Genomic DNA, 70,914 nt, shown 5'->3' with positions numbered 1-70,914 from the left:
ATCAAAATGGTATTTTATTTTGTTTGCAGTCTATAAAAATCTACTTTGTTATTTTAAATCTATTAATAATTTGCAGGATTATGCCCAGAGGTTTTTATGTATTGATGGAAATGTCAAATGATACGGGGTGTGTTTGTAAGAAGGTGATCTCTGACCAATTGGGAAATAAATGTGATTATTGCCTTGATAACTAAATAAACATGGCTTTTCCAATCCTCTCGTGTTGCTTCTCTACTATTTCCAGGCATGTGGTGTAGTACATGGCTTGGTATGTTTTTTTCTTCTTCTGAGTAGTAGTTCTACATAAGGGGCCTACAATAGGCTACTACATCAGCCTTGAGGTTCCACAATAATAGAGGGGGGGTTACAGTTATTGCAAAATCCTGAGAACTTTCAATAAATTCCTTGGTTTTGCAGAAATCCTGGTTGGAGTTTTCTGGATTTCCTGTTTATTCCTTTCTAGTTGCAAGAATCCACCAACCAGGAATTCTGGAACACTAGCTACAGTTGAGGATTACTGTTCTCCTTGCAGCAGGGTATTATGCTGGCAGCACGAGCATGGATTTTTAAAATGTATTTCAAAATAGAGGTCCCCTGCAAATACAACTTCAGGAATAACTAATTATTTTTATGTCTACTGCAGTACAACTTTTTTTCACAGCATTGCAACCACCTTAAAAAAAAGTGAATAGATCATTTGACATGATTTTACTTTTATTGTATAGCAGTATCTGTAAATTGTGGTCTAGGCTTAATCGAAAGAAATACATTTTCAATAAAATACATATGTAATTGGAATTACTCAAGAGTCTGCTAAACTTAATTGTCTCTTGTGCTGACCAACTGGTTTAATTTACTGCAATGCAGTATACTATATGAATTACATATTGGCTTATAGAGAAAAAAAAACTATTCTATGTGCCGAAGTTAGAGGGGTTGGGAACTCCGTATGGTCTGTAGAATCGATTTATGGTGTTATTTCATAGGGGACCGTGGTGCACAATGCAATACTCTGTATTTGAAACACCAAAAACATGTGGGGCTGTAGATAGAAAGTAGCTGTGCAGTTTTACAGCTAATTTGTTTTACAGCTAATTTCCTTTTTATTCCACCCATTTTGCCAATGTAAAGCTGATTTCCTGTAATTCGACACATTTTGTAATGACATATCTTGTTGATCCATCCTGTTTTCTCCTATCACAGCCATTAAACTCAACTGTTTTACGGTCAGTATTGTCCTCATGGTGAAATCCCTGAGTGGTTACTGTCTTGTTTTGCACTTTGTACAAAATAATAAAATGCAGTACTACAGGATATTTCTTAACGTAGGTCTTTATTATTACTTGCATGTTCACTTATCTCCAACCATGATCAACTGCCATGACCTAACCATCTGGGTGGTCTTAACCAATCATAGCACAGTATGATACGCGCGGTAAAATGCATCCAATTATAATTCAGTATGTTTCCACACATGAAAATGACATCCCCTTCTTTTAAAACAAATAAAATGTTTACATATTCTAAGCGTTTCTTTTGAAAACATGCTCTGCAGTTTGAACTCAAGGTAAGTAACCATTTATATTGCATACTATACCAACTGAATCAACATAGACTCTGAAACAATGATCCAACATACTGTTACTTTTCGAACAAGGGATTCTCAGCAACTCAGCTTTCACAGTAGAAATTGCATCTTAACATTTCAAACAAATACAATACCAAAGTATTTCAAGTGAACTTTCAATAACAAGTTTACAGTCTGGAACTCTTTTAGGGCAGCGGTCCGCCTACCTGACCTTGTGCTATATGATGCTGAGCATGCTTCTGTGTCAGTCAACAGCTCTTGTGGTGTTGTAGGTAAGTATGATGTTGTGCTGTGTGTGTGTGTGTTTAGTCCATCACGCTCTCTTTCAAGGGAACAGTTCATCTCATCAGTGTGTTGTTCTTTTGTGTTCAGTAGATGACGACGATTGCGGCGGTACACCGCTCCTTCTGCAGTGCGGACGTGATATGAACGTTCAGTGTCAGCTGGCTGGATGACGACTGCTGGCTTCCAGAGACCTTGCTCCTGGATTCTCACTGACTCTCCGTCGATCAGTGGTGGCAGCTGACCTGTCGTAGTATCGCTTTTGTTGTTGTCTTTGTGCACGTTTTTCACGCATTTCCTTGTAGCTTGACGATCTCAGGTTGTAGCTGCTGGTTGATGCTGGGAAGGATTGAGCGAAGTCCACGGCTCATCAACAGCTGGGCTGGTGATTTGAAGTTGTCAACAAGAAGTTAAGTATACTTTTACTCATTAACTTATTTAAGCTTGCCATAACAAAGGGTTGAATACTTATTGACCCAAGCAATGTAGCAAGAGAAATTCACAACCAATTTTGAAATTTCACCTGGTGTATTCTAGTTTTTTATAAATATTTTTTTATTACCCCATCCACTAATCCCCCTCTTCGGAGGACACATATTTTTGTGTTTGTTGTTTGTTATTTTTACAGCTTTTCAGCTACATATACATACTTTTTAATACAAATTTCACATACATGGTACTTTTATATAAAGCAATCACATAACAACAATACAATACCGAACATAAAGTATTTAATCCCACCCCTCAGTCACTCTCAGCCCATTCCACCTATCACCATAGACCACCCTCGTTTGGTTTCCATGTGCCATATATTTTTCGAATGTGCTGTGATGTTTTACATACATTTTGAACTTTTCTAATTGCATAGTATCCACAGATTGTGAGGTAAAGATGAAAACCTTTCCAACGCGCATTATTATATTTTTGATTGATTGACTTTTGCTTGATTTTAAGTGAATGACGTGATTTAAAAAAAAACATTTCTGAACCTGTGACCAGAAACAAGCTGCATAGGAGCAACACCAGAATAAATTATCAGTTGGAGTCATTAATTAAAACTCCTTTTTCAACCACTCCACAAATTTCTTTTTAACAAACTATAGTTTTGGCAAGTCGGTTACGACATCTACTTTGTGCATGACACAAGTAATTTTTCCTAGAATTGTTTCAGACAGATTATTTCACTTATAATTCACTGTATCACAATTCCAGTGGGTCAGAAGTGTACATACACTAAGTTGACTGTGACTTTAAACAGCTTGGATAATTCCAAAAAATGATGTCATGGCTTTAGAAGCTTCTGATAGGCTAATTGTCATCATTTGAGTCAATTGGAGGTGGACCTGTGGATGTATTTCAAGGCCTACCTTCAAACTCAGTGCTTCTTTGCTTGACATCATGGGAAAATCAAAAGAAATCAGCCAAGACCTCAGAAATCATTTGTAGACCTCCACAAGTCTGGTTCATCCTTGGGAGCAATTTCCAAACACCTGAAGGTACCACGTTCATCTGGACAAACAATAGTACGCAAGTATAAACACATGGGACCACACAGTCGTCATACCGCTCAGGAAGGAGATGTGTTCTGTCTCCTAGAGATGAACGTATTTTGGTGCGAAAAGTGCAAATCAATCCCAGAACAAAAGCAAAGGACATTGTGAAGATGCTGGAGGAAACAGGTACAAAAGTATCTACAGCCACAGTATAAAATTTTATTTGTCACAAGCGCTGAATACAACAGGTATTCCCTTAGAGTGAAATGCTTACTTTCAAGCCCTTAACCAACGCCACAATTTTAAGAAAATACCTAAAAAATAAAAATTAAGAAAACAGTAAGAGATAAGAAAAACAAATAATTAAAGAGCAGCAGTGAACAGTAGCGGGGCTATATACAGGGGGCACCGGACCAGAGTCAATGTGTCAATGTGCGGGGGCACCGGTGTCGAGGTAATTGAGATAATTATGTACATGCAGGTAGGGTTGTTAAAGTGGATAATAACACAGATAATAACAGCGAGTAGTAGCAGCGTGGGGGGGTGAAAATAGTCTGGGTAGCCAGTTGATTAGCTGTTCAGGAGTCTCATGGCTTGGGGGTAGAAGCTATTTAGAAGCCTCTTGGACCTAGACTTGGCACTCCGATACCGCTTGCCGTGCGGTAGCCGAGAGAACAGTCTATGACCAGGGTGGCTGGAGTCTTTGACGATTTTTAGGGCCTTCCTCTGACACCGCCTGGTATAGAGGTCCTGGATGGCAGGAAGCTTGGCTCCGGTGATATACTGGGCCGTACGCACTACCCTCTGTAGTGCCTTGCGGTTGGAGGCCAAATAGTTGGCCATACCAGGCAGTGATGCAACCCTTCTGGATGCTCTCGATGGTGCAGCTGTAAAATATTTTGAGGATCTGAGGACCCATGCTAAATCTTTTCAGTCTGGGGGAATAGGTTTTGTCGTGCCTTCTTCACGACTGTATTGGTGTGCTTGGACCATGTTAGTTTGTTGTTGATGTGAACGCCAAGGAACTTGAAGCTCTCAACCTGCTCCACTACAGCCCTGTCGATGAGAATGGGGCGTGCTCAGTCCTCTTTTTCCTGTAGTCCACAATCATCTCCTTTGTCTTGTCATGTTGAGGGAAAGGTTGTTGTCCTTGCACCACATGGTCAGGTCGCTGACCTCCCTATAGGCTGTCTCATCGTTGTCAGTCATCAGACACTGTTGTGTCATCAGCAAACTTAATGATGGTGTTGGAGTTGTGCCTGGCCGTGCAGTCATGAGCGAACAGGGACTACAGGAGGGGATTGAGCACGCACCCCTGAGGGGCCCCCGTGTTGAGTATCAGCATGGCAGATGTGTTGTTACCTATCCTTACCACCTGGGGGCGCCCCATCAGGAAATGTAGGATCCAGTTGCAGAGGGAGCTGTTAGCTTAGCTTAGTGATGATGAGTTTTGAACGCTAAGCTGTAGTCAGTGAACACCATTCTCACATAGATGTTCCTTTTGTCCAGGTGGGAAAGGGCAGTGTGGAGTGCAATAGAGATTGCATCCTCTGTGGATCTGTTGGTGCGGTATGCAAATTGGAGTGCGTCTAGGGTTTCTGGGATAATGGTGTTGATGTGAGCCATGACCAGCCTTTTAAAGCATTTCATGGCTACAGATGTGAGTGCTACGGGTCGGTAGTCATTTAGGCAGATTACCTTAGTGTTCTTGGGCACAGGGACTATGGTGGTCTGCTTGAAATATATTGGTATTACAAACTCAGACAGGGAGAGTTTGAAAATGCCAGTGAAGACACTTGCCAGTTGGTCAGCGCACGCTCAAAGTACACGTCCTGGTAATCTGTCTGGCCCAGCGGCCTTGTGAATGTTGACCTGTTTAAATGTCTTACTCACATCGGCTGCGGAGAGCGTGATCACACAGTCGTCCAGAACAGTTGATGCTCTCATGCATGTTTCAGTGTTACTTGCCTCGAAGCGAGCATAGAAGTGATTTAGTTAATGTCACTGGGCAGCTCTCGGCTGTGCTTGCCTTTGTAGTCTGTAATAGTTTGCAAGCCCTGCCACATCCGACGAGCGTCAGAGCCAGTGTAGTAATATTCGATCTTAGTCCTGTATTGACGCTATGTCTGTTTGATGGTTCGTCAGAGGGCATAGCAGGATTTCTAATAGGCTTCCAGGTTAGAGTGCCGCTCCTTGAAAGTGGCAGCTCTACCCTTTAGCTCAGTGCGAATGTTGCCTGTAATCCATGGCTTCTGGTTGGGGTATGTACGTACGGTCACTGTTGGGACGACGTCCTCGATGCACTTATTGATAAAGCCAATGACTGATGTAGTGTACTCCTCAATGCCATTGGAAGAATCCCGGAATATATACCAGTCTGTGCTAGCAAAACAGTCCTGTAGTTTAGCATCTGCTTCTTCTGACCACTTTTTTATAGAGCGAGTCACTGGTGCTTCCTGCTTTAATTTTTGCTTGTAAGCAGAAATCAGGAGGATAGAGTTATGGTCAGATTTGCCAAATGGAGGGCAAGGCTTTGTAAACCTTTGTACGCGTCCTGTGTGTGGAGTCGAGGTGGTCTATAAATTTTTTTACCTCTGGTTGCACATTTGTAGTATCTGGGATCTACATCTGTTTATATTAGTTACTGTGCTGTTACTAAGCAGTAATGCATTACGGCAGTGTTACGTTACTACACCTAATAGGAAATGCACATGCGCACTGGAATGCCGGGAACTGTAGAGCACGAGGGTTTTGTTGACTAAACGACAACTAACTGTACTCCCGTCTCCTGTCTGGTCATTTCTCCACAACACAAATATTACAACATTTAACATGTTGGTAGAAATTCAGTAAAACTGATTTAAGTTTCTCTGCATTAAAGTCACCGGTTGGAATGCTGCCTCTGGATGAGCGTTTTCCTGTTTGCTTATGGCGGAATACAGCTCATTTAGTGCGGTATTAGCTCCAACCCCGCTCTGTGGTGGTATATAGATGGCTACGAAAAAAACAGATGAAAACTAACTTGGTAAATAGTGAGGTCTGCACCTTATCATAAGATACTCCACGTCAGGCGAGCAAAACTTTGAGACTTCCTTTGATATCGTGCACCAACTGTTGTTTTAAATAAATGCATACAGTAGGCCCCTGCCCCGTGTCTTACCAGAGGCTGCTGTTCTGTCTTGCCTATAGAGTGTATAACCCGCCAGCTCTATGTTCTTAATGTCATCGTTCATCCACGACTCGGTGAAGCATAAAATATTACCGTTTTTAATGTCCCGTTGGTAGGATATACATGCTTTCAGTTCGTCCCATTTATTTTCTATAAATAATCCTTGATAGAATGCACTTGCGCTTATTTTAGTGCCTCTATGGCTTTGCTATAGTTTACCTCTTTACCTCTTTACCTCCTCCAAGGTAGTGACTTACCCGGAGAGTAGTTATGGTATTTGTGCCTTTTAATTGGTCACGGCACCTGATACTTTGTATTTGAACCAATACTGAAGCGTCTGCCAATTTACTACTGGAGAATATGGGAGACCTAATGTCTCTGCTGCCCCTTATGATGAGTTCAGATTTTTGGGTGGCCCCCACCCCCATGCAAGTTTCCCATCCCTGGGCTAATGTAAGGGAATCACAGGACAATGGTAAGTGAACTGATTCACAACTCATGCCTCGTTCATTTGATCGTCGGAACTTCCTATTTCCTAGTTATTGTTTCATTCATGTGCTTCTGGTTGGAACATTTCTTCAACCAATAGCATTTTTGCTAGATTGATATTTTGTCAAAATGGTCAAAATAGTTGTCAGAATTTTTTTATTTGATATTTCGGTTGAAAAGGTAAAAGGTCAGTTATGAAACATCAGAATTAGGCAAACAATTTTTCTCTTGAGTTTCCCACTTCTAGGTTAATTTCAATTTAGAGGGCCGTTCAAGTTAAACTTCCAATTCGGAACTAGGAATTTCTGAGAACTACGATAGCACGAGAACGCGGCATAAAGCTTGCAGCTGAACTGAAAGTTGTGTTAACATTGGTGGAGAATTGACTCCGACAAGGAAGTTTCACATAAACGACCATCCAAATCGGAATTAACCTACAAGTGGGAAACTGACAATCATGATGGTACTTAATTTGATTCATTTGCATAACATCAAGCACTACTTATATAGCGGTAATTGACATTTATTAATTGTAATATAGTGTTACTGCTTATATCTTAACGTTTTGTTGTTATTTTTTATTTAACCTTTAGCAGCACAATACATGGTACAAACATTATTGGGCACAGTCAACAGCACAAATGTATCGTTGTCTCTACCTTCTTGACATCACACAAAGCAGCCACAACTGTCAGTAAGAGTGTCCATGATTGAGTCTTTGAATGAAGAGATTGAGATAAAATTGTCCAGTTTGAGTGTTTGTTGCAGCTCGTTCCAGTCGCTAGCTGCAGCGAACTGAAAAGAGGAGCAACCCAGGGATGTGTGTGCTTTGGGGACCTTTAACAGAATGTGACTGGTAGAACGGGTGTTGTATGTAGAGGATGAGGGCTGCAGTAGATATCTCAGATAGGGGGGAGTGAGACCTGAGAGGGTTTTATAAATAATCCTCAACCAGTGTGTCTTGCGACGGGTATAGAGAGATGACCAGTTTACAGAGGAGTATAGAGTGCAGTGATGTGTCCTGTAAGGAGCATTGGTGGCAAATCTGATGGCCGAATGGTAAAGAACGTCTTGCCACTCGAGAGCACCCTTACCTGCCGATCTATAAATTATGTCTCCTGTGAGGGTTGAAAATATGCTTGGCCTATCAGGAGGGTGTCTGTGTGTGTTAGAAGTAACATTTTGCAACATATAGTGTGACTAGCGGAAAGGCTATGGCTAACCTTGGGTGTAGGCAGTTATCATGAGTTATGGGGGACGCATACAGAGCATAGTTTGTGAAAACAAACGGTCTTTTGTTAGACATTAACAAGAACCAGATGTGTGATAACGGTATCTAGGGTATGAGCTCATAGATATTCTACACAGCAACAGTTACATCTATCAACTGGAGCGCCTGGGGGGTTGGGACCAGCCTGTGCTCCAACGATAGGCTGAGTGTCACGCATAGGTGTAATAGGTGGCAGGGAAGTCAGGCGCAGGAGAGTCAAATGGAGTGTAAATATGGAGTCTTTTAATAAAGTTCCAAGAGTATGCTCCATAACAATAAATGTACAAACAAAACATGGGTACGAGGACCCAACGTGCACCTATACAAACAATCACACTACACTGACAACAAATCAATCTCTGACAAAAACATGAGGGGAAACAGAGGGTTAAATACACAACAGGTAATAAATGGGATAGAAAACAGGTGTGTGGGAAGACAAGACAAAACCAATGGAAAATGAAAAAAGGATCAATGATGGCTAGAAGACCGGTGACGTCGAACGCCGAGCACCGCCCGAACAAGGAGAGGCAACGACTTCGGCAGAAGTCGTGACACTGAGTGTGTTTAAACCACGCTCAGTCTCTACTCTGTGACAGGCCAGCTCAGAAGCAGGAACTACTTCTGTCAGAGTATTTAAGAAGAAACTATTAGGGTGTTGGCTAGTTCTCTGTTCTGCCCTGCGTGGTATTACAGCGAACCCGTATGTATATATGAAAATTGCATTTACCATTTATTGCTTAGCTAATAAAAGTACATAGTATACAATCGGTGACTCTGTCATAACTTGTTCTGATACCAGATTCGAATTGACGCAACCCTAACACTCCGTAATCTAGCATGGGTAGGATGGTCATCTGAATCAGGGTTAGTTTGGCAGCTGGGGTGAAAGAGGAGCGATTACGATAGAGGAAACCAGGTCTAGATTTAACTTTAGCCTGCAGCTTTGATATGTGCTGAGAGAAGGACAGAGCACAGTCTAGCTATACTCCCAAGTACTTGTATGAGGTGACTACCTCAAGCTCTATAACCTCAGAGGTAGTAATAACACCTGTTATTCCCATGTAACAGATATTATATTATTTATCATTCCTTTCTGTACTTTCACTAATCACACACCTATTTAGAACTCCTGTGATTTGACATTACACCGAACAGGAAATGGTGTTGCTGAAATGTCAAATACCATAGGCTGAGACAATCTAGTGTATGACTTGAAACATACTGTAAACGCAACATATATTCTGACAGTTTTGATAGCAATGCTGGGTTTAGTCAGCATAACCATCTTAGAGCCTCAGCAAATATCTGAATAACACTTTTCTAATATCATCAACAGCACTTAGAGTTTATTGATTGATGAACACAATTAACAGAAACTGAGTCAATTCAAAACTTTAGTTAGAGAAATTGCACATAAAAACACACTTCAGAGACATAGGTACTACATAATGCAGGACAAAGAAAAACACAAATGATCACAAGTTTATGTTTCTTGATTGGAGTGACTGTATAATATAGTGAAATTGAGCAGTTCTGTGCAAGTTCACTCTAAATGTGTTGGCTTTTGTGAAAAGCTCATTTGTTTCCCAGGTGAGGCAGCTTTCTAACTTCACATCCTGACCGTAGTTCCTTTTTCATGTCTCTATTTTGGTTCAATTCATAATAAAAGATGAACACGTACCACTGTATCTTGGTCCTCACCTTCTTCAACCCAAGACAGCCGTTACAATATATGTGGATACCAAAATATGTTTTAATTTCAACAGTTTTCTGGAAAAAAATATGCATTATTTGAAGAAAGTGCAAGTGTGACAATATTTTTGTCCACGACCGACCATATGTAAATGTTATTATTTCAGTTTTATATTTTTAATAAATTTCCAAAAAAACATTTGCTTTGTCATTATGGGGTATTGTGTGTAGATTGAGGGTAAAAACTATTTCATCCATTTTAGAATAAAGTTGTAAAATAACAAAATGTGGAAATAATCAAGGGGTCCGAATAGTTTCTGAATGCACTGTAAAGTCTATTAAGATTTAAACAGGGAAATTCGTAATTAGAAAATGAACTTCAAATACATCACGCGTTTTCTACACTTGTAAATGCAAAACATGCTTAACATGTGCTCACAACATGTGAAATTAAGAATACAGGCGCTTTATTTACCTGTTCATGCGAAAATTGGCATTAGAATGCTTGAATGTTCAGTATGGGGGATGGTAAAGGCCTAAATTCAGCCCAGGCAACAGTTCCACCGTGTGACTGTTGCCTACCATTGAACATGACATGACGATACAAACGCCTTACTAACGTCTGTATGACACCTGCTCATAAAGTGCATAGATTATATTTATGTTAATTAAATCTCAACCGTAAATGTTAGAAACTTACAGCTTTTCCCATGCAAGCCAACATTCTGATGTAACCACCTTGGGCTATAGTGTAGCCTATGGCTTGTGTATTTCCAGTTATCACTCATGGCCTAGAAAACAACATGATGTCCAATCTAGATGTAATCTGTTTTTCCTTCAACAACTCATGGGATTGTATGTAATCTTATCTTGCTGTATACAGATCTAAAGGTTCTTAGCCAATCACAGACTGTGTTGTTCCCAGTAGCCTACATCAGACAACCAATAAGAGTTGTGTCGAATAGACGAGTTCATAGGCTTTCCCAGAGGGTCCATGCATTTCTGGATGCTTGAGATATCCCAATGATTTATTTAATGGATTAATTCAATTGTAAATTAAAATATACACACGTGGCGCTATAGGATATATTAATATTTTCCATTGTAATAGACTACCCCTACATGCCATTGTACAACAGGATATATACATATTTTAAATTGTAATACACTACTCCTATATGCCATTGTACTATAGGATATATTCATATTTTCCATTGTAATACACTACTCCTACATGCCATTGTACTATAGGATATATTCATATTTTACATTGTAATAGACTACTCCTATATGCCATTGTACTATAGGATATATTCATATTTTCCATTGTAATAGACTACCCCTACATGCCATTGTACTATAGGATATATACATATTTTAAATTGTAATAGACTACTCCTACATGCGTTTGTGTGCTGGAGCTATGAGTTTATTTTTCCACTGGCACTAGGCCTACACATTCACACTCGAACTGAATTGAATGAGGGATGCTTAACTACTTTTCACTGAAGGAGGGAAACGAAGTCCAACATACAACTTCGATTGAAGACTTAAAATCATGACTGACAAGACCAATGAAATCCTAACGGTATCCTAATATAGTGTGGCTACAGGAGTAGACTATTCTACAATAATGTAACTAAACTGTATGTGCTAGTATTATTTATCTAATTGGTGAATGAAATTGTAAATGTGGATGGGTAAGCTACTTTATTCAATGATTACGATATTGTTCAAGGTAGACGCAGGAGTAGCCTTTAGTCTGAAATAATGTCATTGAATGTGCTATTGTATAACTTATTTCATTGGTTCATTAAATTGTCATTGAGGATGGGTAGGCTACTTTACTCAGTGAATACTGAATGTCTATCTCTGGGAGTATGTTCATGAAGTCTAATGAGCTGTTGAACTATGGTAATGTCAAACTAATTTATTTTAGTCAGAAGAAGTGATGAGCCAGAGCAACCGATCAGCATCACTGCAGCTGTTCAACTCACCACCCCTACTACTCTCCCTCCACAAGCAACCACATCCTCTTCTCCTGTTCAACTCATTTGTCTCTGAAAATGACTGTATATACATATCCTAGCGCAACATAATCTATTCAAGGCCTCAGCTGGATGCCTAAAATGTGAGAAATGTAAACAGGATGCTACAGTAGTGTGTGTGTGTGTGTGCGTGCGTGCGTGCGTGCGTGCGCACGGATGGAGAAAAGACGTGTGAAAAGACGTTCCAAGAAAAGACGTGTGATGTGACCGTCAATGTCATTGTTGAAATGCCATAAATGGAAGATGGCAACAGAGATAGTGCTGAGCGTGAGAGCATTCGGGATCTAAAATGAGTGTGGGGTGCCCTCTTGTGTCTCCTTTTTGTCTTTTTGAGAATACTACCGTCACACCTGGTAGAGGTTCTTGGAACTTCTATTTAAGTCTGAGCAGAGGTTGGTGCTATGTTGCGTGTTATTTTGAATATCAGGGATATGTTTGAGTACAGAATGAAATGGTGTAAACTGAACAGGTTGAACTTGTTGAGTACACTCTTCGAAAAAGGGGTTCCAACAGAGCTTTTTGGCTGTCACCAAAGGAGAACCCTTTTTGGTTTCATTAAGAACCCTTTTGGGTTCCATGAAGGGGTCAGGATGAATCAAGATGGGAGCTGTGGTGAAGTGGTGTTTGAGATCCAGGAACGCCCGGTCAGCAGCTGGGGACCACGTGAACGGAACCTTGGGAGAGGTAAGTGCAGACAGGGGGAAGCCAGGGTGCTGTTGCCCCATATAAAGTGACAATACAAGTTGGAAAATCCCAGGAAACGCTGCAGCTGAAATCTGGACATAGGCTGGGGACAATCCACCACAGCTCTCACCTTCCCGGGATCCATCTGTATGCTCCCTGCAGCGATGATGTAACCCAGAAAGGGGATGGTGGAGTGATGGAATTCGTACTTTTCTGCTTTTTTAAAATGTGGTTCTCCAGGAGACGTTGGAGAACTTGTCGGACATGGAGCACGTGTTCTTGGGTGGAGCGGGAGAAAACGAGGATGTCATCGAGGTAGATAAAGACGGACCGGTTCAACATGTCGCGGAGAACATGATTAACCAGAGCCTGGTACACAGCAGGGGCGTTGGTGAGGCCAAAAGGCATTACCAGATACTCGTAGTGATCGCTGGCTGTGTTGAAGGCAGTTTTCCACTCATCCCCTTCCCGTATCCGCACCAGGTGGTAGGCGTTCCATAGGTCCAGCTTGGAGAACACGGTGGCCCCCTGGGGCGGCTCGAAGGCTGAGGAGATGAGGGGTAGCGGTTCTTCACCGTGATGTCGTTGAGACGATGCATGGGTGCACGGGTTTTGTCCTCCCCCACAAAGAACCCTGCACCGGGCGGGGGAGGTGGAAGGATGGATGAACCTAGCAGCTAGGTGGTCCTCAATCTAGGTCTCCATAGCCTTGGTCTCCGGACCCGAAAGAGAGTACAGTCATCCCCTGGACGGAGTGGTGCCTGTGAGAAGATCAATTCCACAGGCATACGGTCGGTGCTGCGGAAGCGAAGTGGCCCGGGCCTTACTGAACACATCCCGGAGGTCCAGGTACTTTGTGGAAATGGTGGTGAGGTACGGGGCATCTTCCAAGCTCTCAAGAAGACGCCCCGGGGCAGGCTGTGCTGATTTCAGGAAATGGGCGTAACAGAACGGACTCTAGCCTATGATGGCACCGGCAGACCAGTCAATGAGGTGATTGTGTCGTTGGAGCCAGGAGAATCCCAATACCACGGGAACCTGAGGATACTTAATGAGCAGGAACTGGATCGTCTCGCTGTGGTCCTGGTGGTCCCACCTGGTGGTCCCAGCGCGTACGACCCACGTGGGTTCCAGGTCTCTGGTAGCCTCTGGAACTGCCAATCTGCGGCCAACAAGGCAGAGTTCATCTCAGCCTATGCCTCCCTCCAGTCCCTTGACTTCTTGGCACTGACGGAAACATGGATCACCACAGATAACACTGCTACTCCTACTGCTCTCTCCTCGTCCGCCCACGTGTTCTCGCACACCCCGAGAGCTTCTGGTCAGCGGGGTGGTGGCACCGGGATCCTCATCTCTCCCAAGTGGTCTTTCTCTCTTTCTCCCCTTACCCATCTGTCTATTGCCTCCTTTGAATTCCATGCTGTCACAGTTACCAGCCCTTTCAAGCTTAACATCCTTATCATTTATCGCCCTCCAGGTTCCCTCGGAGAGTTCATCAATGAGCTTGATGCCTTGATAAGCTCCTTTCCTGAGGACGGCTCACCTCTCACAGTTCTGGGCGACTTTAACCTCCCCACGTCTACCTTTGACTCATTCCTCTCTGCCTCCTTCTTTCCACTCCTCTCCTCTTTTGACCTCACCCTCTCACCTTCCCCCCTACTCACAAGGCAGGCAATACGCTTGACCTCATCTTTACTAGATGCTGTTCTTCCACTAACCTCATTGCAACTCCCCTCCAAGTCTCCGACCACTACCTTGTATCCTTTTCCCTCTCGCTCTCATCCAACACTTCCCACACTGCCCCTACTCGGATGGTATCGCGCCGTCCCAACCTTCGCTCTCTCTCCCCGCTACTCTCTCCTCTTCCATCCTATCTTCTCTTCCCTCTGCTCAAACTTTCTCCAACCTATCTCCTGATTCTGCCTCCTCAACCCTCCTCTCCTCCCTTACTGCATCCTTTGACTCCCTATGTCCCCTATCCTCCAGGCCGGCTCGGTCCTCCCCTCCCCGCTCCGTGGCTCGACGACTCATTGCGAGCTCACAGAACAGGGCTCCGGGCAGCCGAGCGGAAATGGAGGAAAACTCGCCTCCCTGCGGACCTGGCATCCTTTCACTCCCTCCTCTCTACATTTTCCTCCTCTGTCTCTGCTGCTAAAGCCACTTTCTACCATTCTAAATTCCAAGCATCTGCCTCTAACCCTAGGAAGCTCTTTGCCACCTTCTCCTCCCTCCTGAATCCTCCCCCCCCTCCCTCCTCCCTCTCTGCAGATGACTTCGTCAACCATTTTGAAAAGAAGGTCGATGACATCCGATCCTCGTTTGCTAAGTCAAACGACACTGCTGGTTCTGCCCACACTGCCCTACCCTATGCTCTGACCTCTTTCTCCCCTCTCTCTCCAGATGAAATCTCGCGTCTTGTGACGGCCGGCCGCCCAACAACCTGCCCGCTTGACCCTATCCCCTCCTCTCTTCTCCAGACCATTTCCGGAGACCTTCTCCCTTACCTCACCTCGCTCATCAACTCATCCCTGACCGCTGGCTACGTCCCTCCCGTCTTCAAGAGAGCGAGAGTTGCACCCCTTCTGAAAAAACCTACACTCGATCCCTCCGATGTCAACAACTACAGACCAGTATCCCTTCTCTCTTTTCTCTCCAAAACTCTTGAGCGTGCCGTCCTTGGCCAGCTCTACCGCTATCTCTCTCAGAATGACCTTCTTGATCCAAATCAGTCAGGTTTCAAGACTAGTCATTCAACTGAGACTGCTCTTCTCTGTATCACGGAGGCGCTCCGCACTGCTAAAGCTAACTCTCTCTCCTCTGCTCTCATCCTTCTAGACCTATCGGCTGCCTTCGATACTGTGAACCATCAGATCCTCCTCTCCACCCTCTCCGAGTTGGGCATCTCCGGCGCGGCCCACGCTTGGATTGCGTCCTACCTGACAGGTCGCTCCTACCAGGTGGCGTGGCGAGAATCTGTCTCCTCACCACGCGCTCTCACCACTGGTGTCCCCCAGGGCTCTGTTCTAGGCCCTCTCTTATTCTCGCTATACACCAAGTCACTTGGCTCTGTCATAACCTCACATGGTCTCTCCTATCATTGCTATGCAGACGACACACAATTAATCTTCTCCTTTCCCCCTTCTGATGACCAGGTGGCGAATCGCATCTCTGCATGTCTGGCAGACATATCAGTGTGGATGACGGATCACCACCTCAAGCTGAACCTCAGCAAGACGGAGCTCCTCTTCCTCCCGGGGAAGGACTGCCCGTTCCATGATCTCGCCATCACGGTTGACAACTCCATTGTGTCCTCCTCCCAGAGCGCTAAGAACCTTGGCGTGATCCTGGACAACACCCTGACGTTCTCAACTAACATCAAGGCGGTGTCCCGTTCCTGTAGGTTCATGCTCTACAACATCCGCAGAGTACGACCCTGCCTCACACAGGAAGCGGCGCAGGTCCTAATCCAGGCACTTGTCATCTCCCGTCTTGATTACTGCAACTCGCTGTTGGCTGGGCTCCCTGCCTGTGCCATTAAACCCCTACAACTCATCCAGAACGCCGCAGCCCGTCTGGTGTTCAACCTTCCCAAGTTCTCTCACGTCACCCCGCTCCTCCGCTCTCTCCACTGGCTTCCAGTTGAAGCTCGCATCCGCTACAAGACCATGGTGCTCGCCTACGGAGCTGTGAGGGGAACGGCACCTCAGTACCTCCAGGCTCTGATCAGGCCCTACACCCAAACAAGGGCACTGCGTTCATCCACCTCTGGCCTGCTCGCCTCCCTACCACTGAGGAAGTACAGTTCCCGCTCAGCCCAGTCAAAACTGTTCGCTGCTCTGGCCCCCAATGGTGGAACAAACTCCCTCACGACGCCAGGACAGCGGAGTCAATCACCACCTTCCGGAGACACCTGAAACCCCACCTCTTCAAGGAATACCTAGGATAGGGTAAGTAAGGGTAAGTAATCCTTCTCACCCCCCCCAACAAGATTTAGATGCAAGTGGCTGTTCCACTGGTTGTCATAAGGTGTATGCACCAATTTGTAAGTCGCTCTGGATAAGAGCGTCTGCTAAATGACTTAAATGTAATGTAAATGTTCCCTGACATACGTAGGATGATGGGGGTGGTATTGTGGGTGACCCAGCCAATAAAGTGCCCATCCAGCGCTCTAACGTCCATGGGAATGGAGAGGGGCTGAGTGGGGATATCCAGCTCGGAAGCCAGGGTAGCGTCCATAAATCTCTCATCAGCCCCAGAGTCGATGAGTATCCGAAGAGATTTTGACTGGTTCCCCCGCAGCAACATGGTATTGTCATGACGTTGGCCTGGGGGTAGGTTTATGACGGTCATAAATACCTCTTCCCCCCCTTTTTCCTCTCTCTAACCTACCGAGGTTACATTTTAAAAACCCTTGGTTAACATAGAGATTCTGGGAACATCAGAATGTGGGGGTAAATTAACTATATTCTGGTAATCCAAACAATTGAACATATGCGGTGGTACTTAATGAAAATGATGTCAGTTCAGTTGTCATCTGAGACATTCTCATTAATGATAAGATGACAAACTCTACAGTGGAAAGTCTACACATCAGAGTTATCTGATTCACATGGAATTGTTGTTAAATTTAAATGTTTGAATATGAAATTATTTGTGATGGGATAAAATGTGATTTTAGCCTCTAAAAATATGAGATGTGGGTTTTCATAAGTTAGTGCTGCTCACTCAGTGGCCTGCCTCTGTGAAGGGACATGGGCTATAAAACTTTTCAAACACGCCCTCTTCTCCCTTCCTATATAAAGCCTTGACGACAATAGAACTTCCTGTTCCGAGGATATGAGGGCGACGGTCCTATGTCAGAATGGTTCAGAATGAAGCCAACATCAGCATGAGCTTTGGTTGAGAATGGTATGAACTTTGAACTCTTATTCACTACAGAAGTGATACCTCCTAGCTGTTGAGTTAGCGAACACAGCTGCAAACGCAGGTTCGGAAGGAACAGACAGAGTATCCCGTCTATCACACAACGACCTTCCTACAATGTATACAATTGACAACCAGAAACATTCTTCAAAGGACAGAGGACTCGGTTTGGCAACACAACCATCTACCACCAACCTACTGAAGCGCAGAGTAAATATTTATTGCATTTTCCTTTTCCACATGGGCGGTAATTTAGAATGCATAAGACACTATATTTACGATAGCACAGCTTCACCTTTGTTCCAGTCTCCCGCTCTTTACTCAACCCAGCTGTCATATCTGTTCTGCCCACTAGGGACGTTTTCCTTTATGACGTCATTTGTAATCAAGTTATGATTTAATTATGTGTATGTGAATTCTGTGTGACTAGTTAGGTATTTAGTAAATAAATAATTAAACCCAATTTTGTATTGCTGATTCAACTTGTTAGCCAGGGTTCTTGCAGATAACCAAGAATTTGCAACTTTCAGATTATGAGACTGAAGTAAAATGACAATTGATATTGACTGCTGTTGATGTAAAATATGACTAGATCTTTAAGTTTATTCGGAAGATAACAGCTCTATAAATATTATTTTGTGGTGCCCGACTCTAGTTAATTACATTTACATGATTAGCTCAATCAGGTGATATTAATTACAGAGAAATTATTTTATAGAATAGCATGTTTTAGCAATTAATCCAGCATAGCCAAAGACACGACAGTATGAAAATAAATACAAGTAAGGGGAGAGGAAAAGTTCTCTGTATGGCCCAAAAGAGTACTCGCTCCTACTGGTGGGCCTGGTCTTTTAGTGGACAGGTGGAGACTAAATGACCAGTAGTCTCGCAATACAGGCAGCTCTTAGTGTGAGGCCTGTATAGCCGTACAACTGGAGACAGCCTAGCTCTGCCTAGTTGCATGGGCTCGGGAAGAGGTGAATTGTCAGTCTTTGGAGGCTCTCGTGGGAACTCGGGTAGCCTCAGGTTCTCTCTGCAACAGAGCCGTCGGGGACTTCCGGGATACCTCAGAGGCGAAGTGGAATCGACTAATAGCCTGATTCAATGCAATTCTGAATAAATGTATCTGGTCTATGGTCTATGGATAGACCCACTCCGCTTCTATCTTGTTAGGCTATGTCTACAGCCAAAGACCATCACAAATATTCTAAATTGCAGAGCATTTAATAAAACATCCAAACATGCTTTTAACCATAAGACATCTCCACAATGTATAGCTTAAGGATTGCATGGTGAGTGATTGTGTCTGTTACACCGGTAAATTTGTGGTAAACTTGAAACTCTTGGGAAAAAACTTAGTCAAATCATGACATCAGTGATTTTCAGGTCAGAAAGTCAGTGAAAGATGCCAAAGTTTCTGAATTGGAATGCCGAGTTGGATTATAGTTCAAAACTATTTTTCCCAGTCTGAGCTCTTTTTTTCCCCGAGTTCCCAGAGATTGGCAATAAAAAAATTATGCAAAAGCATATACATGTAGACATTATGTAAACGTTTGTAAGGCCTTCATGGTGAGATACTTAATAGTAAACTAAACAGACACTTAAACTTACACGTAAGTGTCGCGTGTACACGACGTCAAAGCATGATGTACACGTAGATGTCATGTAAATCAAATAAAATGTTATTGGTCACATACACATGGTTAACAGATGTTATTGCGAGTGTAGCGAAATGCTTGTGCTTCTAGTTCCGACAGTGCAGCAATATCTAACATTGTAATCTATCAATTCCACAACAACTGCCTAATACACACAAATCTAAGTAAATGAATGGAATAAGAATATATACATATGAATATATGGAGGGGCAATAACAGAGCGGCATAGGCAAGATGCAATAGATGGTATAAAATACAATATATACATATGAGATTACAAATGCAAGATATGTAAACATTGTTAAAGTGGCATTATTAAAGTGACTAGTGATCCATTTATTAAAGTGGCCAATGATTTCAAGTCTGTATGTAGGCAGCAGCCTCTCTGTGTTAGTGATGGCTGTTAAACAGTCTGATGGCCATGAGATAGAAGCTGTTTTTCTGTCTCTCAGTCCAAGCTTTGATGCACCTGTACTGACGTTGCCTTCTGGATGGTAGCGGGGTGAACAGGCAGTGGCTCGGGTGGTTGTTGTCTTTGAAGACCTTTTTGGTCTTCCTGTGACATCGGGGGCTGTAGGTGTCCTGGAGGGCAGGTAGTTTTCCCCTGGTGATGCATTGTGCAGACCTCACCATCTTCTGGAGAGCCTTGCGGTTGTGGGCGGTGCAGTACCAGGCAGTTAAACAGACCGACAGGATGCTCTCAATTGTGCATCTGTAAAAGTTTGTGAGGATTTTAGGTGACAAGCCAAATTTCTTCAACCTCCAGTGGTTGAAGAGGCGCTGTTGCGCCTTCTTCACCACACTGTCTGTGTGGGTGGACCATTTCAGTTTGACCGTGATGTGTACACCGAGGAACATAAAACTTTCCACATTCTCCACTGCTGTCTCGTCGATGTGGATAGTGGGGTGCTCCCTCTGCTGTTACCTGAAATCCACGATCATCTCTTTTGTTGACGTTGAGTGAGAGGTTGTTTTCCTGACACCACACTCCGAGTACCCTCACCTCCTCTCTGTAGGCTGTCTCGTCATTGATGGTAATCAAGCCTACTACTGTTGTATCGTCTGCAAACTTGATGATTGAGTTGGAGTCGTGCATGACCACACAGTCATGGGTGAACAGGGAGTACAGGAGGGGGCTGATCACGCAGCCTTGTGGAGCCCCAGTGTTGAGGATCAGCGAAGTGGAGATGTTGTTTCCCACCTTCACCACCAGGGGCGGCCCGTCTGGAGGTCCAGGACCCAATTGCACAGAGCGGGGTTGAGACCCAGGGCCTCAAGCTTAATGATGAGCTTGGGCGGTACTATGGTGTTAAATGCTGAGCTATAGTCAATGAACAACATTGTTGCATAGGTATTCCTCTTGTCCAGATGGGATAGGTCAGTGTGCAGTGTGATGGTGATTGCATCATCTGTGGACCTATTTGGACAGTAAGCAAATTGAAGTGGGTCTAGGGTAACAGGTAACGTGGAGGTGATATGATCCTTGACTAGCCTCTCAAAGCACTTCATGATGACAGAAGTTAGTGCTACGGGGCGATAGTCATTTAGTTCAGTTACCTTTGTTTTCTTGGGTACAGGAACAATAGTGGCTATCTTGAAGCATGTGGGGACAGCAAACTGGGATAGGGAGAGATTGAATATGTCCGTAAACACACCAACCAGCTGGTCTGTGCATGCTTTGAGGACGCGGCTAGGGATGCCGTCTGGGCCGGCAGTCTTGTGAGGGTTAACACGTTTGAATGTCTTACTCACGTCGGCCACAGAGATGGAGAGCCCACAGTCCTTGGTAGCGGGCCTCGTTGGTGGCACTGTATTATCCTCAAAGCAGGCAAAGAAGGTGATTCATTTGTCTGGAAGCAAGAGGTCGGTGTCCGTAAAGTGTCTGGTTTTCCTTTTGTAGTCCATGATTATCTGTAGACCCCGCCACATATGTCTCGTGTCTAAGCCGTTGAATTGCGACCACTTTGTCTCTATACTGACATTTCGCTTGTTTGATTCCCTTGAGGAGGGAATAACTACACTGTTTGTATTCAGCCATATTCCCAGTCAACTTTTCATGCGGTGGTTCGCGCTTTCAGTTTTGTGCGAATTCCGCTATCTATCTATGGTTTCTGGTTAGGGTAGGATTTAATAGTCACAGTAGGTACAACATCTCCTATGCACTTCCTTATAAACTCACTTACGAATCAGCATATACGTCAATATTATTCTCTGAGGCTACCCGGAATCTGTCCCAGTCCTCGTGATCAAAACAATCTTGAAGTGTGGATTCCGATTGGTCAGACCAGTGTTGAATAGTCCTTAGCACGGGTACATCCTGTTTGAGTTTCTGCCTATAGGAAGGGAGGAGCAAAATGGAGTTGTGGTCAGATTTGCCAAAAGGAGGGCTGTCACGAGTCCGACCGAGGGTGATCCCTTCCCGGTCGGGTGGCGGTCGTCGTCACCGGCCTATTAGCTGCCACTGATTGTCTTTCCTCTCCCTCCTTGTATGTTTATTGTTAGCACCTGTTCGTGAATGATTAGTTGGGCTTTATTAGACAGCCTGTTTCTTTGTGCGGGATTAATTATTGTGACCTTTGGTTCTGTAGTAGAGGAACGTGTTTGTTCCTGGTCGTGTATTTCGGTTGTACTATTTTCGTCCCCTGTGTTTGGGGCAGTTTGATTGTGAGCACCCTGGGTTGCATTTGTGCATTAAAGAGCACAGCATTGCACTCTCTGTTTCCTGCGTCTGACTCCACACCCACGACACCCGTAGCGTTACAAGGGCGGGAGAGGGCCTTATATGCATCGCAGAAGTTGGAGTAACGATTATCCAGTGTTTTTCCAGGGCGAGTGCGGCAGTCAATGTGCTGATAGAATTTAGGTAGCCTGGTTCTCAAATTTGCTTTGTTAAAATCCCCAGCTACAATAAATGCAGCCTCAGGATATATGGTTTCCAGTTTGCATAAAATCCAGTGAAGTTCTTTGAGGGCCATTGTGGTATCGGTTTGAGGAGGGATATATGTCTGTGACAATAACCGAGGAGAATTCGCTTGGGAGATAATACAGTCGGCATTTGATTGTGAGGAATTCTAGGTCAGGTGAACAAAAGGACTTGACTTCTTGTATGTTTTTACAATTACACCATGAGTCTTTAATCAGGAAACATACTCCCCAGGCCCTCTTGTTCCCAGAGAGATGTTTATTCCTGCCTGTGCGACGCACAAAGATTCCAAGTGGCTGTACCGACTCCACAGCATATCCAGAGAGAGACACATTTCCGTGAAGCAGAATATGTTACAATCCCTGATGTCTCTCTGGAAAGCAACCCTTGCCCGTATTTGGTCTATCTTATTATCTAGAGACTGGGCATTAGCGAGTAATATACTCGGAAGTGGTGGATGGTGTGCGCGCCTCCGAAGTCTGACCAGAAGATCGCTCCATCTACCTGTAAACGTTTTTAAGGCATTCGTGGTGAGATCTTTCATTAAAAAACTACAAGCAAACTGACACTGTGTACGTGTCGGCAGTTTGCCATCTTAGAAAAAAGTTGTCTCCATTGACAGTCCATGTTTATTCATGACGGTATCTATTGGCGTTAGGTGACTTGGTGAGAGGTATCTGTAGCTTCAGTGGCTGAATTCTGGCCTGAATCACTCCCCATAGGTGCGCCTGCATTGAGAGCACTTGTTGAGAGAGTGCTGCAGCAGAGGCAGCTGAGTCATGGAGACAGAGCAGCACACGAGCATGTCTTGACAACTTTTTACAAGTTGTAGGTAAGCTATTTAGATTGGTCATTATGTAGACACCCTTTTTCCACAAAACATATTAACACACTAGAACTGACATAATGGTAACAAAGCAATGGAAAGCGACTTTAGGTGCAATAGGGCTCTTCAGATAAATTCGCTCAGAGGTGGTTTAAAGTAAACTGCATTCTAATGTTGACTTTTCTTATCAATAATATTAAGCGAAGGATTAAGCGCAGGCTGCCTGGATACAGCCCTTAGCCGTGGTATATTGGCCATATACCACACCCCCTGAGGTTACAATTATAATCTGGGAGGTTTGAGCCCTGGATGCTGATTGGTTGAAAGCCATGGTATATCAGGCATATACCACGGGAATGACAAAAACTAACTTTTTACAATTCTAATTACATTGGTAACCAGTTTATAATAACAATAAGGCACCTCAGGTGTTAAGGGCTATGAACAGCCCTTAGCTGTGGTATATTGGCCTTATACCACACCTCCTCGGGCCTTATTGCTTAATCATAGCAGGCAAAACAAGTTACATCGACTTCCATTGATGGGAAATTATCTGGAGAGTTTAATAAGGGCGATTTGTCTTTTCTCTTGTGACAAATTCTTAAACTCGCGATAATTATTATTTTGTTGGAAAACATTTTAAAATGACATCGATATTACTTCTTAATTCGCTGAATAACGTTATGGAAAAGGGGTTTAAATGTGGCAACTCATCTCTTGCTGCGATGTTTTGGGGAGAGTTTCCAGGCATTCTGGGCGGGTTTTCAGAAGACATTTTAGTAAAATTGTAGCTTGACCTGGCAACCCTGTCTACCAGTCAGTCGCCGGGGAAAAGAGGAAAGTGAAAATACCTGAATGTATATTTGGGCATAATACGCTGTTTCTTTGGGCGGGGGGTCGAAAGCGTCTTTTTCTGTGTGGATATATATAGTGAACATGTTTGGAAATAATTCACCATTGAAGTAAAGGGGGAATACAATATATATTGCTAGGGTGAGGTTTCATGGTTCCGAAACAAAAGTCGGGAAGAGACTATATTCGCACTCGGTTTTAATTCCAGACCGAAACTGCAGGGAAGTTTAGAGAGGACCCCTGGCGTGATCGGGCCTATTGTTATTTTCACCCAGGCCACGTAGCTACGTGGTTCGAAGAGTTGAATCCTGAGTCCCAACAATTTGGGAGAAATTAGCCAACCCTCATCCCGACGACATGGGAACGAGACGCTGAGAGGACACGTGTGGCTTCAAGCTCTATGAGAAATTTCGCCGAAGGTTGGTGTTCAATTCAATGTGCATGATCCATTCGTCCAGGGCTTCCCCTTTCGAAAATAAATGAGGGAAAAGATTCGCAGACGGAAAACGGATCATCCATTTGTGCTCGAGAGTGACCGGAGAGTCTCGCCCTATTGTTTGCTAACCCTCATATAATGGAGGATACATTTATGCTTAGGTCGGATAAAATGGGCATTTATATATATCGTAGTTGAATCTTCGATACACGTGTTTTGTGTTTGCTAGGTTATTGTTCATTTAGTAACAGGTTATTGTTTCATTCAGGCTTTTGTGGATACATTTAATTTAAATCCCTGTTCCAAACCGACCGGTAATGAAATGAGGCATGCTATTTGTTACGAATATAGTTAGCTACAGTGGATCTGATTCAGCTGGTGGCTAAATGACGTGTTTGTAACCTTGTTGCACTTGCAACACTGTAACAACGTAGCAAGATATTAACAAGGACTGCAGATATGCATGTTACACATTTGTAATCTAGTCTAGAGACTAAAGTGAAACAGAATGTCTACAGTAGGCTACTACAGTAGCACCAATTATGGCGAATGTTAAGCTTTCACTTCGTAAACTACACAATTACTGAGTTTTGAATGTTTTTAGGTTAAACTTTAAGTTATGCCTCTGAAATGAAAATGGTCCTAAACGACCAACTTTGCCACAGCAATATGCCTACAATATTAATCTTTATTTGCTTATTTTATGCCTATTTTTCTCATGTAATTAGCTTTTGCCAGGGCTAATGTAGAGTTACCAGTGCAAATGCTATTGTCCCAGCTGCCTGTGGCTCTCAAAAGAAACAGGCCCATTAGATTAGAGGAATAGTTGTATTTATTAGATTTTTTATTTAACTAGGCAAGTCAGTTAACAACCAATTATTATTTACAATGATGGCCTACCAAAAGGCAAAAGGCCTCCTGCGGGGATGAGGGCTGAGATTAAAAATAAATTAAATAAAAATATAGGACAAAATGCACATCACGACCAAACACAACACTACATGAAGAGAGACCTAAGATGACAACATAGCGTGGCATCAACACATGACAACACAGCATGGTAGCAGCACAAAACAGGGTACAAACATTGTTGGGCACATCACGACAAAAGAGACAAGTGGTTATTGAGGCAAGACTTTGGACAGTGGTAACCTCAAATCCATGCTTGGATATGGTCACAGAGAAATTTATTGGCAAGTGAACGGTAAACTGTCTTGCCCTTCTGGTAACAATGTTGTAACAAGCCTGCGTTGTCCAGTCCATAGACTGTATGTTGATTGGGCCACACCCCATCTTTTACATTGTACACACACCTGCTCCACTTCATAGGAGCACTGGGCACAAAGGTTGAGAGTGCAGTTGTTTGTTTTTTGCTGGATTTTCTGTTGCCACTGCAGTTAGCAGTAGGTGGGTGGGGGTGGTGTGTGTGGCCCCCTCATACTCACTAACTCTCTACCACTGTACTGGGCTGTGCATGTTTATTTTCACAGTTGCAGTCTTTTGGCTTCATATTACTCATACATGAAGTTACATACCGCGTTGCCACAATCAGTTGTTTGGACTTTTCCACTCCCTCAAACAGCTGGTGAAAGTTTGGATTTCATGAAATGTAGAAAATGTTGATTTGTCCAATGGCTTTAAATGGTATTTCTGTGTGGGCATGTAGTTAGAGGTGTATCACCTCATCTGTTTATATTTACCAAGCTCCATTAACCCATTAACTTTTGGAAGAGAGGAAGGAGATGTTGTCATTATATTAGGCTAGTAATTGTAGAGCCATGTGAAGAGAGAGCTGTGTATTCAGAAAAGGTAAAGGCATCTGTGATGCTCACTGTGGGGCAACGAGGCGTGCATGATAGTTTATGCACTGTCAGGCAAGCCCTGCCTTTGGCATTGGCTTATCTGACTGGGTCATTATCTCAAATCCCTGACAACAGGGCCTGATTAGACTTCTAAAAGTGACTGAGGTTGATTTGGATATATCATTTGACTTTCATTTGAGGTAGCTACTCAAGGGGTCCGAGTGGGTAATGGGCTTGCTAGTGTATGAATTTTCTACAATCACTGGCAGATGAATCTGATAGATGCCAGCATACTTGGCAGATGTTTGCATATTTTCCCCATCTACACTATATGGATTAGATTTGCCAGAAGATACTGGCCCTACCGTTACGCTTGTTTACAGTGAGCTACACTGGGGTTGGTTACCACCCATTCATGGTTACCACCCATTTACTATGGCGCCATCTATGTTTGTTTAGATTACTATGGTGGTATGGCTAGGTCTTCTATACAGCCGTGGCGAAAAGTTTTGAGAATGACAAAAATATTAATTTTCTCAAAGTCTGCTTCCTCAGTTTGTATGATGGCAATTTGCATATATTCCATCATGTTATGAAGAGTGATCAGATGAATTGCATTTAATTGCAAAGTCCCTCTTTGCCATGCAAATGAACTGAATCCCCCAAAAACATTTCCACTGCATTTCAGCCCTGCCACAAAAGGACCAGCTGACATCATGTCAGTGATTCTCTCATGAACACAGGTGTGAGTGTTGACGAGGACAAGGCTGGAGATCACTCTGTCATGCTGATTGAGTTCGAATAACAGACTGGAAGCTTCAAAAGGAGAGTGGTGCTTGGAATCATTGTTCTTCCTCTGCCAACCATGGTTACCTGCAAGGAATCACATGCCGTCATCATTGCTTTGCACAAAAAGGGCTTCACAGGCAAGGGTATTGCTGCCAGTAAGATTGCACCTAAATCAATCATTTATCGGATCATCAAGAACTTCAAGGAGAGTGGTTCAATTGTTGTGAAAGAGACTTCAGGGCGCCCAAGAAAGTCCTCCAGAAAGCGCCAGGACCATCTCCTAAATTTGATTCAGCTGCGGGATCGGGGCACCACCAGTACAGAGCTTGCTCAGGAATGGCAGCAGGCAGGTGTGAGTGCTTCTGCATGCACAGTGAGGCGAAGCCTTTTGGAGGATGGCCTGGTGTCAAGAAGGGCAGCAAAGAAGCCACTTCTCTACAGGAAAAACATCAGGGACAGACTGATATTCTGCAAAAGGTACAAGGATTGGACTGCTGAGGACTGGGGTAAAGTCATTTTCTCTGATGAATCCCCTTTCTGATTGTTTGGGGCATCTGGAAAAAAACTTGTCCGGAGAAGACAAGGTGAGCGCTACCATCAGTCCTGTGTCATGCCAACAGTAAAGCATCCTGAGACCATTCATGTGTGGGGTTGCTTCTCAGCCAAGGGACTTCAACTTCTCCCAACCATCCAGGAACAGTTTGGTGATGAACAATGTCTTTTCCAGCATGATGGAGCACCTTGGCAAAAGTGATAACTAAGTGGCTCGGGGAACAAAATATCGATATTTTGGGTCCATGGCCGGGAAACTCCCCAGACCGTAATCCCGTTGAGAACTTGTGGTCAAACAAAACCCCACAAATTCTGACAAACTCCATGCATTGATTATGCAAGAATGGGCTGCCATCAGTCAGGATGTGCAAATATTGACATCAACTTCATGTAATTGTCAATAAAAGCCTTTGACACTTCTGAAATGCTTGTAATTATACTTCGATATTCCATAGTAACATCTGACAAAAATATCTAAAGACACTGAAGCAGCAAACTTTTGTGGAAATTAATTTGGCCACAACTGTACACACTAGAGGTCAAACGATTAATCGGAATGGCCGATTTAATTAGGGCCCGATTTCAAGTTTTCATAACAATTGGAAATCGGTATTTTTGGACACTGATTTGGCCCCAATTTTTTTTTTACACCTTTATTTAATCTTTATTTAACTAGGCAAGTCAGTTAAGGACACATTCTTATTTTCAATGACGGCCTAGGAACTGCCTCGTTCGGGGGCAGAACGACAGATTTTCACCTTGTCAGCTCAGGGGATTCAATCTTGCAACCTTACAGTTAACTTGTCCAACTTGTCATTTCACTGAAAGAATAAACGTCTTGTTTTCGAGATTATAGTTTCTGGATTTGACCATATTAATGACCGAAGGCTCGTATTTCTGTGTGTTATTATGTTATAACTAAGTCTATGATTTGATAGAGCAGTCTGATTGAGCGGTGGTAGGCAGCAGCAGGCTCGTAAGCATTAATTCAAACAGCACTTTCGTGCCTTTTGCCAGCAGTTCTTCGTTGTGCGTCAAGCATTGCGCTGTTTATGACTTCAAGTCTATCAAGTGAGGAGAGGGACGGGAGCTATACTGTTACACTGGCAATACTAAAGGGCCTATAAGAACATCCAATAGTCAAAGGTTAATGAAATACAAATGGTATAGAGAGAAATAGTCCTATAATTCCTATAATAACTACAACCTAAAACTTCTTACCTGGGAATATTGAAGACTCATGTTAAAAGGAACCACCAGCTTTCATATGTTCTCATGTTCTGAGCAAGGAACATAAACGTTAGCTTTCTTACATGGCACATATTGCACTTTTACTTTCTTCTCCAACACTTTGTTTTTGCATTATTTAAACCAAATTGAACATGTTTCATTATTTATTTGAGGCTAAATTGATTTTATTGATGTATTATATTAAGTTAAAATAAGTGTTCATTCAGTATTGCTGTAATTGCCATTAGTACAAATACATTTAAAAAATCGGCGTTGAAAAATCATAATCGGTCGACCTCTAGTACACACACTACCGTTCAAAAGTTTGGGTCACTTAGAAATGTCCATGAAACCATACATGAAATGAGTTGCAAAATGAATAGGAAATATAGTCAAGACGTTGACAAAGTTATAAATAATGATTTTTAATTTAAATAATAATTGTGTCCTTCAAACTTTGCTTTTGTCAAAGAATCGTCCATTTGCAGCAATTACAGTCTTGCAGACCTTTGGCATTCTAGTCATTCCATGCTTCCTGAAGAACCTCTCACAATTTGGATGGATTGATGGGCACTTCTTACTTACCATACGGTCAAGTTGCACCCACAACAGCTCAATAGGGTTGAGATCCGGTGACTGTGCTGGCCACTCCATTATAGACAGAATACCAGCTGACTGCTTCTTCCCTAAATAGTTCTTGCATAGTTTGTAGCTGTGCTTTGGGTCATTGTCCTGTTGTAGGAGGAAATTGACTCCAATTATGTGCCATCCACGGGGTACAGCAGGGCTTGCAAAAGGGAGTGATAGCCTTCCTTCTTCAAGATCCCTTGTACCCTGTACAAATCTCCCACTTTACCACTACCAAAGCACCCCCAGACCATCACATTGCCTCCACCATGCTTGACAGATGGCGTCGAGCACTTCTCCAGCATCTTTTCATTTTTTCTGCGTCTCACGAATGTTCTTCTTTTTGATCAGAACACCTCTAACTTAGATTTGTCCATATCACTTTTTTTTCCAGTCTTCCTCTGTCCAATGTTTATGTTATTTTGCCCATCTTAGTCTTTTCTTTTTATTGGCCAGTATGAGATATGGCTTTTTCTTTGCAACTCTGCCTAGAAGGCCAGCATCCCGGAGTAGCCTCTTCATTGTTGACATTGAGACCGGTGTTTTGCGAGTACCATTTAATGAAGCTGCCAGTTGAGAACTCTCAGAACAAGAATAGACTGACGAGCTTCAGAAGAAAGTGCTTTGTTTCTGGCAATTTTGAACCTGTAATCGAACCCACATATGCTGATGCTCCAGAAACTCAACTAGTCTAAAGAAGGCCAGTTGTATTGCTTCTTTAATCAGAACAACAGTTTTCAGCTGTGCTAACATAATTGCAAAAGGGTTTTCTAATTATTAATTAGCCTTTTAAAATGATAAACTTGGATTATCTAACACACTGTGCCATTGGGACACACATTGAAAAATAATAGTGAAAACATCAAAACTCTGAAATAACACGTATGGAATCATGTAGTAACCAAAAAAGTGTTTAACAAATCAACATTTTTCATTTTTGAGATCCTTCAAAGTAGCCACCCTTGGCCTTGATGACAGTTTTGCACACTCTTGGCATTCTCTCAACCAGCTTCATGAGGTAGTCACCTGGAATGCATTTCAATTAACAGGTGTGCCTTGTTTAAAGTTAATTTGTAGAATTTCTTTCCTTCTTAGTGAGTTTTGAGACAATTAGTTATGTTGTGACAAGGTAGGGGTGGTATACAGAAGATAGCCCTATTTGGTAACAGACCAAATCCATATTATGACAAGAACAGCACAAATAAGCAAAGAGAAATGTCAGTCCATCATTACTTTAGAACATGGTCAGTCAATCCAGAAAATGTCAAGAACTTTGAACGTTGTGCAGTCGCAAAAACCATCAAGCACTATGATAACTGGCTCTCATGAGGACCTCCACAAGAAAGGAAGACCCAAAGTTCACTAGTTACCAGGCTAAGAAATTGCAGCCCAAATAAGTGCTACACAGAGTTCAAGTAACAGACACATCTCAACATCAGCTGTTCAGAGGAGACTGCGTAAGTCAGGCCTTCATGGTCGACTCGCTGCAATGAAACCACTACTCAAGGACACCAATAAGAAGAAGTCTTGCTTGGGCCAAGAAACACGAGCAATGGACATTAGACTGGTGGAAATCTGTCCTTTGGTCTGATTAGTCCAAATTTGAGATTTTTGGTTCCAACCACCGTGTCTTTGTGAGATGTAGGTGAACGGATGATATCCGCATGCGTGGTTCCCACCGTGGAACATGGAGGTGTGATGTATGGGCGTGCTTTGCTGATGATTTTATTTAGAATTCAAGGCACACTTAACCAGCATACTTACCACAGCATTCTGCAGCGATGCGCCATCCCATCTGGTTTGCGCTTAGTGGGACTATCATTTGTTTTTCAACAGGACAATGACCCAACACACCTCCAGGCTGTGTAAGTGCTATTTGATCAAGCGGGAGAGCGATGGAGTGCTGCATCAGATAACCTGGCCCCCACAATCACCCGACCTCAACCCAATTGAGATGGTTTGGGATGAGTTGGACCGCGGAGGGAAGGAAAAGCAGCCAACAAGTGCTCAGCATATGTGGGAACTCCTTCAAGATTGTGGAAAAGCATTCCAAGTGCCCACCTCATGAATCTGGTTGAGAGAAAGCCCAGAGGCAATTTTTAAACAAGGGATAATCTACTTGAGAACTATTTTGAATTAAAGTAAAACTTTTGTGTAAGTGAAGCTTTTCGAGGTTTAGTGCGTTTATTTAATCTCAGCTCACCCAGTTCATATTCCTTGGCATACATGGACACCTTTTTAAGCCTTGGATTTCTAATCCTCTGTTATTTGATCTGCTTTTAATAGCGATGGCTATAGGGTTCCCACTGTCACCATATCAATTCGCTATGTTTAACTCCTCGTGACGGTTCTAAACTCTCAGAAGTAGCCACTATTTACTATTTTACATCTGGGATTACTATACATTACTTGTACCCATTGAATAAGAGACTCACTGAAATGGAAAAAAATCCAGGCATTTATATATATAAAATCCAGTCTTACTTTATCAAAGGCCTTTTCAAAATTGCTATAAATATATACTGTACTCGATACCATCTACTGTATCTTGCCTATGCTGCTCTGTACCATCACTCATTCATATATCCTTATGTACATATTCTTTATCCCCTTACACTGTGTATTAGACAGTAGTTTTGGAATTGTTAGTTAGATTACTTGTTGGTTATTACTGCATTGTCGGAACTAGAAGCACAAGCATTTCGCTACACTCGCATTAACATCTGCTAACCATGTGTATGTGACAAATAAAATTTGATTTGATTAAATACCAGGCCTGGCCTCTTTTAGAAGTTTCATGTTGTTCTGTTATTTCTTGTACTTGTCATATATTATCTCCAATGTATCGTCCATGTAGAAAAAAACTCTGATCAGGATGAACATTGCCTGGTAAAACCTTTTTTAATTCTGAGTGCTATGCATTACGCTAGTGTTTAGCATCACAACATTGAAGAGGTCTCCAGTCCCCCCCGATGGACTGGTTCTTTGTATTTGACATCTGGGATCTTGTTTTAATAATCGTGAAATCAGACCTTCCTGCTGGTTATGTCTTTATGATGTCATGATGTGGCTAAGTGAGGACGGCGTGAGTGCGGAATCACCACGGTCGCCGAGTTCATCGATCGGATCACATGACATATAGGGTTGAAATAAGAAAAGGGAACTCTGTCTCTCCAGCAGACCAAACGTCGATGGATCAGGTGTTCATATCGTCAGTATCACAGACAAGCCTGTGAGGGATTTGTTTTTTGGGAGCTCAAGCCCAGAGCATGGGAATACAAACAAGCCACAATGAGCATGTGGGTTCCCTCTGTTTTGCATTATGTATCAGACAATGGTTTTGAAATGCAGGCGGAGTAGACTATACATTTTTTGCCCCTGCTTGCTCCATATGCACCACACCCTCCCAGGGCTGCACAGCATGTGATGGGAGCTGAAGTTCAGCAAATGCTCTAGGGCCCTTAGGTTTCCATTGGAGGGTACAAAGGCTATGAGTTTTTATAGCATAAACAGTGGGGCATTTCCCAAGACGAGGCTCAAGTCAACTTGTGCATGCAAACAGATACACACAGTTGAGAATGGACTGGCAGTTTAATGGAGTTAGTTGTTAAACGTAATGCCCTGCATGCATAGCCATGACTGACTATTGCCTCATACGTGACAAATCAAACTGTCCCATTAACATGGTGAGCCAATACAGTTTCTCAGGGTAGGAGAGGGTGGTGTAAGGACCGTTTCCATGGCAACTGTCAACCTCCAATTCCCTCAATCTGAGCACCCTATTTTCATCATCACCAGCAGCGGAGAGGGCCTGTTACCCGGGGGCCAAGGGAGACCAAGAGGGAATGTGAGATAGGGAAAGAGAGGGCGAGGGCAAACAAGTTTGTGAAAACACAGTAACCCAATATGACTCCATTGTATCAGATCTGTAAGCTTTCCTGGACCTCGGCATCACTGCAGACTTGTTGTCTGTAGAACTACTTGAGGGCCAACCCTGCCTGAGATCTAAATACTTGTATTTAACCCTGAGAGCTAACATGTCTTCAGTTGCGCAGACGGCCAGGGTCAAATACCCACAAACACTTTCAGGCTATGCTTAAACCCTACACCCCAAACCCCCAGTACCCTATTCTGCCACCTCTGGTCTCTTGACCCACCCACCCCTAAGGGAGGGCAGCTCCCACTCAGCCCAGTCAAAGCTCCTCTCTGTCCTGGCACCCCAATGGTGGAACCAGCTTCCCTCTGAACTTATGACACTTTGTCTTTTGTGTGTTTTTATGTATTTTTTTGCTAATATTTTATGCACATGCTGCTATTTCCCTGTTTTGACGCATTGTCAGGTCGCTCCCCTAAAAGAGGTTATTACCTGATTAAATAAAGGTCATAAAAAAATCCCACAGAACAAGCCCCCACCCTCTCCCCACTAGCATTGACTGTGCTGATAGCTACTTTGAGGAAAAATGTACTTACTATGACCGAGACATGTGGTTGTCCCACCTAGCTATTTTAAGATGAATGCACTAACTGTAAGTTGCTCTGAATAAGAGCATCAGCTAAATGACAAAAAAATGAAATGTAAAATGAAATTGGGTTGGATTTAAACACCAGATTCGGGATAGGAGTTTGTTTTTGTCACTAATTCCCTTCTCTTTATTTCAGGGCCTGCCCACTTCAACCCGCCCCCCCCCATCCTACTCATAATCTTATCTTTTCACACCCCCTGTCTAGTCTGTCTCTTCTTCTTCTCCTCTTTCTTCTTCCTACCCTCCTTTTTCTAGTCCATTGTTTCCCTGATTCCATCTGTCTGGTGGGCTCTTCTCCCTGTCCTCTGGCCTCCAAGATAGATTCTCTCAGGAGTAAGGTTGAGCTGCTGAAGCTGCCTCTGGCCCTGTCCACCAAGTCCATCTCTGAGCTCAAGAGCCAGCTGGGCAGAGTCAGGGAACGAGGCACGGGGGCGGTGGGAGAGGGGCCTGTCAACCCTGTCCACTGACCCGAGACATGGACAACGAGTCACAGTACTCGGGCTACTCCTACAAGTCGTCCCACTCTCGCAGTTCCCGCAAGCACAGGTACCAGAGGGTCAGTCAGTTAACAAAAAACGCACAAGCGAGCAAGTACATTTGAAACTGTCGTTCCACAAATGTTTTAGTGAAACACTAGGCTCAAACGCATTTGTAATACGCGCACACATCGATCCATTAGTCGATGGGCACATTGATGAGCAAGCACACACAAAACACATGTAACCCCAGGCTTCGGTTACGCAATGACAGAGGCTTAACACGCTGGACATAACTGTGTGGTTGTCCCGTTTCTTTTATCCAGGGATCGGCGGGACAGACATCGCTCCAAGAGCAGAGACGGCAGCAGCCGTGGGGACAAGTCTGTCACCATCCAGGCCCCCGGGGAGTCGCTATTAGACGCAGAGTCGACCCGGGGCGATGACCGGGTTAGAATCACAACCGTCTCCTCTTCAACCCCTCTACATCTCCGTATTTATTTCTCTCATAATAGGGACATTGGTTTTTCCTGACCTTGTGACTGAACCAGGATCAGGTTATGCGGTCAGAAAACGTCAGGTCCCGTTAATAATCTTCCCTACCCGTCCGAATCACAACATCTCTATCCTTTTATATCGCTATAAAGCCCCCCCTCCAATCTCTCCTCCGCGTTTACCTGATGTCCTGTCTCTGTCCCTGTCTGCAGGATGACAACTGGGGCGAGACCACCACCGTGGTCACAGGCACATCAGAACACAGCGTGTCCAACGAGGACCTGACGCGCGTCTCCAAGGAGCTGGAGGAATCGTCCCCCCTGGAATGCAAGCGCTTCCTGGGGCCCGTGCTGGGCGGCTGCCTGGGTCTGTTCGCTCTGTTCACCCCCCTGGCCTTCCTTGTCCTCCCCCAGCTGCTGTGGCGTGAGGCCCTGGAGCCCTGCGGCACGCCCTGCGAGGGTCTCTACGTCTCCCTGGCCTTCAAGCTCCTGGTGCTCCTCATCTCCTCCTGGGCGCTGTTCCTGCACCCGCCGCGCGCCACCCTGCCCCGCTTCTTTGTCTTCCGCTGCCTGCTCATGGTGCTGGTGTTCCTGTTCGTGGCGTCCTATTGGCTGTTCTACGGAGTGCGCGTGCTGGAGCCCCGGGAGAGGGACTACAGAGGCATTGTGGAGTATGCTGCATCACTGGTGGACGCCCTGCTCTTCATCCAGTACCTGGCCCTGGTGCTACTGGAGGTCAGACACCTGCAGCCTGCCTTCTGCCTCAAGGTGGTGCGCACCACCGACGGGGCTAGTCGCTTCTACAACGTCGGTCACCTCAGGTCAGTGTGTTACGTGTTCGTCTGTGTGTGTGCGCATTGTGCTGTTCACGTAGCCTCATTGCGATGTTGATAGTATTGAAGATGCTTGTGTGTTCCAGTATCCAGAGGGCAGCAGTGTGGGTGCTGGATCAGTACTACAGGGACTTCCCAGTCTACAACCCTGCCCTGCTCAACCTGCCCAAGTCCATCCTCTCCAAGAAGATGTCTGGATTCAAAGTCTACTCACTGGACGGTAAACAGCATTCTACACCCCCCCCTCCCCCCATCTATCTCTCTACCTTACAGTATCTTTCCATTCAGCTGTCCATCAATCCACCCATCTAGTCATTTGTCCACCCACTCATCCATCTATCCTCCCTCCCTCCCTCCTATTAATCCATCCACTGGCTGATGTATTGATCTACAGAGAACAGCACCAATAACTCCACCAGTCAGTCCCGGGCCATGATCGCTGCTGCGGCCCGCAGGAGAGACAACTCCCACAACGAGTACTACTACGAGGAGGCCGAGATGGACCGCAGGTGCCGCAAGCGCAAGGCCAGGTAAGACCGACAACATCCTGTGCCCCTATACATGTCTAATATGCTTTTTAAAGTGATTAGGGAAAGAAGAACCCTGTTAATGTCCCTGTTCTGTTTGTCTCCAGTGAGTCTTGTTGCTATGTACGTTGCTGGGGGATAACCAGTCCCTTTCATAGTGTATTTCAGGCACAGTTATGATGACTGATGCCACTGCCCATTGAGTTCTCCTGTATCATAGTGCTTTTGCTGATGGTAATAATAACACTAACACTGATCATAATGATTTATTGTGGCGTTGTCCAGGTTGGTAGTGGCGGTGGAAGAGGCCTTCACCCACATCAAGCGTCTACAGGATGATGACCCCGCAGTCTCGTCCCACAAACACCCCCGTGAGGTGATGGACCCCCGGGAGGCGGCTCAGGCCATCTTCGCCCCCATGGCGCGGGCCATGCAGAAGTACCTGAGGACCACGCGCCAGCAGCCCTATCACAGCATGGAGAGCATCCTCACACACCTGCAGTTCTGTATCACCCACAACATGACCCCCAAGGTGAGCAGAATTGATCATGTTCTCTTGGAGTCTATAATATATCATGCTAAAATAGAAGAGTTACATTGTGTGACTCTGGGTAAAATATTAGAACAGCTTTTGGGATAAATAGTAGGGCCGGGACGATACCAGTGTTGCAATTAATTATTTTCCTGTGACAATTTAAATCCCGAAACAGTTTAGTTTTAAAAACCTGCTATATGTAAAATATTGTCTGCCACAGCTTGGAAAATACATGTGACTGGATGACAGCATAATTATATTTGTTTTCAAACATTAGGACTGTCCTAAAGAAGTCAAATCCGCTTTCCTTGCCACAATACTCAAGTGCATCACTATACTGGTATCCTCCCAGCCCTAATAAATAGCATGCATTTGATCAGATCTAGAATTCAAAGTCTAACTTGTACACAACTACTCATCTTCTCTGTACCTATTCACATATCTTCCTCATTCAGGTTGATTTTGAAAGGCTGTATTTTATTTTGTCTGTCCAGGCATTCCTGGAGCGTTACGTGAGCCCAGGCCCTACCATGCAGTACCAGCGTGAGAATGGCAGGGGGCGCCAGTGGACTCTAGTGAGCGAGGAGCCGGTAACCTCTGCCCTGCGTCAGGGTCTGGTCTTCTCTCTGCGCCGCCTCGACTTCTCCCTTGTCGTCACGGTGCAGCCCCTCCCCTTCCTGCGTATCAGTGAGGAGTTTATCGACCCCAAGAGCCACAAGTTTGTGATGAGGCTGCAGTCGGAGACCTCTGTGTGAAGGGGGGGGGGGTCAGTGGAGGCCCCTGATCCTACTGGGATACGCAGGGTTCTAGATCATCATGTACTCTCCTATTGAACCATTGTCATGGATGTTAACAGAATGGGATGAAGCTACGATCTTCCAAAGACAGAAAATGGATGCCTTGACCATGTTTTATGACACTGTAAAATTCCCTTACGGTGTTTCTTGTCTGTAGGCCAACTGTCTCCATCAGTTTGCAAAGGAACTACATTCCTGAGCTTGTTGTAACTGAGACTCTGTGTGTTGTAGAGTCTTATTCCATGTATATGTGGCTCTCATTTAATTTTACACTGGCCTTTTTTTACACAAAAGTTATCATGATTTGGTAACATTGAATGAGTAAATCATTCCTGCCTTGGGACAGCATTCTTACAATGTTTCTCAGACTGACTTTCCTGAATAACCTGTTGTTCCATGAAGCTGTTTTGAATGGACTTGCCTTGTCTCTCTCCTGTGTCCACTGTCCTCCACCCATCTCACTCTGACCAGGGACATGTGATTGTATCCTCACTGCAAGTCGTCTGCTGTCATAGCAAATCACCAGATTGTGCCACATTTGTATAACATTAAAACAAGCACAGTAACAGCCTTACCCATGTGTGAACGACGAAATGTTGGCCGGTGATCTCTGTCAAAGAACCACTTCTCTGACCACTAAACCTCTCGGTTCGAACCCAAATGTACTGTAACTGGCAGCTTAATGTTGCTACTTAGACAACAGTTTGGTGCAGTTCATCTTCTGAGCCACAATATGACTGCCAATCATTTCTATTCAAGCAGTTAGAACTCTAGTACCGTACATTTCTGTGAGAACATCCAATGAAAGTTCACAGCTGGTTTGACATAATTGATGATAACATCAATGCTAAAGATTGTCATTCCAGTTAGTTTTTTTAATGCATGCTAGAATTCTGGGTTTAAATACATTTTCTATACGGTTGTTTTTGTTTTCTATACATGTTTTTTTATTAAGTTATAATTCAATTGGAAAAGTGGTGTGTGTATGTGTGTGTACAAAGATTTGAATGTTTCTTTATTGATAAGTAGCTTGTATAGTGTGCTCGATGTTTTTACTCCTGTTCTCCCCGTCTCTGCTTTTCTCACAGACACAAAATTGTGATCGTATGAAGCCCTGTCTTTCATTCTCTGGTCCTGTTAGGAAAAACAATACTGTAAGCCTACTGACGAGAAGATGATTTAAAGACTTATTGGGCTCTTGAGTTTTAATTCAGAGAAAGATGTCGAATTGAAAAGTAATTCCGATGGAGTTTAAACTTCTCTTTCTTACCTAAAACCCTCTTTCTACTCATTGCCTTCGGAGTTCTTTTCTGGCTTTTTGTTTTCCACAGCACCCCATTATTCAACATGACCCTCTAGTGACAACATGCTACCACCCTCGCTAGGAAGTCATTTCTTTCTTGGCCATGTTTGTTGTGTATATGCAGTACCAGTCACAAGTTGTCACATCTACTCAGTTTGTCTTTATTTGTACTATTTTCTACATTGTAGAAAAATAGTGAAGACATCAAAACGATGAAATAACACATGGAATCATGTAACCCCCCCCCAAAAAAGTGTCAATCTATTTTATATTTGAGATTCTTCAAAGTAGCCACCCTTTTTGCCTTGATGACAGCTTTGCACACTCTTGGCATTCTCTCAACCAGCATGTACAACAGGGAAAGTAAATGTAATTTTTATTAAACATCCTGGCTTGTAGAGACTATTGTATTTTTTTTTAGGGCGACTTTGGTCACACTGCAAATCCATAGAGTAACCATGGTAACAGTCTGGTTAGTGAAGCATAAACGAAGAGAGGTGAACACCTGACACACTGCCAACTTGACGCACAGCCCGTCTACCTGCCTCTGCCGTAAACAGCGCTAGGACCTGAATCTTTTTGCTTCAATACACTTCAATTGCACTTTTAAGTGGCACCAGTTTACTCTCATATTTCCAGTCATGAGATTACGAAAAGGAATTATTTCATAACATTAAGAAGCTTGTAGTTCAACGTTGATATTGTGAGGAACTGGTGAATCGAGGGATGAAGTTACCTGTCTGGGACCAGGGCCAGTGGGAGGCAGCCTGGTTGGTGTTATGGGGATTTGGTAAGATTTGGGAATGGGTTTTCAACAACATATGTATTTATATAGCTTTTATATCTGTGTGTGTGTTTTTGTTGCATACCATGACACTATTCGGAAAAGGGGAGTGGTGGTGAACAACTCTCACCATAGAAATCTGGTAGAGTAACATTCTTCTTTGGGAAACAAAAAACACAGGCTATTTTCCTTCATCTTTTGTTTTGATTGACTAGTAATGAGTACATTTTTTGTAGCATGTATAGGCCCATACCTGTGTTTAAAGTAGGCTTGCTTTGTGGTAAGTGCACTTATTTTCAGTGTGTTTGTGTATTAATGGCCTTAGCATGGCTGCCAAACTGAGATGTGGTAAAGGAAAATGTCATGAACAGGAGAAGCAAGTTAAACAGCTTTGTGGCACATACTCTACCTCTGAGTCCCTGTGTGTATCTGTCTGTTTCCCACTCTCCCCTGTCTGTAAAATAGGTGTAATCTTTAACTACAGGCTGTCTATCCCCCCCAGACATTTCAAAGGAACATTTTTGCTCTTGTTTATTATGATTATGCATTACTCTCTCACACCCATTATCTCACCCTGTTTCTCCAACACACACACACTCCTCTCTCTCTCTCATAAAGCAGTGTGTGTGAGGGGTGGGTTTGTGGAGCCTCCTCCATCCTTTGCATTACGGTCCTTGACGGAGGGTGAGACGCGGCTGCCCTGTCAGTACCAGGTTCAGGAGGACGAGCAGATAGTTCAGGTCAGCTGGATCAAGGAGCTACCTGATGGCACCAAGGAACATATCATCACCGCCCACCGCACAGAGGGACACACAGGTTGGTATCACCATGCCCTCACCAACTCACACATCACGTAATCACTATCATGTTGTTTTCTTGCATTTGTCTACAATGACTGATGTTTACCAGAAACAAATCTGTCAGTGTCTCATTTTTGTATCAGAGTTTGGGCGTTACTCTGGGAGAGTGAGGTTTGAGAGCCGTCACTCCATGGTGAACTCTGCTCTGCTCATCCTGACCACGGAGGAGTCTGATGAGGGGAAATACACCTGTCACATCAGCACATTCCCCTATGGGAACTTTGAGAGGAAGCTGTCACTCACTGTGTGGAGTAAGACACATTTCTTTAACCATCTTCCTTTTCATCCTAAATGTAAACCAAGTTACTATTTTCATTGTTATAATCATCATAGCCATTTCCACTGAAGGAACTCTCTCAGTTCTGACTAACCAAAGCCTTACTTAAAAACTCTATTTAACTGTATAAAATGCAATCTAATATACATCAGATTGACCGTGCCCCTCTATCTCCCTTCCCCCCAGCCTTCCCAATCTCCTCTCTGGACCCGGTGGTTTTGGAGGAGGGCCAGTCCTTCCACGTGGCTGCCTCCTGCCGCTCCGTGGCCCGCCCTACACCCCGCCTGACCTGGGACACGGACCTTCCTGGCCAGGCCCAGAACCGCAGCTCCGAGGGCGGGGTCGTGTCCACTCACTTCTCCCTGCACCCCCTGAGGAGCATGAATGGCATGCGGTTGGACTGCCTGGTCTGGCACCCTGCTCTGGAACAACCCCGCAGGATCAGCAACCGCCTGGTGGTGCAATGTGAGTTTACCCTCAGCTGTCACCATGGGCAGGTGGTAACTAGATGGCCACACTAGGATGGATTAAAGTGACATTGTTTGTGTTGATAGTTCCCCCAGATGCATCTGTCACAGGCTTTGATGGCAACTGGTACATGGGACTGAAGGGAGCTGAACTCCGTTGTGAGTCTGGAGGAAACCCCAAACCAAAAAACTTCACCTGGACCAGGTATTACCCGTCTGTCTGGATGTCTGACTGACTGGCTTTGTTTCTTGTCTATGTATTATTTGCCTAATGTAACACAATCTGCATTATAAAATATACTATACAAATACTGGCGTGAAAAATATACACACACACACACAAAGAAGAGTATGTCAATTAGGAGGGTGCCTTTCTCTCCTTGTTCCATTCAAGAATAAATAAAAGACATCGTGTCCAGTTACAGAATAAGAAAACCGATTGGGAGAGACATTTTCGCATGAGTAAGGGAGCCAAGGAGGGAGGGGGGAAGAGTTGGAGGCGCATCTTAAGCACTTTATCAAATATCACTCTAATACACAGTAAAACGCAGGGTCTGCACATAATTAAAGATTCTTCTGCGAGCATTACAATAAGGACAGAACACCCAATTAAATACTCACTATTGCAGTATGATAAAAATCCATGAATCTGTTTCTGCAGTAGTTAGATATAATTGAAGGAGATATACTTTTCCAAAAAAATATATATTCAATGTCAGATGTAATCTCTGGCGTTGATTCCATTATGAAGGATTGGTTAGAAGGTTGGGCTGAGTTAGAACAGAAATGTGAGAAGCTTCTTGTTGGGGTGAGCAGTAAAATGGTAACCCGGCTAGGTACAGTGAAACTAGGGCAACATGAGCCCTCTCAGTGGACCTAGTTCCTGGTGGGGGTCAGATACTTGTCTCTATTATAGTCCCTAGGACATCTTGAGTTTATTCAGGGGCCTCCTACTTCATAGTAGGCTCAAATCCCAAGCCAAGCGGCATTTCCTATTCAGATCAATAGGAGCAGCAATTAAACTGATTTTACAAGTGAATGCAAATGGTTGGTTTCCCTTTGTATTAAACATGATACAACTAAAATGCATTTATCTAAAACCAGTGTTGTGTTCGAGACCACCTAAAGTGAGACCGATTCAAGACCAAGACTGGAGGAAATCGTGTCCAAGTCAAGACTGACACTGGGAGGGGGACAAGGGGTCGTCTGAGACCAAGTCAAGACCGAGGCCAGAAAAATGCGAGTCCAATTCAAGACCATGATTGTAATTTGTCAAATCACCACCATAATAAGAGTAAAAAATATCTAGTATGTCTGCGTTCATATTTCAGAACAACATATAGATTCTTTAGACATTCAGAATAGTGAAAAAAAATGTATTCTGAGGGAAAATATAGCCGAACTAAAAATGATTACTAACCCAAACACAGTGGGGAACAATTGGCCTTCTACGCCTTCATAGAAGGGCTAAGGATTTATCAAATAATTATAATAATATAATTATATTCAATAATGTTCTGACCTAATCCCTTCAGTTTGTGTTGGAAAGGGTTAACACTGAAGAGAAAAAAAAGATCCAATCAAGATTAATCTTTGCAGGTCTCTTTTGGCAGATAAATCTAGCTAGTTAAATCAGCCATTGACTAGGCCATTAGAATAAACAGTAGATAAAGACATCTGCCATTCAACTGTATTAGGGCAACATTTTGTGGAGTGACAGTGGAACCAATCAATTACATTTTGACTTAATGGGAAGGGACCGTTTTTACAAAAAAACGTATGCCTTCTCTAACTAGTTTGTAGCGGCTGCAGCAGGTGTTATCAAAGAGGATGTTGTTGCTAATTTGTTAGCTTCTCCCTTTTCAAGAATAACTTTAAACAAGAAGTTAAGTTTCAAATGTTCATCATCTGGTGAGTGGAACTGGGTTTATTGCAGCGCACTTTGATGTTAGTCATCTCTTTGAAAATAGCTTGTGTGTGAAACATTGTTACATTTAAAGTGGAACTGACAGCATTTTAGCATCATTAAATTTGATTAAAATATGTTCATATACACTCCCAGGAAGAATATCACACTTTTAAAACATTTAGATATGGTAATTTTCACGTTTTCATACATTCTTAGAATGTTTGGGAATTATGTATACTAAGGCATCTGAAAATTCTATAGCAATATAGAGAGGGAAGGCGGCCACGCGTTTGGACAATTAATAAGACACTGCAGTAAATAACACTGAATAAAAACGCCTCTCTTGTCCAGGACCGGTGCACTATAGCCAATCAGAGCTACAGTAGGCTTTTATACAAACCATTTACCACACGGGCCTGCCATCATTCACTTTGAACTGGACTGTGTGTTTACAGGCAGTCGCAACAGCGCGACTTTAGATCATTTAAATCTGGTAGTGTCTAGTTGAACAAAAGGCTTTTAATGTTTGTTTTTTCATGATTTGTGTTAATTGTTGAATTGAGAAACCCTGCCCTTACAAAGAATTTGAGTTTTGAAACTGCAGTTGAATATTGTAGACAGTAATTGCAGAATAGCTGCAATCTTTTTTTGTTAAGGGTACCCACGGTGTCTGCCTTCATGGACATAGCCATTGTTTCATGCAGTGAGTCTGCTATTCCATGAGTCATGATGAGTTTGTTTTTATTTTTTATTTAAATAGGCATGTGAGTTAAGGACATTCTTAATTACAATGACGGTATAGGAACAGTGGGTTAACTGCCTTGTTCAGGAGCAGAACGACACATTTTTACCTTGTCAGCTCAGGGATTTGATCAAGCAACCTTTCGGCTACTAGCCCAATGACCTAACCACTATGCTACCTTCTGCCCCAGGTTACATGAGTACATTGTTGAGAGGATTAGTATTAATGTGGCCATTCCAGTTTTCTGCTATTCTTTAATCCCCTGTATGTGTGTACATTTGTCTCCATCTGCAGGGATGGTAAGGCTCTGCCAGATGGTCTGACTGTGGATGGAGCAAGGCTTCTGTTTGGCCGAGCCCTGAGACAGAATGACACTGGAGTTTATGAATGTGTGGTGAACAACGGCGTTGGGACAAGGAAAGTAGAATGTAACATCACAGTTACAGGTAAGGGGAAATAGTTATTCCCGTATTTTGGGAGATCTGAACAGAAAAACGTGACACTGGTCACACCACCGGATTGGTAATATTTGTAACATTGCTGCCCCCTTGTGATAATAATAATACAGATCTCACTCAAATTGGAAAAAAAACTGCATCCTATATACATGGCATTGCAATCGTTACCTTTGTTTTTTTGTGTTTATAATTTTGTGTGCATTCCCTCTTTCCTTTCCACTCCCTCACTCAGAGACATCTCGGAGAGTGCAGGAAGTGATCTTTGACACTCTAGTGATGATCATTATAGGTGTGGCTGCTGGGGTGTTGGTCATCGTCATGATCATCGTCATCATTTTAGTCAACCGATACCACAGACGCAAAAACAGCAAATTAGAGATGGCGCTTAGCAAAAGGATGTGAGTTGATTTCCATAATACTTACTTACTCCTTAATACCTTCCCTATCCTTAAATACTCAAATCCCCGTTTCTGAAATGCTCTCTTTCACAGGTTAGAAATCAACACTCTCTCCAGACAGGCCTCCTCCAGGAGACTCAACTCTGTCAGCACAGACCCCAGAGGACAGGTGAAGAGTACTTTAAATTCGAACGCTTGTTTGCTCTTATTTTCAGTTATTAGTTATCGTCATCTTGTGAATGAGTCTGCCAGCAATCATTTTTGTCTTTCTCTACTTTTCACCCCACCCACAGAATGAAGACTGTACACTACTCAGACTAGACAGTGGAATGAAAAAAAGCCTAATGTCCCTTGAGGTGAGAGTTCATAAAAGCTTCAACAATATCATACTGATTTATTCATTGATGTTTAATCTGTGGATTATTGTGATCCCTCTCGTTAGGACCATCCCATCTACAAAGGCAGTCAATCCACCCTTGGTGGGAAGTGGGGGACGGTTTGTGAGGGTGATTTGGACTACCTAGGCCGCCCTGTCCTGTACCAATCTAGCTGGCGCGAGTGCAGAGAGAGTATGAGAGGGGCTGAGATGGAGGGAGAAAGGGAAGAGCGCAGACGAAGGGTGGAATCGTACCTAAAGAGCAGCAATATGTCACTGGTGTGTATTTGTGTCCGAGAGAGGAAGAGGATACGTGAAAGTTTGAAAATGCAGACTAAGTTTACTCTGTAATAACTGAAAGGCCTATCTGTTTCTCTCAATGCCACACAATATGTGGCTCTCTATTTCTCAGGACTCTGGCCTTCCTTCCTCCCTTGTCCCCATGAAGCCCCAGGATCATGATGGCAGTGTGGGGCCCACAGACATCCCCTCAATGCTCAGCAACCTGGGTGGCCAGAGGGAAGTCATGACGGAAGGGGAAGACTGGAGCGACAGACAGGACGTGCTGGAGGTTGACGAGGCTGACTTTGACACCAGTTCATACCAGATCTCAGAGGCACTCTCCAACCACTTCCACTACAGCAACGGGTTCCTGCGGCCCAAACCACACTCCAACGCCATCCTCCTACACCCCAGAGGACAGAAAATCTAGACGGGTGAAAGGAGTTTGTTGAAAAAGGAACTGCCCTCTGCTCCACCCTAACTCAATGGTCATGGAGGCCTGTTAAATTGCAGCATCACTTTGTCAACTGTAAACCGAGTATTGTCTAAGCACTTATCAGTTGTGCTTGTGCTGTCATTTTAGCTAACCTTACAGTTCTGATATACTAAATATACCCTACCCTTGTGCATTAATGTTATTTTCATGTTTCTTTCTATTTAAAAAAATCAAAAGGGCTGTTTGAGAGAATTCTCATGTTTATTCGTAAAAGCATGTCCACTGTTGTTTTTTTCTCCCGAATTGTTAGTCTCTGGCATAGTTTTAAAAAGACGATGGCGATCCGGCTCTTGATATCATTGTTCCTTCTAAAAGGTTACAAGCAGGAGGCTGTGATCCCTCCCTACAGTATATTAGCACCACTAGTGTAACAGTTGTGGTAGGGTCGCACTGCTCTCACTTTACAGAATAGAAAGACAAAAGTAACACTGTTGCTTTCTGCAAGTGTCTTGACTGTCTTCTCATAAACTCTGTTCTCAGTCATTAGAAAACATTTGTCAATAGCTAGGTTTCCATCCAATTGGCGACAGATTTTCATGTGAATATTCTAGAATCCCCATAAAATATGTATTTCCAACCAGTATTTACCCCAAACGGACTTGTTTTCATGTACTGAATAAAGTTCAATGCTTTTCCATCACATTTTCAACTACCGATAGTTTGGTCACAAAAACAGTTGCGTTGTAAGGGGAAAAACAGTTGTGCCTACTCTGGTCGTGGCATGTGCGCTATAGCCAACAGCTCACATACAGTACAGGTAGGGTAGACTCCATGATGAGATTATGAATATTTTTATTTGTCAAGCACGGCAGTCAAGCGTTGATCATGTCACCAGAATAAGACCCCTCGATATTTATTGGAAAGGAGCATCAAGATCACTGTGCACTTTCATCACCTTCCCACTGGGCATAGACAATTTCAACGTCTAGTTTATATTTACATTTGGTTGGTGTCAACTACTGTGAAATGTCACCATGTCATTAGATTTAGGTTAAAAGTTGGATGAAAAAGACAATTTCCTTACAGTTCTGACTTTTGTCAAATCCAATCAGTTTTCCAGGTTGATTCAACGTCATCAGATTACATTTTTGTTGTTGAAATAACATGGAAACAATGATGCAACTAGTTTTTGCCTATTGGGCTGTGAAGTTCATAACTTAATCTGTAGCCTAATAAACCATGGTTTCCCAAGTCGTATGGGAGGACCACCCACAATATAATTGTGACTCCAAGTTTACTTTGATATGGTTATTATATTAATATCTGCGCATAAAGGTGTTTCCACTGTCATTTCTCACAGAATACATTTTACAGACACAAAAATGTAGAACAAACAAATTATCTGTCAGAATTTATGAAATTGCACTGAAACATCACAGCCGTGATTTTGTTTTAATATGGTATTACTTTCCTCGCATAAAAATTGGATGGAAACGTGGTTAATGAGGTTGTGTTTCATAATGTGTGGGGTGGGCCCCAGCTGGTTTCTCTAGAATGTTCTTAATTGTCTAGTCATGGTGATAACTATCAGTAGACTGTTGGCTTTGCTCTGAGACCCCTGTGTACTCGCTGGTGTGTGCGGAGATTACTCTGCTGAGCAAAACACCTCCCACACGTCACACAGTTGTACGGTTTCTCTCCTGTATGAATCCGTTGATGCATCTCCAAGTGGCTGACCCAGTCAAAGCTCTTTCCACAGTAGGTACAAACAAACCGCTTCTCTCCTGCTGGGGTTCCCTGTGGGGCAACTTTTGGAGAGTTGAAACCATTTGGGGCAAACGAGAATACATTGTTTAGCCAAACGTTGGAATATGCTCCACTCTCATTGGCTCGCGTTTGTTTGTCTGATGGCACTCTGGTAGTAGTTCCATCCTCCCTTCTCTCTGGGTGCATAGTTTGCTCTCTGTGCTGACCTGGTTGTGCCTGAACCAAATCTGTAGAGGTCCTACTTCGGTCATTCCAAACAGACTGTGCTCGCATCTCTTCTTTCATTAGTCTGTTTATGTACCCCATCTCTGATGATGGATCGCTATCCAGACCCTGCACTGCACTTTGAATAAGCTGTATGTCTGTATTTAGATCCTGTGTATATTGTTCTGTACCATATGAGCAATCTGGACCCTCAGAGTCACAGTTGATCTCTGATACAGACGCCCACAGCTGACTCTCTCGGTCATCCATGGCAAACTCAGTTTCCTGATGATCTGATCTCTCTGTGCCATGTTCACTTCCTGATGTATGTAGTGAAATAACGTCATACTCCTCCTCTTGCTCGGTCTTCACCACTAATTCTAGTCCACTACCCTTCTCCTCTCTCTGGCCAGACCTGTACTGTTCATTAAGCCCCACTACTGATTCTTTAGGTGGCTGTGGTCTATTTTGATCCCGTTGGTCATCTTTAGGTGTGAACACTTTGTCTCTCGTGGTCTGCTCATATGAAGTCCTTTCACCAGCATCCTTATCAGACCCCTTGGACCCTAGGAAAGGTTTAAATGAACTGTCAGTAAATGTCAAAAACAATGTACAAGTTCAGAGAGCACTGAGCAATTGAACAAGGTCAACAACTGAAATCAATGATCTACACTAGCTAGGCATAAATGTCAAGTCATATTGTTAATACTATCTTTTTGAAGAATGTACCCTTTAGTTGAAATGGACAGCAACACATTTCAGATAGGTCAAATGCACCTTTCAAGTGCGAGTCTGGGCTAGGAAAGTCGGAAATGTCCACCTTGCTAACTGGTAGTAGTAACGCATCATCAAGTTGGAAGTTACCGAGTTTCCTAGTTCCGACTAGCATGTGAACACGGCATACCTGAACCAGTACCTGGGCTTGGGGATAAGCTTAATAACGGCCTTTCCTCTGACGCCCAGGATCCTTCAATTCAAATGCCGCGTTCACATTCTAATCGGAAGTAGAAAACGCGAACATTTCCGAATTGCTAATTCTTTGAACGCGGCACTTGTATCGCTACAAAAGTTAGCATGCGAGACAGTAGTAATGAGTGATTTTACTGGAGGTGGTTTTGGCGCATGCGGTAAAAAATAAATGGTCTAATAAATAAATACCGTGCGTAAAGGGCAGTAATGACTGTAGTTGCTATGCATAACTCCATATGTTGCTGACTACCCAACGTTTTTTTTTTGTTGTTTTTACATTATAACGTTTATATAGCTGGTTAATGGGTCTTTAAATTGAAGGATCCTGGGCGTCAGAGTGCTCGTCATATGTATCGTCTCCTCAAGCCCATGTACTGGTTCATTCTAAACACAGCTATCTAGTACAGTCTTAGCAATATAACACATGGATTTTATTTCTATGAGTATAGTAAACACGAGCTGGCTCACCCTGCTCTGTTCTGCTGGAAGACAAAGAGTATGTTGAAGAACAGCCTGCTTCTCGCGCTTTGGACGTCGTCCTTTGCCGTTCGTTCTCCACAAACAATAATTTTCTTTTTAACGCTTCGATTTCATTTTCTCTTCGACACATTTCCAAGCGTAAAACAGTAAAACCATCATCGAACATTTTAGTTATTTCTGCCACCGCAGCTTTGCCTAACACATCCATAACCGAGGTTATTTTGGTCTGAAAGGTAACACAATTGGTTATGTTCTCCTGGAACAGCATTTTCTGACTAGTGTTATGTTTCTAAAGATAATGTTCAGTCGGAAAAGACAATACAATAGCAAACTACCAGAGACGGAAGAGGAAGCGACTCGCTGTTTTTTTTTCCTGTTTCCATGGAAGTAAGACCCAGCTGCTAGTGCATTGGTGTCTATGGGAGACACACCCAGTTAAGTATACTTTTTGGGAAGGTAAACTGCCTGAGTTAACTGTTAACCACTTTTGCTAGCTACCACTGATGGGTCTTTACTTCCGCGACAACAAAGGATGGGAGAAGCGCGTGGTCATATGATCATTAAAGAGTCCTACGGTGTCCGTAGAGGACATAAACAGACCGCCTGCTCACCTGTCTTTTCGGAAGCCCGATACATGGCACAGGCACGTAATACAATGTCTTGCTGCTCTGGACACCGAACACGCAAACAAACACACACATATATGAGAGAGAGAGAGAGAATGTGCGTCCCTGTTAATGTGTCTCGGGGATTCTTTTTTTTTTTTTTACCTAGGCAAGTCAGTTAAGAACAAATTCTTAATTTCAATAACGACCAAACCCGGACGACGCTGCGCCAACCATGGGCCGCACTATGGTACACCCAATCACGGCAGATGTGATGCAGCATGGATTCGAACCAGGTACTGCAGTGACACCTCTTGCACTGAGATGCAGTGCCACTCGGGAGCCCAAGACTTACCATCAATGTACATGTCAATTATTCAATTATTTTGGTAAGCCTTTTGATTCCTTTCAACTCTGATTTAATCCCTGTGCTGTTTTTACAATATATTATTCGATTGGCACAATATATTCCAGTCTGGCAGTGGTTTATCTATGTAATTACATTGTATGTACATTGATGGGCTGTACTGTAGTAATGCACAGGGAACAGACAACAGTACTATTGTCTCCTGAACCAATCTAACATCATTTTCTTAACTGCATTGTTGGTTAAGGGCTTGTAAGTAAGTGTTTCACTGTAAGGTGAAACCTGTTGTATTGGCGCATGTGGTCATTTTTTTTGATGCCTGATTAGTAATATTTGTAATATTGCTGCCCACTTGTGATAATAATATGAAATACAGAGCTCACTAAAGTTGCAACAAAACTGCATCCTATATACAGTGGGGCCCTTTGTTGTCCTTTGACAGTGGAGTTTGGAGTGTGACTGTTTGAGGTTGTGGACAGGTGTCTTTTATACTGATAACAAGTTCAAACAGGTGCCATTAATACAGGTAACGAGTGGAGGACAGATGAGCCTCTTAAAGAAGAAGTTACAGGTCTGTGAGAGCCAGAAATCTTGCTTGTTTGTAGGTGACCAAATACTTCTTCTCCACCATAATTTGCAAATAAATTAATTCAAAATCCTACATTGTGATTTTCTGGATATTTTTTGTTTCTCATTTTGTCTGTCAAAGTTTAAGTGTACCTATGATGAAAATTACAGGCCTCTCTCATCTTTTTAAGTGGGAGAACTTGCACAATTGGTGGCTGACTAAATACTTTTTTGCCCCACTGTACATGGCACTGCAATCGCTACCTTTGGTTGTATGTGTTTACAATTTTGTGTGCATTCCCTCTTTCCTTTCCACTCCCTCACTCAGAGACATCTCGGAGTGTGCAGGAAGTGATCTTTGACACTCTAGTGATGATCATTATAGGTGTGGCTGCTGGGGTGTTGGTCATCGTCATTATTATCTTAGTTAACTAATACCATAGACGCAATAACAGGACATTAGAGATGGAGCTTCATGAGTTGATTTCCACAATACTTGGAACCCCCTTTCCCTATCCTTAAATCCTCCTTAGTTTCTAAAAAGCTCTTTCATAGGTTAGAAATCAACACACTCCAGACAGGCCTCCTCCACAAGACTCAACTCTTTCAGCACAGATCCCAGACGACAGGAAGAGTACTTTCAATTCAAACACTTGTTACTCGTATTTTCAGTCATCTCTTATTTTCTTAGAGGGGTCATTTTCAGCTAATAGTTATCATCTACTTGAATGAGTGTCTGCCAGCAATAATTTGTCTTTCTTTACTTGTCATCCCACCCACAGAATGGGTCACCCCACCCACACTTCTCAGACTAGACAGTAGAATGAAAAAAAATGTCCCTTGAGGTGAGAGTTCATAAAAGCGTCAACAATATTGTGCATTTACAACATTATGTACAGTATCATACTGATTTATTCATTGATGTTTAATCTGTGGATTATTGTGATCCCTCTCGTTAGGACCATCCCATCTACAAAGGCAGTCAATCCACCCTTGGTGGGAAGTGGGGGACGGTTTGTGAGGGTGATTTGGACTACCTAGGCCGCCCTGTCCTGTACCAATCTAGCTGGCGTGAGTGCAGAGAGAGTATGAGGGCGGCTGTTTGAAAATGCACACTAGATTTACTCTGTCATAACTGAAAGTCCTATCTGTTTATCTTAATGCCTCGCAATATGTGGCTCTCTATTTTTCAGGACTCTGGCCTTCCTTCCTCATCCCCAGGACCAGGATGGCAGTGTGTGGCCCACAGACATCCCCCCCAATGCTCAGTGACCTGGGTGGCCAGAGGGAGGGTGTGACCGAAGGGGACGACTGGGGCCACAGACAGGACATGCTGGAGGTTGATGAGGCTGACTGTGACACCAGTTCTTACCAGATCTCAAAGGCACTCCTCAACCACAACAATGGGTTTCTGCGGCCAAAACCACACTCCAACACCATCCTCCTACACCCCGGAGGACAGAACATCTAGACAGGGGTGAAAGGAGTTGGTTGAAAAGGGAACTTTTTCCGTCAGCTCTACCCTAACCCAATGGTCATGGAGGCCTGCTACTCACTCCTGTGAACTGAACTTGGATACAGTTGGACTGAAGTGAGTGTTTGGCAACCTCATGGTCACATTAATTGCCATTTTTTTTCCATCAGCATGGGCTTCTTGTATACAGTGCCTTCAGAAAGTATTCACACCCCTTGATTTGTTGTGTTACAGGGTTATTACAAATGGATTCAATTTAGATTTTTTTTTGTCACTGGCCTATAGACAATATCCCATGTCAAAGTAGAATTATGTTTTTGATTAAAGAAATGTTTAATGAAAAGCTTAAATGTCTTGAGTGAAAAAGGTTTCAACCCCTTGTTATAGCGAGCCTAAATAAGTTCAGGACAAAAAATCTGCTTAACAAGTCACATACGTTGCATGGACTCTGTGTGTAACACTGTGGTTTTTGAATGACTACCTCATGCCAGTACCCCACACAATTATATGTAAGGTTCCTCAGTCTAGCAGTGAATTTCAAACACAGATTCAACTACAAATACCAGGGAGATTTTGAAATGCCTCTCAAAGAAGGGCATAAATATAAAATGTCTTGTTCATTCACCCTCTAAATACACGTCTCAAGGCTTAACAATCCTTCTTTAACAAGTAACATCAATAAGGGATCGTAGATTTCATCTGTATTCACCTGGTCAGTCTGTCATGTTCTATAGTTGCCATAGTGCCCTAGCCTCACCATTCCAGGTGAAGCTGGTTGAGAGAATGCCAAGAGTGTGCAAAGCTGTCAAGGCAAAGGCTGGCTACTCTGAAGAATCTCAAATCTAAAACATTTTGATTAAACACTTTTTTGGTTACTACATGATTCCATATGTGTTATTTCATAGTTTTGATGTCTCACTATTTTACAATGTAGAAAATAGTAAACCCTGGAATGAGTAGGCGTGTCCATAATTGTGACTGGTCCTGTATATCTAGTGTTTTAGGGCCACGAATTTGCAGATTTACTGACAGGTTAACAATTTTTTGTTTGGCTTTCTAGCTAGCTGGCTAATATTTTTGTTTGAAAAATGCATCTGGACACATTACCAGCTTTTTTGTTTCTCCTGGCTGCCAATTCCCGATCTTCTGAGAACTATTTTTAGGAGTCACCTGAAGCGTGAGAGGAATGGGAGATGCAGGAATATATTAGTGCTAAGACAGAGCGCTCGTAGTGAGGACGACTGGCTTCTATTCTGAACTTTGTGTGGTGTACTTTCTGGTGTCCAGAGCTGCTGAGGCATCACCCAAGTGGGTGCTCCACAGACTGGAAGAGAAGAAGACCCGTGGCGATAAGAGTCAGGCTGGTTCCCAGACCTGCCCTCTACAAGATCACCAACAGACTCCATCACCATCCTCTGAACAGCTCTCTCCGCTCAAGCCATGAACTGACCCTCTCCATCTTCAGAGGATGCAGCTTTCAAAGACTTGGCCTCTATTGGTTCACCTATCATGACATATTGCGTGTTTTTTTTGTTGCTCTTGAAGCACTGAGATTCTATGAAAAGCACTATAGAAATGGTATAAATTATTATTATTATTATGGAAAGAGCAGGTGTTAATGTTTTGTATTCTCAGTGCATTTCAACAACAACAAGGGCTCAAAGTTCAGAGAATTTTCATGTTTATTCATAAAAATATGCATTGATAAAAACATGTGCATTGTATTTTCTCTCCAGATGTGTTGTCTCTGGCATAGTCATACAAAAAACTTAAAAGACGATGGACATCCACCTCTTGATAACTGTTCCTTTTAAAATATACAAGCAGGAGGATGTAAACCTGTAACTTTAACTCCCTACAGTATATTAGCACCACTAGTGTAACAGTTGTGGTAGGGTCGCACTGCTCTCACTTTACAGAATAGGAAGACAAAACTAGCATACTGCGGATTTTTGCACGAGTGTCTTGTCTTGACTGTCTTCTCAGGAACTCTCTGTTCTCAGTCATTAGAAAAAGTTTATATTAATGAGGTTGTGTTTCATAATGTGTGGGACGGGCCCCAGCTGGTTTCTCTAGAATGTTCTTAGTCGTCTCGTCATTGTGATTACTTTTCATTTGTTTTGTTCTGAGGCCTCGGTGTACTCGCTGATGTGTGCGGAGATTACTCTGCTGAGCAAAACACCTCCCACATGTCACACAGTTGTACGGTTTCTCTCCTGTATGAATCCGTTGATGCATCTCCAAGTGACTGACCCTGTCAAAGCTCTTTCCGCAAAAGGTGCAAACAAACCACTTCTCTCTTGCTGGGGTACTCCTTGAGGCTACCTTTGCTGAGTTGAAACCATTTGGGGTAAGCGGGAATACATTGTTTAGCCAAACGTTGGAATATGCTGCACCCTCATTGGTTGGTGTTTGTTTGTCTGACGGCACTCTGGTAGTTGTCCCATCCTCCCTTCTCTCTGGGTGCATAGTTTGCTCTCTGTGCTGACCTGGTTGTGCCTGAAGAAAATCTATAGGGGTCCTTCTTTGGTCATGCCAACCAGACTGTGCTCGCATCTCTTCTTTCATTAGTCTGTTTATGTACCCCATCTCTGATGATGGATCGCTATCAAGACCCTCCACAGCACTTTGAATAAGCTGTATGTCTGTATTTAGATCCTGTGTATATTGTTCTGTACCATATGAGCAATCTGGACCCTCAGAGTCACAGTTGATCTCTGATACAGACGCCCACAGCTGACTCTCTCGGTCATCCATGGCAAACTCAGTTTCCTGATGATCTGATCTTTCTCTGCCATGTTCACTTCCTGATGTATGTAGTGAAATAACGTCATACTCCTCATCGTGCTCGGTCTTCACAAACTCTAGTACACTACCCTTCTCTCGCTGGCCAGACCTGTACTGTTCATTGAGCCCCTCTACTGATTCTGCAGGTGGCTGTGGTCTATTTTGATCCAATTGTTTGTCTTTAGGTGTGATCGCTTTGTCCCTGGCGGTCTGCTCAAATGAAGTCCTTTCACCAGCATCCTCATCAGACCCCTTGGACCCTGAAAGGGAAGGTTTAACTGAACTGTCAGTAGCTATATGTCATAAGCACTGTAAAACAAAGTTGAGAGTGTACTGGACAACTTAACAAAGGTCAACAATAGAACTGGAACCTATTATCTACACTTGCCTGGGAACCTGACCTCGAATTGCATTGAATTCTACGTAGGGCAGAAATGAGTGTTTGAATCTGGAAAGTTTCCATTCACAACCTCTCCAAGTCAGAATGTTGAATAAAATTATTTTTGAACTTGTTGATATTTGTCTGTGCGGTTGCTCCTTTTTGGAGGTAGTTATGTGAGGCAATATATCCACAGGAATTTATAATTACATCAACTTTTCGAAAGCACTGGCAGTGCTTTTGGATTTCTATCACCTGAAGCATGTGCACAAGATAATAAAATACATTCATGAGATGCATGCATTCTTGCCGAGCTTGTGCTTACATGGTTATGTGCATGCTTCAGGTGATAGAAATCTGAACCCACTACCAGAGCTTTGTAAAGTTGATGTAATCATAATTTTCTGTGGATATATTGTCACATTCCTAACGCCAAAAAGACCAACTGCACGGACAACCGATAAAGTAGGTTAAAATATAATTGTATTCAACAGTGGTCGTGAGAGGAAACTGCCCTGACTCAAACGCTCATTTCTGCCAAACAGAATTCAATGCAATTCAACGTTGGGTTTCCTGGCAATATGTACACTAGATAGGCATTGAGCTAAATTATTGTCAGTTATGTTGTTAATACTGTATTTGATATGTTCTTGAAGAATTGACCCGAGTTGAGATGGACACTGGACAACAACACATTTTAGATAAGTCTATTTAGTTAGCTAGTACAGTAAGCAAGCACGCGCAGGCTTACCCTGCTCTGTCCTTCTGGAAGACGAAGAGCATGTGAAAGAATTGCCTGCTTCTCGCAGTTTGGAACTCGTCGCTTGCCGTTCGTTCTCCATGAATAATTTTCTTTTCAAGGCTTCAATTTCATTTTCTCTGTGGCACATTTCCAAGCGTAACACAGCAAACCCATCATCGAACAATTTACTTATTTCGGTCACTGCAGCTTTGGCCAACACATCCATAACGGATGATAATTTGGTCTGAAAAGTAACACAGTTGGTCATATTCTCCTGGAACAACATTTTATCAGACCAGTGTTATGTTTCTAAAGATAATGTTCAGTAGGAAAAGACAATAGTCGGATAGCTATCGCGGATGGATTTTACTTCCGCGAAAACAAACTGAGGGGAGGAGCGGACATACTTTTAAGGAATCGTAATAATACCAGCAATAATAGAGAAAGGAGGAGATGGGAACCTCATTTCGAAATGAATGGAGGCAGACTGTCGCCCAATCGCGTTTAAGTTGTCATTCCGCGTCATGTGGTTGCTAAACTCATCGTCACGTTCCATTCTCAAAGTCAGGGTATAAGTCGAGAAATTTGCCTATTTTCCTTGAAAGTACACAGTGTCCCGATTCCAAAGCAATACGATACTACAGAGATCAAGTTAATTATATCACGTCTCGGATTTGTTATTGATATTGTACTTCTTGTTTACGAAATTCATGCTAATGTTGGGTTTTTGAGCTAGCGCCCAATTGACTCCCATTCACTCCTTGTGGGAGAGCTCGTCTTGTCCAAGAATCACCCAGAATGCACAGCGCTGCCGTTAATTGATTTCAAAGGAGTTTCTCATCTCCTCAAAAAGTATATCTGTTACGGTGTACGTTGGCAATGGGCCGCTCTGCGTATTCTGGGTAAACTCCGACAAGGAAATAGCTCATTTTTATTTGTATTTTTTATTAACAGTAACATGCAAAACATAAACTAAAATAAAACTAATCCAAAAATAAAAAAAATAAAATAAAACTAATCCACATTATATCAATTCAAATACAGACATATAGCGAATACATTTTTTTAAACATTTTGTTTTGTATACGTTTTAAAGACTAAATCGTTTTCCAAATCAGATTAAAAAAATTAAGAAAAGGGGCTTTTTCTTCATAAATTTTGATTTGTGTACGAAATGTTTTCCTAATAAAATAAAGAGATTTATGACATACTCATGTTCAATTGTGGAATCAGTGTAGTAAAATAATATGTCAAACTTAAACATTTAATAATAATAATAATATATGCCATTTAGCAGACGCTTTGCATTCACTGGTAACACAGATATCGAAGCTATTACACAGATAGAATCTATGGATAATCAAAGCGACTTACAGTCATCTATGGTTGTATGCAATTTGAGGCCAAGATATAGTTTTACATCAGTCCAGAACACTTCACTATATAGACAATGACAGAATAATGTTCAATAGATTCAGTTTCTAGTTCACAAAAACTGCATTCACTGGTAACATCAGGTATATATTTAGAAATCAAGCTATTACACAGATAGAATCTATGGATAATCTTAAAGGAGATCTCCTTTACTTTATTGGTCACCATAAATTTTGTGTGGAGTGAGCCAAGCACGGTGCCAGTTTGCATCAAATGATGAAGCCCAGCAAAATATTGCAGAGGGAATAGACTTCACGTCTTCAGAAAATATCCCTTAATAAATGATTGTTGAATTTCATATCTAGTAGACCACCTGGATATCGCTTACAATCGGAGATATTCCAAAATATGCATTATTCTGAAGTAAAGTTTTTATCCCACTAGGTATAGTTTTAATAACAGTGTCATATTCCTTGCTTGAAACCTCAAAGTTGTATCTTTCCATAAATTCTTTCAGTGTAAATAGATTCCCTCTAATATTAACTAATTGGCTGACAATGACAATGTTTTTCGAGGACCATTTATGGTTAAATAACATCTTGTTTCTATGTAATATCGACCCATTGTTCCATATAAAACATGTATGAGTTGAGAAGTTGTGTTTATACAACAAAGCCCAGCACATTAAAGCCTGCTTGTGAAAAGCCGCCAGTTTCACAGGAAGTTTACCCACAATATATGGACATTGTAGTAAAATATTAAGCCCTCCGAACTTCTGAAAAACAAAATGAGGTACAATATTCCAGAAACTATGAGGATTTTTTATGTACCTTTTAATCTAGTTGACATTTGATATCTGATTGAAGAGAGTGAAGTCTAAGACATTTAGACCGCCATCACAAACCCTGTTGGTGATAGCATCTCTTTTTATCTTATGTGGCTTGTTTTTCCATATGAAGTTGTACAAAAGCCTATCTAAAGTACCACAAGTGGATTTGGGAATGTCAACAGATGAATAAAGATAGGATGCACGAGATAACCCCTCAGCTTTGGATAAAAGCACCCTTCCTTGAAGACTTAAATCCCTCCCTAACCATGAGGATATTTTTTTTGACAGATTCAGTTACAGGGTTCAAATTAAGATCATTCACAGCCATAAGATTTTGGGTGATCTTTACACCGAGGTAGGTTACCAGTATCTTTTTCAGAGATGTTACAATCTGCTCATTTCAAAACAAACATCTCACATTTGGAAAGACTTAATGCCAGACCTGAGATTTTGGAGAACAGCTTCACGATATCCAATGCTAATCTAGCTTGTGACACATTTTTTTTGTGAGGTGTCATCCACCAGTTGGGATATCTGATCTCTCTGGAATGGAATGGAATGCCTTCAAATGGACTTTTATGAACTAATGAGCATAACATTTGAGATACTAACAAAAATAAAAAAGGTGAAAGTGGACAACCTTGTCATATTCCTTTGTAAATGTTAAACCTTGAAGATGTTCCATGACAGTGTTTCATACAGCTATTGCCACCATTATACAGAGTTCGAATAGCATCAACAAAAAAATGACCAAATTTCAAATGATTAAGACAATCAAAGATAAAATTCTGATTTACTGTATAAAATGCTTTCTGAAAATGCAAAAATAGGATAACAGGGAAGTCATCCAATAGATCACAATACTCAACCAAGTCTAACACCAGCCTCAGATTATTAAATATATGGCACCCGTTCATAAACCCTGGTTTACATTCATCAATCAGATCATTCAAGCAAGACTATCCTTTTTGCAAAAATTAAGGCTATCATTTTTGAGTTGTTATTTATGAGTGTGATTGGACGCCAATTATCAATATTTAAGAGATCCTTGTGTGGTTTAGGTATAAGAGTAATAACCCATTGCTTCAGAGAGGCAGGTAGTTCTCCCTTCTTTTCGCCTCCTTAAAGGTTTCAAGTAAAAATGGTGCTATTTCTTCAGAGAAGGTTTTGTAAAATTCAGAGGTTAATCCATCACAACCTGGAGATTTGTTATTTTTTAACTGAGCAACCCCGTACTGGATGTCCATAATGGATAAATCTTGACAGCAAGACCGATTGAATTCTTCACTCATCGAATTAACATTCTCTGTAGAATCAAGGAGATCCTTAGAGTCACTCAAATTGTTATCTAAGGAGTAAAGATTCTCATAAAACGTAGTGGTAAAGTCCGATAACAACTCTCTATCCTCAGTGGAAACATCATTAATCTTACATTTCTGAAGTGTGTTGCGTTTCCCTCTCCTCTTTTCCAAATTAAAAAAGTATCTACTGTTCTTTTTGCCTTTTTCAAGCCATTGTTTTCTGGATCTTATGAAAGCTCCTCTCGCCTTTTCCTCATACAATGTATCTAGTTGATTCTGTAAATCATTCAATTTAGCTGTCTCATTCAGATCAAGATGCTCAATCTCTGTGATATCCGCAATTGTCTTAGAGAGTTCAGTTACCTCACATCTCCTTCTTAAAGCAAGCCTTTTTCCAGAAGTAATACAGGCTGAGCGGATTTTACATTTCAGCAGTTCCCAATATATCCCATACTCTGCATAGATCTAGCTAAACTCCAGGAAACAGAAATTAGATTCTTAATCACATTTTTTAAATCAGCATGCAATAACAATGAGTTATTTAATTTACAATAACCACCAGAGTATTTTTTACCATCATAACTGCACATTATTACAGTCAACCATATGACTTTATGATCCATCAGGACTGCAGGCAGTATTTTTACCTCTGCTGTGTTGGGCTCAAGACTAGAGGTTATCACCCACAAATCAATTCTTGATTGTAAAGAACGATCTCTATTACTCCATGTGCATTGTTTCTCTCCAGGGTTTTTAACTCTCCATATGTCAATTAAGTTCAGGCTTTGGCAAAAATTCACCAACTTGTTCACACCAATGTTAGGCCTATGGGGCAATAAAGAATAAACCATATTAAAATCTCGACAAACTATAATCTGACTGGGTGGATATTTTCTCAGAAGACTTTTAAGAATTTCTTCAATTTCCTCTAGAAGTACGTTATTTGGAGGACTAGAACAGTATCCATATACATTACACAACACAAATAATCTGTCCATGTGGTTGACGACCGCTACTAGCCAATGTCCATTGGTGTCCATTTAAGTAAACAAAAATGTCCCTTTGAAATTGTGTGCTAAAATTGCAAACCCAGCTGAATGATTAGTCCCTTGGGCCCAAAAAATTATATTGCCCCACTGATTTTTCCAATAATTATAGTCCTCTTTGCATAAATGTGTTTTTTGAACGAATACAAGATCTGCATTGCAGTCCTTACAAAAAAAAAGTGTTTCTCTTCAACAGGTTTTGTATCCCCCTGGCATTGATTGACATAAACTTCAAGTCCATATCTACAGAATAGAAAGAAAAATCATATGCAAACTCAACTCTACCCTCTCTATAAAAAGTTGCTTCATACAGTGGGGCAAAAGAGTATTTAGTCAGCCACCAAGTGTGCAAGTTCTCCCACTTTTTTAAATGAATTTATTTGCAAATGATGGTGGAAAATAAGTATTTGGTCAATAACAAAAGTTTATCTCAATACTTTTTTATATACCCTTTGTTGGCAATGACAGAGGTCAAACGTTTTCTGTAAGTCTTCACAAGGTTTTCACACACTGTTGCTGGTATTTTGGCCCATTCCTCCATGCAAATCTCCTCTAGAGCAGTGCTGTTTTGGGGCTGTTGCTGGGCAACACAGACTTTCAACTCCCTCCAAAGATTTTCTATGGGGTTGAGATCTGGAGACTGGCTAGGCCACTCCAGGACCTTGAAATGCTTCTTACGAAGCCACTCCTTCGTTGCCCGGGCGGTGTGTTTGGGATCATTGTCATGCTGATGGAAGGAGGTTTTCACTCAAAATCTCACGATACATGGCCCCATTCATTCTTTCCTTTACACGGATCAGTCATCCTGGTCCCTTTGCAGAAAAACAGCCCCAAAGCATGATGTTTCCACCCCCATGCTTCACAGTATGTATGGTGTCAACTAACATCAAGGCGGTGTCCCGTTCCTGTAGGTTCATGCTCTACAACATCCGCAGAGTACGACCCTGCCTCACACAGGAAGCGGCGCAGGTCCTAATCCAGGCACTTGTCATCTCCCGTCTTGATTACTGCAACTCGCTGTTGGCTGGGCTCCCTGCCTGTGCCATTAAACCCCTACAACTCATCCAGAACGCCGCAGCCCGTCTGGTGTTCAACCTTCCCAAGTTCTCTCACGTCACCCCGCTCCTCCGCTCTATCCACTGGCTTCCAGTTGAAGCTCGCATCCGCTACAAGACCATGGTGCTTGCCTAAGCTGTGAGGGGAACACCTCAGTACCTCCAGGCTCTGATCAGGCCCTACACCCAAACAAGGGCACTGCGTTCATCCACCTCTGGCCTGCTCGCCTCCCTACCACTGAGGAAGTACAGTTCCCGCTCAGCCCAGTCAAAACTGTTCGCTGCTCTGGCCCCCAATGGTGGAACAAACTCCCTCACGACGCCAGGACAGCGGAGTCAATCACCACCTTCCGGAGACACCTGAAACCCCACCTCTTCAGGAATACCTAGGATAGGGTAAGTAATCCTTCTCACCCCCCTAAAAGATTTAGATGCACTATTGTAAAGTGGCTGTTCCACTGGATGTCATAAGGTGTATGCACCAATTTGTAAGTCGCTCCAAAAATGTAATGTAAATGTAATGTAAATGTGTTCTTTGGATGCAACTCAGCATTCTTTGTCCTCCAAACACGACGAGTTGAGTTTTTACCAAAAAGTTATATTTTGGTTTCATCTGACCATATGGCCTTCTCCCAATCTTCTTCCTTATCATCCAAATGCTCTCTAGCAAACTTCAGACGGGCCTGGACATGTACTGGCTTAAGCAGGGGGACACGTCTGGCACTGCAGGATTTGAGTCCCTGGCGGCGTAGTGTTACTGATGGCAGGCGTTGTTACTTTGGTCCCAGCTCTCTGCAAGTCATTCACTAGGTCCCCGTGTGGTTCTGGGATTTTTGCTCACCGTTCTTGTGATCATTTTGACCCCACGTGGTGAGATCTTGCGTGGAGCCCCAGATCGAGGGAGATTATCAGTTTTCTTGAATGTCTTCCATTTCCTAATAATTGCTCCCACAGTTGATTTCTTCAAACCAAGCTGCTTACCTATTGCAGATTCAGTCTTCCCAGCCTGGTGCAGGTCTACAATTTTGTTTCTGGTGTCCTTTGACAGCTCTTTGGTCTTGGCCATAGTGGAGTTTGGAGTGTGACTGAGGTTGTGGACAGGTGTCTTTTATACTAATAACAAGTTCAAACAGGTGCCATTAATACAGGTAACGAGTGGAGGACAGATGAGCCTCTTAAAGAAGAAGTTACAGGTCTGTGAGAGCCAGAAATCTTGCTTGTTTGTAGGTGACCAAATACTTATTTTCCACCATAATTTGCAAATAAATTAATTAAAAATCCTACAATGTGATTTTCTGGATTTTTCTTCTCATTTTGTTGAAGTGTACCTCTGATGAAAATTTACAGTCCTCTCTCATCTTTTTAAGTGGGAGAACTTGCACAATTGGTGGCTGACTAAATACTTTTTTGCCCCACTGTATGTATTAACAGAAGTCTTAACTTGTAAACAGTTACACCTTAATTCAAAACTAGAATGCTCAGTTTGCAGTGGGGAAGGAGCTACCTTGTAAACCTACCGACAGAATAAATCACCCCGGTCTAATTTCTTTTCCGTGGTGAAAAAGGCTCTGATTCCCCTGCAGTATCCACCCTTTCCTTGATTTCGGGCCTGTTGTACAAGAGGCCACAATTTTTCCTTTGCTGCCTTATCTGCTGCAGTCAAGTCTTCACCGAATCAAAATTGTATCTCTTTCAGAAAGGCGCCTTCCTTTGCTTTCTTCCAAACTGCATCTCTCGCTGTGCGAAAAGCAAACTGGATGATGAGCGAGTGGCTGACGAAGGCATCGTGCTTCTTCCCAATACGATGAGCGACATCCACAACCATATCCATATAACCATCGGGGAAGTCCGGTGCCACACGGTTACAGATTCTAAGCACTTCACATTCTCATCCTGGTCCTTGGGGACACCATAAAGCCATAGCACCCATCTTCTCCGGTATCGCTCTGCTTCCGATAAGCGCTCTTGCATGTCTGCAATGGTCTTCTCCTGTGCTCGATACTCTTGTATGCATGATTCAGAGAGGTCTCGAGGTCAACAATTTTTTTATGTGTTTTCGCGTATTATTTTCTCCAGATGATCGGCTCTTTCGTTTATCTTTGCAGAGACAGCATCGATTATGTTGACCTGTAGTTCGCGCAAAGGCAATTCTTTCTGTGTCTTTTTGGGTGCAGGACTATTGACTGGATTTTCAGAATCAACCGAATGTCCAGAATCCTCCATTTCTTCTCCGGAGGAGTCAGGTGGCGGTTTTTCTCCAATGTATGAGTGCTCAGCTAGCAACTTCCTTCTCCTCCCTTTGCTCTTTCGCACATTTTCCATACATTTCTCAAAGTTTCAGATCAAATTAGCGGTCAACTAAGCGTTGTTCTCTATTGTGTTTACTATAAGCCAAGTTTCTCTATATTTAATTAAGTTTGAGAGGGATAAAAGATAAGGTTACTTGGAGCAAGCTGAAATCTCGTCTGCACTCGCTGCCATCTTCAGCACCCCTCAGTAAATATCTCCTTCAAGGAGTCAGTGACCACGGTTACATGCACACTAATAACCCGTTATTAGTCCGCGTTCAAAACAACTAGGAACTCGGAAAAAATAAGAGATCAAATCATGAAGTCAGTGATCTTCAGGTCAGAATGTCAGAGCTCTAGAAAGAAGCCCGACTTCTCGAGTTGGAAATCTGAGTTGGATGACAGTTCAAATCGATTTTCCCAGCTGGAGCTCGTTTTTTCGAGGTCCCCATTGTTTTGAACACACGGAAGTCGAAATTCTGAGATTTCAGAGTTTAGAGTTCCCAGTTGCGGCATTATTCGGTAGTGAGGGGGAAACTAAGCTTCCTGAATCATTGAAGCTTTCTAGACAATTGTGTCGAAAATAGGTTCATTACTCAAGGCTTTGCTCAACACAGTGTACACTGTTGGCACCTGCTGGTCAAAATAATTTAGAGCATCCAAATTATTATAGATGACTTCCCACATGCTGGAGCTTGTGCGCATAGTAGCCTTTTTGTTTTCTACCAAACCAATCAGGTGGTTGTTCGAGGAAACAACGCTTCGGACGTCATTAATCATGTTCTTCTGATAAAGTGATACAGGCATCCTCACACTGCTTAGAAGTAAACTGCTTATTGATTTTGACGTATGCCTCAGAGCTTCGGTATCAAAAGCAACATCACTATGTTATCAGAGTAAGGGTTTAAACATCTTCTATTGTGAAGAAAGTTAATAGCTTAATCAATTGATAGGCAGAATTTGATTTATTCCCTTGCAAAGTCAGCCTATAAATGTCAAAGAAACAAAACAATGATATCCCCATATGCATCGGAGTCACATCTTTCCCGGGTATTTTCCAGCTTGTTTCTAGCATAAAGTATCTCAGACCAAAGTGCTGTTATAGATCACTTTATATAATCAGATCTGTTTTCTTTTCTTCAAGCTCTTAAGCGAATAAGGGATAGGCCTGTGCTTTTCCCCCCACTTTCTTTAATAAAAAGGTAGGCCTATTGCATAACCTCATATAAAGAGTGGTGGTGTAACGGCTTTCTTCCTGGGAAGGAGAGGCGGACCAAAATGCAGCGTGGTTAGAGTTCATGTTAAATTCAATAAGGTAACTCAAACATGAACAGGATACAAAATAATAAACGTGAAAACCGAGACAGTCCTAACTGGTGCATAAAACACAAAGACAGGAAACAACCACCCACAAAACCCAACACAAAACAGGCTACCTAATATGGTTCCCAATCAGAGACAATGACTAACACCTGCCTCTGATTGAGAACCATATCAGGCCAAACATAGAAATAGACAAACCAGGCACACAACATAGAATGCCCACACAGCTCACGTCCTGACCAACACTAAAACAAGGAAAACACAAAATAACTATGGTCAGAACGTGACAGGTGGGTAGAGGAAGTGACTGACATATCTATGCATATAGCAAGCAGCCTGTAGCCTAAATTCATTTGTCAAACAGGTAGGCCTACCTCTTATTTCTTAAATAGGAAGAAATGGACTCCAACACAAAACCCTTTTGTTGTTAGTAACATCTAATTGAAATTGAGACGGTTGAAATTAATTATACCTACTTTCAGCACCATGAGCTGTACATTTCCGATTGATTGTGCTGTGGCTGCTGCTTAAAGTTTCAGCACCAGAATGTAACTCGAATCTTACTCGAATCTGGCTTATTGTGAGGTCAATAACTCTGATAAATAGGCCTACATCATGAACAATAACTGGAATAATGGCGCCGGAGGAGATGATTGCTGTTTTACGGGCCCCTAACCAATTGTGCTGTTGTGTGTGTTTTTTTGCGTTATTTATAACTTATTTTGTACATAATGTTTCTGCCACCGTCACTTATGACCGAAAAGAGCTTCTAAATATCAGTTTGCATACCACCCCAACAGATCCACAGATGATGCAATCTCTATTGCACTCCACACTGCCCTTTCCCACCTGGACAAAAGGAACACCTATGTGAAAATGCTATTCATTGACTACAGCTCAGCCTTCAACACCATAGTGCCCTCAAAGCTCATCACTAAGCTCAGGACCCTGGGACTAAACACCTCCCTCTGCAACTGGATCCTGGATTTCCTGATGGGCCGCCCCAGGTGGTAAGGGTACGTAACAACACATCCGCCACACTGATCCTCAACACAAGGACAACAGGGGTGCATGCTCAGTTCCCTCCTGTAATCCCTGTTCACTCATGACTGCATTGCCAGGCACGAATCCAACAAAGCCTAGTCCCCCTCAGGAGACTGAAAAGATTTGGCATGGGTCCTCAGTTCCTCAAAAGGTTCTACAGCTGCACCATCGAGAGCATCCTGACTGGTTGCATCACTGCCTGGTATGGCAACTGCTCAGCCTCCGACCGCAAGTCACTACAGAGGGTAGTGTGTACGGCCCAGTACATCACTGGGGCCAAGCTTCCTGCCATCCAGGACCTCTATACCAGGCAGTGTCAGAGGAAGGCCTTAAAAATCATCAAAGACTCCAGCCACCCTAGTCATAGACTGTTCTGTCTGCTACCGCACGGTACCAGAGTGCCAAGTCTAGGTCCAAAAGGCTTCTTAACAGCTTCTACCCCCAAGCCATAACACTCCTGAACAGCTAATCAAATGGCTACCCAGACTATTTGCATTGTCGTCGCCCCTCCCACCCCCTTACACTGCTGCTACTCTCTGTCTATTAACTATGCATAGTCACTTTAACTCTACCTACATGTACATATTACGTCAATGAACTCAACTAACCGGTGCCCCCGCACATTGACTCTGTACCGGTACCCCCTGTATTTAGCCTTGCTACTGCTGCTCTTTAATTATTTGTTACTGTTATTTTTTATTGAACTTATTTTTTCTTAAAACTGCATTGTTGGTTAAGAGCTTGTAAGCGTTTCACTGTAAGGTCTACCTAGACCTGTTGTATTCAGTGCATGTCACAAATACAATTTGATCTGATTTTGATAACTGATAAATACATCATGGGCAACAAACATTGTTTTTTAAAAATAAAATCAATTATAGCCATTAAAGTTGTCAAACAGAACATAGGCTATAGGCTAGCCAATGCGCAAGATAGCACATTTGTTTTGGACTAGGCCTAATCTAAAATGATTTTAGGAAGAAACCTTTGACTCTCCTCCTGAACTGCCATCGTAGCCTTACACAGCACAGCCATTTGTTAAGCAGCACACAAAAAGGTTTTTGATCTGAAGGAGCAGAAGCAGGCTGGAGCTCAGGGTTGGAATATCTATTGCAGCGTGTAATCAGCCCAGGTTTATTTACACCATCCCAACAGCTATCTTAGAAATATAACTTTTCTATGTGCTTGGATGGATTGGATGGGCATTGGTGTCTGGCTGTAGGCCAGTTGTCTCGTGATATTGCTGACAATCATCGGGTGATCCAGTAAAGAAAACAAATATTAATTGAATAAATAAATGGTCTACTACTTCTGGCAACGGATGGCACGGAGAACAGCAGTACCCACTCGCACCTGAAAAACAAAGCAATGGGCACTCTAAAAGCTGACTGGCAAAAGCAAACCATGATAAATCAACAGATACATCTAATGCATTGGAATAAAGGCATAAGCTATTTTTTTATCAAGGACACATGGCAAACTGTCACACCCTGACCTTAGTATTTTTTGTTTTCCTTGTTATTTTGGTTAGGTCGGGGTGTGACATGGGTGATGTATGTGTTTTTTGTCTTCTCTAGGGGTTTTGTATGTTTATGGGGCTGTTGGCTTTCTAGGTATATTGTATGTCTATGGTTGCCTAGATTGGTTCTCAATTAGAGGCAGCTGTCTATCGTTGTCTCTGATTGGGAACCATATTTAGGCAGCCATATTCTGTGGGTACTTTGTGGGTGATTGTGTCAGTGTCTGTTTCACCACGGTACTGTGTCGGTTAGTCACGGTTCGTTTATTGTTTTGGTTTATTCATTAAAAACAACTATGGACACTTACAACGCTGCATTTTGGTCCGATCCCTGCTACACCTCCTCTTCAGACGAAGAGGAAGAAATCAGCCATGACACAAACAAATGACGAAAATATGGAAGTACAAGGGAAGGAAAATCTATGAGTAAAGGAGCTCAGTTTAGGCTGAAATTCAGCACGAGCCTACTTCGTTTCATTTGAAGATTTGATTTGAACATTTACTGTAAAACATATTTACCACTGCATTTAAAAAAAATAGGAGAACGGTTAAATTAGCATTATTTAGAGACCCCCTAAATTTGACTTCTGTTGCATTTAGGGGAGCTAACGTCTCATTCAGGGGAGCGTATCTCTGTGAAATGTCAACGGAGCACTGCTAATTGTGCTTTTTGCGAACCACAGAAACAACTTTGAATATAATAACCACAAAATGTAAAATCCTCAAGTTGTTACGAGAAACCTGCACCGCTATGTCAACAGAGCTCAAGGCTTATGAAATCCAAGTTTTTGGATATAATGTTGATTCATTAATTACATGAATAATCATATTTGTCTTGGTAAAATGTATTTTATAAGGAAGTGAAATTTCATCACCAAAGCATGTTTTCACCTATTCTGGGAAGATCTGGGTGGACACCCTACAAGTAATTTCTCTCTCACCGATGGAAATAAACACGTACCCTAATTATAGCAGTACACTTGTTGCAAACTAATTATTACGAAACTTATATTCGATCAAATAAGCCACATGTACAGTGCCTTCACAAAGTATTCACACTCTTTGACTTTTTCAAAAAATGTTTGTGTTACGAAGTGGGATAAAAATGTATTTAATTGTAATTTTGTGTTAAATTCTTAGGGATAGGGTGCAGTATTAGGAAATCTGGAAGACCCAGAAGCTAGGATATGCAAATAATTGGTAGTATTGGAAAGAAAACACCCTGAAGTTTCTAAAACTGTTAAAATAATGTATGTGAGTATAATAGAACAGATATGTCAGGGGAATCCCAAGGAGAATCCATCCAGATTTTTATTTTTGTCTATGGGAAATTCAAAGGAAATCCTCCCATATTGCAGTTCCTATGGCTTCCACTAGATGTCACCAGTCTTTAGAAAGGGTTTCAGGCTTGTTTTTTGAAAAATGATATAGAATTTGTCATTTTTCAAGGTGGCTCTCATTTTGACTGTAGTCTTGTGGAGGGAGTGAATGTAAAATGTTCTTTGTCTAAAATAAATAACTGCATTTGACTCACACAGCCTCAGTCACTTACTCGCATTGTACACTGTGTGTGTGCGTCTCTGTGACATAAGCTAAACATCGAGCTGGCTAGCTCATCATGTCTCAGTCTAAACTGTACACTCAAAAATACAGAAAGGAGTGGGAATCAAACCCTGAATTCAAAGGCTGGTTGAAGCCGTTTATTGGAGATGATACATGGGCATACTACCTGTATTGTAAGGCTGATTTCTACGCCAAACTTAGTGATGTACAATGTAAAAAAATACATGACAAGCTGCCATTTATGGTTTTAAAAATTTCTCTGCAAAAAGGCTGAGGCCACCATGGCATTAGCTATCGCTGAACACTGTTCCATGCTGGCATGTGATCACATTGGAGAAGCATGTAGAGCAGCTTACTCAGACTCCACTGCTACTACCCACTTCAAAATGCACAGGATAAAGTGCACAGAAATAATGAATGGTGTTCTAGCACCATATTTCCTGAAAAAGTTTGTCGCAGACGTGGGTGACCAGCGTTTCAGCCTCCTCCTCGATGAGTCCATGGATGTGGGTGACCAGCGTTTCAGCCTCCTCCTCGATGAGTCCACGGATGTGGGTGACCAGCGTTTCAGCCTCCTCCTCGATGAGTCCACAGATGTGGGTGACCAGCGTTTCAGCCTCCTCCTCGATGAGTCCACAGATGTGGGTGACCAGCGTTTCAGCCTCCTCCTCGATGAGTCCACGGATGTGGGTGACCAGCGTTTCAGCCTCCTCCTCGATGAGTCCACGGATGTGGGTGACCAGCGTTTCAGCCTCCTCCTCGATGAGTCCACAGATGTGGGTGACCAGCGTTTCAGCCTCCTCCTCGATGAGTCCACAGATGTGGGTGACCAGCGTTTCAGCCTCCTCCTCGATGAGTCCACAGATGTGGGTGACCAGTGTTTCAGCCTCCTCTCGATGAGTCCACAGATGTAGGTGACCAGTGTTTCAGCCTCCTCCTCGATGAGTCCACAGATGTGGGTGACCAGTGTTTCAGCCTCCTCGATGAGTCCACAGATGTAAGTGTTTCTAAGTACCTGGGGGTTGTGATAAGGTACTTTAGTGACACCAAGCAGACAATTGTATCAACAATTTCTGGGGCTTGTTGAGTTAGAGGGAGGAGATGCCAAATCTATAGCCCGTGCTGTTGTGGCTTTCCTTGAGAAGTGTTGTCTTAAAAAAGAAAAACTCCTGGGAATAGGGACTGACAATGCCTTTGTTATGACGGGGATTAACAATGGGGTCCATAAAGTGCTGAATGAGGAGTATGGCCTCAAATATCTGGTTCTTGTTCACTGTGTGTGCCACTCTCTGCAGCTTGCTGTAAGTCATGCTTCCAATTACACCATCCCCCGTAGTGTGGAGTACTTGGTACAAGAGATTTATAACTGGTTTTCAGTGACTCCAAAGCGCAGGGAGGCCTACATGGCCATATTTGAG

The 70,914-nt window shown here is 42.8% G+C and overlaps 5 protein-coding genes across 12 annotated transcripts in view; 3 read left to right on the top strand and 2 right to left on the bottom strand.

Annotated features, from left to right (window-relative positions):
* The window catches only part of ncstn (nicastrin), a 17,271-nt gene extending 17,056 nt beyond the window's left edge, over positions 1-215 (top strand). The window contains exon 17 of the mRNA XM_035788684.2: positions 1-215. This exon is cut by the window's left edge and continues 783 nt beyond it. The gene's annotated coding sequence lies outside the window, so the exon portion shown is untranslated.
* Positions 216-23,783: 23,568 nt separating this feature from the next.
* LOC118394955 (vang-like protein 2) lies at positions 23,784-39,222 on the top strand. Of its 2 annotated transcripts, none has more exons than XM_052464138.1 (8): positions 23,784-24,319; positions 34,065-34,405; positions 34,662-34,785; positions 35,043-35,650; positions 35,749-35,882; positions 36,057-36,192; positions 36,475-36,721; positions 37,219-39,222. In XM_052464138.1, exons 2-8 carry the CDS (start codon positions 34,335-34,337, stop codon positions 37,477-37,479), a joined length of 1,581 nt encoding a protein of 526 aa, XP_052320098.1. In that variant the 5' UTR covers positions 23,784-24,319; positions 34,065-34,334; the 3' UTR covers positions 37,480-39,222. The 2 variants fall into 2 exon arrangements, with proteins under 2 accessions (XP_052320098.1, XP_035644566.1); XM_035788673.2 differs by having other exon boundaries at positions 33,996-34,405.
* Positions 39,223-39,331: 109 nt separating this feature from the next.
* Positions 39,332-53,121, top strand: LOC118394950 (nectin-4-like). Of its 5 annotated transcripts, none has more exons than XM_052464135.1 (11): positions 39,332-39,614; positions 40,227-40,424; positions 40,552-40,719; positions 40,932-41,210; positions 41,300-41,417; positions 44,158-44,309; positions 44,554-44,719; positions 44,813-44,888; positions 45,013-45,075; positions 51,732-51,843; positions 51,966-53,121. In XM_052464135.1, the coding sequence occupies exons 1-11, from the start codon at positions 39,551-39,553 to the stop codon at positions 52,241-52,243; spliced, it is 1,674 nt and encodes a 557-aa protein (XP_052320095.1). In that variant the 5' UTR covers positions 39,332-39,550; the 3' UTR covers positions 52,244-53,121. The 5 variants fall into 5 exon arrangements, with proteins under 5 accessions (XP_052320095.1, XP_035644561.1, XP_035644559.1 ...); XM_035788668.2 differs by lacking the exon at positions 51,732-51,843 and adding an exon at positions 45,162-45,374 and having other exon boundaries at positions 39,335-39,614; positions 51,966-52,209; XM_035788666.2 differs by lacking the exons at positions 51,732-51,843; positions 51,966-53,121 and adding exons at positions 45,162-45,374; positions 45,457-46,513 and having other exon boundaries at positions 39,336-39,614; positions 40,230-40,424.
* LOC118394958 (zinc finger protein 473 homolog) lies at positions 46,649-50,227 on the bottom strand. 3 transcript variants are annotated; one of them, XR_004827854.2, is made up of 2 exons: positions 49,569-50,227; positions 46,649-48,350 (listed from the first exon to the last, which is right to left on the bottom strand). XR_004827854.2 is itself a non-coding variant. In XM_035788679.2 (2 exons), exons 1-2 carry the CDS (start codon positions 49,867-49,869, stop codon positions 47,401-47,403), a joined length of 975 nt encoding a protein of 324 aa, XP_035644572.1. In that variant the 5' UTR covers positions 49,870-50,222; the 3' UTR covers positions 46,649-47,400. The 3 variants fall into 3 exon arrangements, 2 of the variants coding, with proteins under 2 accessions (XP_035644572.1, XP_035644571.1); XM_035788679.2 differs by having other exon boundaries at positions 49,845-50,222; XM_035788678.2 differs by having other exon boundaries at positions 49,222-50,221.
* Positions 53,122-53,910: 789 nt separating the features above from the next.
* On the bottom strand, positions 53,911-56,946 carry LOC118394957 (zinc finger protein 24-like). The gene is made up of 2 exons (XM_035788677.2): positions 56,164-56,946; positions 53,911-55,293 (listed from the first exon to the last, which is right to left on the bottom strand). The coding sequence occupies exons 1-2, from the start codon at positions 56,438-56,440 to the stop codon at positions 54,269-54,271; spliced, it is 1,302 nt and encodes a 433-aa protein (XP_035644570.1). The 5' UTR covers positions 56,441-56,946; the 3' UTR covers positions 53,911-54,268.
* Positions 56,947-70,914: the final 13,968 nt, after the last annotated feature.

This window comes from Oncorhynchus keta, chromosome 15 (assembly GCF_023373465.1).
Source record: "Oncorhynchus keta strain PuntledgeMale-10-30-2019 chromosome 15, Oket_V2, whole genome shotgun sequence".
Lineage (NCBI taxonomy): Eukaryota > Metazoa > Chordata > Actinopteri > Salmoniformes > Salmonidae > Oncorhynchus > Oncorhynchus keta.
The sequence above is the reverse complement of the archived record's forward strand: the minus strand, read 5'-3'. Positions and strand labels throughout refer to the sequence as shown.

Excerpts from the sequence above, each read along its gene's own strand:
- LOC118394957 (XM_035788677.2), bottom strand. The coding sequence starts at position 56,440 with ATGTTGTTCCAGGAGAATATGACCAACTGTGTTACTTTTCAGACCAAA. Across the intron at positions 55,294-56,163 it reads TTCCAGAAGGACAGAGCAGG|GGTCCAAGGGGTCTGATGAG; the intron begins GTAAGCCTGCGC and ends CTTCCCTTTCAG.
- LOC118394958 (XM_035788678.2), bottom strand. The coding sequence starts at position 49,501 with ATGCTGTTCCAGGAGAACATAACCAATTGTGTTACCTTTCAGACCAAA. Across the intron at positions 48,351-49,221 it reads TTCCAGCAGAACAGAGCAGG|GGTCCAAGGGGTCTGATAAG; the intron begins GTGAGCCAGCTC and ends AACCTTTCCTAG.
- LOC118394950 (XM_035788665.2), top strand. The coding sequence starts at position 39,551 with ATGAAGTTACCTGTCTGGGACCAGGGCCAGTGGGAGGCAGCCTGGTTG. Across the intron at positions 40,720-40,931 it reads GCTGTCACTCACTGTGTGGA|CCTTCCCAATCTCCTCTCTG; the intron begins GTAAGACACATT and ends CCTTCCCCCCAG. Across the intron at positions 44,310-44,553 it reads ATGTAACATCACAGTTACAG|AGACATCTCGGAGAGTGCAG; the intron begins GTAAGGGGAAAT and ends TCCCTCACTCAG.
- LOC118394955 (XM_052464138.1), top strand. The coding sequence starts at position 34,335 with ATGGACAACGAGTCACAGTACTCGGGCTACTCCTACAAGTCGTCCCAC. Across the intron at positions 35,883-36,056 it reads CAAAGTCTACTCACTGGACG|AGAACAGCACCAATAACTCC; the intron begins GTAAACAGCATT and ends ATTGATCTACAG. Across the intron at positions 36,193-36,474 it reads TGCCGCAAGCGCAAGGCCAG|GTTGGTAGTGGCGGTGGAAG; the intron begins GTAAGACCGACA and ends GGCGTTGTCCAG.